Source organism: Rattus norvegicus, chromosome 1, assembly GCF_021556685.1.
Source record: "Rattus norvegicus strain SHRSP/BbbUtx chromosome 1, alternate assembly SHRSP_T2T, whole genome shotgun sequence".
Taxonomy (NCBI): Eukaryota; Metazoa; Chordata; class Mammalia; order Rodentia; family Muridae; genus Rattus; species Rattus norvegicus.
This window is the reverse complement of record NC_141534.1, coordinates 125,633,585-125,705,673: the sequence shown is the minus strand read 5'-3', so window position 1 is coordinate 125,705,673 and position 72,089 is coordinate 125,633,585. Positions and strand designations below refer to the sequence as shown.

At 37.9% G+C, this 72,089-nt stretch overlaps 1 long non-coding RNA gene across 1 annotated transcript; it reads right to left on the bottom strand.

The window, feature by feature from the left end:
* Positions 1-38,546: 38,546 nt before the first annotated feature.
* LOC120099827 (uncharacterized) lies at positions 38,547-53,446 on the bottom strand. Its single transcript, XR_015646722.1, has 5 exons — positions 53,129-53,446; positions 50,189-50,332; positions 42,429-42,566; positions 40,399-40,570; positions 38,547-39,576 (listed from the first exon to the last, which is right to left on the bottom strand). It is a non-coding gene; the product is annotated as an uncharacterized LOC120099827 (long non-coding RNA).
* Positions 53,447-72,089: the final 18,643 nt, after the last annotated feature.

Genomic DNA, 72,089 nt, shown 5'->3' with positions numbered 1-72,089 from the left:
AGTCCATGGTCAGTCCATGTATAATCTTTAGGTAGTGGCTTAGTCCCTGGAAGCTCTGGTTGCTTGGCATTGTTGTACTTTTGGGGTCTCGAGCCCCTTCAAGCTCTTCCAGTTCTTTCTCTGATTCCTTCAACAGGGGACCTATTCTCAGTTCAGTGGTTTGCTGCTGGCATTCGCCTCTGTATTTGCTGTATTCTGGCTGTGTCTCTCAGGAGCGATCTACATCCGGCTCCTGTCTGTCTGTACTTCTTTGCTTCATCCATCTTGTCTAATTGGGTTGCTGTATATATATGGGCCACGTGTGGGGCAGGCTCTGAATGGGTGTTCCTTCAGTCTCTGTTTTAATCTTTGCCTCTCCCTTCCCTGCCAAGGGTATTCTTTTTCCTCATTTAAAGAAGGAGTGAAGCATTTACATTTTGATCATCCGTCTTGAGTTTCGTTTGTTCTAGGGATCTAGGGTAATTCAAGCATTTGGGCTAATAGCCACTTATCTATGAGTGCATACCATGTATGTCTTTCTGTGATTGGGTTAGCTCACTCAGGATGATATTTTCCAGTTCCAACCATTTGCCTACGAATTTCATAAACTCGTTGTTTTTGATAGCTGAGTAATATTCCATTGTGTAGATGTACCACATTTTCTGTATCCATTCCTCTGTTGAAGGGCATCTGGGTTCTTTCCAGCTTCTGGCTATTATAAATAAGGCTGCGATGAACATAGTGGAGCACGTGTCTCTTTTATATGTTGAGGCATCTTTTGGGTATATGCCCAAGAGAGGTATAGCTGGATCCTCAGGCAGTTCAATGTCCAATTTTCTGAGGAACCTCCAGACTGATTTCCAGAATGGTTTTACCAGTCTGCAATCCCACCAACAATGGAGGAGTGTTCCTCTTTCTCCACATCCTCGCCAGCATCTGCTGTCACCTGAGTTTTTGATCTTAGCCATTCTCACTGGTGTGAGGTGAAATCTCAGGGTTGTTTTGATTTGCATTTCCCTTATGACTAAAGATGTTGAACATTTCTTTAGGTGTTTCTCAGCCATTCGGCATTCCTCAGCTGTGAATTCTTTGTTTAGCTCTGAACCCCATTTTTTAATAGGGTTATTTGTTTCCCTGCGGTCTAACTTCTTGAGTTCTTTGTATATTTTGGATATAAGGCCTCTATCTGTTGTAGGATTGGTAAAGATCTTTTCCCAATCTGTTGGTTGCCGTTTTGTCCTAACCACAGTGTCCTTTGCCTTACAGAAGCTTTGCAGTTTTATGAGATCCCATTTGTCGATTCTTGATCTTAGAGCATAAGCCATTGGTGTTTTGTTCAGGAAATTTTTTTCCAGTGCCTATGTGTTCCAGATGCTTCCCTAGTTTTTCTTCTATTAGTTTGAGTGTGTCTGGTTTGATGTGGAGGTCCTTGATCCACTTGGACTTAAGCTTTGTACAGGGTGATAAGCATGGATCGATCTGCATTCTTCTACATGTTGACCTCCAGTTGAACCAGCACCATTTGCTGAAAATGCTATCTTTTTTCCATTGGATGGTTTTGGCTCCTTTGTCAAAAATCAAGTGACCATAGGTGTGTGGGTTCATTTGTGGGTCTTCAATTCTATTCCATTGGTCTATCTGTCTGTCTCTGTACCAATACCATGCAGTTTTTATCACTATTGCTCTGTAATACTGCTTGAGTTCAGGGATAGTGATTCCCCCTGAAGTCCTCTTATTGTTGAGGATAGCTTTAGCTATCCTGGGTTTTTTGTTATTCCAGATGAATTTGCAAATTGTTCTGTCTAACTCTTTGAAGAATTGGATTGGTATTTTGATGGGGATTGCATTGAATCTGTAGATTGCTTTTGGTAAAATGGCCATTTTTACTATATTAATCCTGCCAATCCATGAGCATGGGAGATCTTTCCAACTTCTGAGGTCTTCTTCAATTTCCTTCTTCAGTGTCTTGAAGTTCTTATTGTACAGATCTTTTACTTGCTTGGTTAAAGTCACACCGAGGTACTTTATATTATTTGGGTCTATTATGAAGGGTGTCGTTTCCCTAATTTCTTTCTCGGCTTGTTTCTCTTTTGTATAGAGGAAGGCTACTGATTTATTTGAGTTAATTTCATACCCAGCCACTCTGCTGAAGTTGTTTATCAGCTTTAGTAGTTCTCTGGTGGAACTTTTGGGATCACTTAAATATACTATCATGTCATCTGCAAATAGTGATATTTTGACCTCTTCTTTTCCGATCTGTATCCCCTTGATCTCCTTTTGTTGTCTGATTGCTCTGGCTAGAACTTCAAGAACTATATTGAATAAGTAGGGAGAGAGTGGGCAGCCTTGTCTAGTCCCTGATTTTAGTGGGATTGCTTCAAGTTTCTCTCCATTTAGTTTAATGTTAGCAACTGGTTTGCTGTATATGGCTTTTACTATGTTTAGGTATGGGCCTTGAATTCCTATTCTTTCCAGGACTTTTATCATGAAGGGGTGTTGAATTTTGTCAAATGCTTTCTCAGCATCTAATGAAATGATCATGTGGTTTTGTTCTTTCAGTTTGTTTATATAATGGATCATGTTGATGGTTTTCCGTATATTAAACCATCCCTGCATGCCTGGGATGAAGCCTACTTGATCAAGTTGGATGATTGTTTTGATGTGCTCTTGAATTCGGTTTGCCAGAATTTTATTGAGTATTTTTGCGTCGATATTCATAAGGGAAATTGGTCTGAAGTTCTCTTTCTTTGTTGTGTCTTTGTGTGGTTTAGGTATAAGACTAATTGTGGCTTCGTAGAAGGAATTCAGTAGGGCTCCATCTGTTTCAATTTTGTGGAATAATTTGGATAATATTGGTATGAGGTCTTCTATGAAGGTTTGATAGAATTCTGCACTAAAACCGTCTGGACCTGGGCTCTTTTTGGTTGGGAGACCTTTAATGACTGCTTCTATTTCCTTAGGAGTTATGGGGTTGTTTAACTGGTTTATCTGTTCCTGATTTAACTTCGGTACCTGGTATCTGTTTAGGAAATTGTCCATTTCATGAAGATTTTTAAATTTTGTTGAATATAGGTTTTTGTAGTAATATCTGATGATTTTTTGAATTTCCTCTGAATCTGTAGTTATGTCTTCCTTTTCATTTTTGATTTTGTTAACTTGGACGCACTCTCTGTGTCCTCTCGTTAGTCTGGCTAAGGGTTTATCTATCTTGTTGATTTTCTCAAAGAACCAACTTTTGGTTCTGTTGATTCTTTCTATGGTCCTTTTTTTTTCTACTTGGTTGATTTCAGCTCTGAGTTTGATTATTTCCTGCCTTCTACTCCTCCTGCGTGTATTTGCTTCTTTTTGTTCTAGAGCTTTTAGGTGTGCTGTCAAGCTGCTGACATATGCTCTTTCCTGTTTCTTTCTGCAGGCACTCAGCGCTATGAGTTTTCCTCTTAGCACAGCTTTCATTGTGTCCCATAAGTTTGGGTATGTTGTATCTTCATTTTCATTAAATTCTAAAAAGTTTTTAATTCCTTTCTTTATTTCTTCCTTGACCATGTTATCATTGAGTAGAGCATTGTTTATTTCCACGTATATGTGGGCATTCTTCCCTTATTGTTATTGAAGACCAGTTTTAGGCCGTGGTGGTCCGATAGCACGCATGGGATTATTTCTATCTTTCTGTACCTGTTGAGGCCCGTTTTTTGACCAATTATATGGTCAATTTTGGAGAAAGTACCATGAGGAGCTGAGAAGAAGTTATATCCTTTTGCTTTAGGATAGAATGTTCTATAAATATCCGTTAAGTCCATTTGGCTCATGACTTCTCTTAGTCTGTCGACATCACTGTTTAATTTCTGTTTCCATGATCTGTCCATTGATGAAAGTGGTGTGTTGAAATCTCCCACTATTATTGTGTGAGGTGCAATGTGTGTTTTGAGCTTTAGTAAGGTTTCTTTTATGTATGTAGGTGCCCTTGTATTTGGGGCATATATATTTAGGATTGAGAGTTCATCTGGGTGGATTTTTCCTTTGATGAATATGAAGTTTCCTTCCTTATCTTTTTTGATGACTTTTAGTTGGAAATTGATTTTATTTGATATTAGAATGGCTACTCCAGCTTGCTTCTTCTGACCATTTGCTTGGAAAGTTGTTTTCCAGTCTTTCACTCTGAGGTAGTGTCTGTCTTTGTCTCTGAGGTGTTTTTCCTGTAGGCAGCAGAATGCAGGGTCCTCGTTGCGTATCCAGTTTGTTAATCTATGTCTTTTTATTGGGGAGTTGAGGCCATTGATATTGTGAGATATTAAGGAATAGTGATTATTGCTTCCTGTTATATTCATATTTGGATGTGAGGTTATGTTTGTGTGCTTTCATTCTCTTTGTTTTGTTGCCAAGACGATTAGTTTCTTGCTTCTTCTAGGGTATAGCTTGCCTCCTTATGTTGGGCTTTACCATTTATTATCCTTTGTAGTGCTGGATTTGTAGAAAGATATTGTGTAAATTTGGTTTTGTCATGGAATATCTTGGTTTCTCCATCAATGTTAATTGAGAGTTTTGCTGGATACAGTAACCTGGGCTGGCATTTGTGTTCTCTTAGGGTCTGTATGACATCAGTCCAGGATCTTCTGGCCTTCATAGTTTCTGGCGAGAAGTCTGGTGTGATTCTGATAGGTCTCCCTTTATATGTTACTTGACCTTTTTCCCTTACTGCTTTTAATATTCTTTCTTTATTTTGTGCGTTTGGTGTTTTGACAATTATGTGACGGGAGCTGTTTCTTTTCTGGTCCAATCTATTTGGAGTTCTGTAGGCTTCTTGTATGTCTATGGGTATCTCTTTTTTTAGGTTAGGGAAGTTTTCTTCTATGATTTTGTTGAAGATATTTACTGGTCCTTTGAGCTGGGAGTCTTCACTCTCTTCTATACCTATTATCCTTAGGTTTGATCTTCTCATTGAGTCCTGGATTTCCTGTATGTTTTGGACCAGTAGCTTTTTCCGCTTTACATTATCTTTGACAGTTGAGTCAATGATTTCTATGGAATCTTTTGCTCCTGAGATTCTCTCTTCCATCTCTTGTATTCTGTTGGTGAAGCTTGTATCTACAGCTCCTTGTCTCTTCTTTTGGTTTTCTATATCCAGGGTTGTTTCCATGTGTTCTTTCTTGATTGCTTCTATTTCCATTTTTAATTCCTTCAACTGTTTGATTGTGTTTTCCTGGAATTCTTTCAGGGACTTTTGTGTCTCCTCTCTATGGGCTTCTACTTGTTTATTTATGTTTTCCTGGAATTCTTTCAGGGATTTTTGTGTCTCCTCTCTATGGGCTTCTACTTGTTTATTTATGTTTTCCTGGAATTCTTTCAGGGATTTTTGCGATTCTTTCAGGCATTTTTGCGATTCCTCTCTGTAGGCTTCTACTTCTTCTCTAAGGGAGTTCTTCATGTCTTTCTTGAAGTCCTCCAGCATCATGATCAAATATGATTTTGAAAATAGTTCTTGCTTTTCTGGTGTGTTTGGATATTCCATGTTTGTTTTGATGGGAGAATTGGCCTCCGATGGTGCCATGTAGTCTTGGTTTCTGTTGCTTGGGTTCCTGCGCTTGCCCCTCGCCATCAGATTATCTCTAGTGTTACTTTTTTCTGCTATTTCTGACAGTGGCTAGACTGTCCTATAAGCCTGTGTGTCAGGAGTGCTGTAGACCTGTTTTCCTCTCTTTCAGTCAGTTATGGGGACAGAGTGTTCTGCTTTCGGGCGTGTAGTTTTTCCTCTCTACAGGTCTTCAGCTGTTCCTGTGGGCCTGTGTCTTGAGTTCACCAGGCAGCTTTCTTGCAGCAGAAATGTTGGTCTTACCTGTGGTCCTGAGGCTCATGTTCGCTCGTGGGGTGCTGCCCACGGGCTCTCTGCAGCGGCAGCAACCAGGAAGACCTGTGCCGCCCCTTCCAGGAGCTTCAGTGCACCAGGGTTCCAGATGGTCTTTGGCTTTTTCCTCTGGCGTCCGAGATGTGTGTGCAGGGAGCAGTCTCTTCTGGTTTCCCAGGCTTGTCTGCCTCTCTGAAGGTTTAGCTCTCCCTCCCACGGGATTTGGGTGCAGAGAACTGTTTATCCAGTCTGTTTCTTTCAGGTTCCGGCGGTGTCTCAGGCAGGGGTCCTGCCGCTCCTGGGCCCTCCCCCACGGGAGCCCAGAGGCCTTATACAGTTTCCTCTTGGGCCAGGGATGTGGGCAGGGGTGAGCAGAGTTGGTGGTCTCTTCCGCTCTGCAGCCTCAGGAGTGCCCACCTGACCAGGCGGTTGGGTCTCTCTCTCACCGGGTCTCCTGTAGGCTTCTTTTATGCCTATGGGTATCACTTTTTTTAGGTTAGGGAAGTTTTCTTCTATGATTTTGTTGAAGATATTTACTGGTACTTTGAGCTGGGAGTCTTCAATCTCTTCTATACCTATGATCCTTAGGTTTGATCTTCTCACTGAGTCCTGGATTTCCAGTATGTTTTGGACCAGTAACTTTTTCTGCTTTACATTATCTTTGACAGTTGAGTCAATGATTTCTATGGAATCTTCTGCTCCTGAGATTCTCTCTTCCATCTCTTGTATTCTGTTGGTGAAGCTCGTATCTACAGCTCCTTGTCTCTTCTTTTGGTTTTCTATGTTCAGGGTTATTGTCATGTGTTCTTTCTTGATTGCTTCTATTTCCATTTTTAATTCTTTCAACTGTTTGATTGTGTTTTCCTGGAATTCTTTCAGGGATTTTTGTGACTCCTCTCTATGGTCTTCTACTTGTTTATGATTTCCTGGAATTCTTTCAGGCATTTTTGTGCTTCCTCTCTGTAGGCTTCTCCTTGTTCTCTAAGGGAGTTCTTCATGTCTTTCTTGAAGTCCTCCAGCATCATGATCAATATGATTATGAAACTAGATCTTGCTTTTCTTGTGTTTTTGGATATTCCGTGTTTGCTTTGGTGGGAGAATTGGGCTCCGATGATGCCATGTAGTCTTGGTTTCTGTTGCTTCGGTTCCTGTGCTTGCCTCTCGCCATCCGATTATCTCTAGTGTTACTTTGTTCTGCTATTCCTGACAGTGGCTAGACTGTCCTATACGACTGTGTATCAGGAGTGCTGTAGACCTGTTTTCCTGTTTTCTTTCAGCCAGTTATGGGGACAGAGTGTTCTGCTTTCGGGCGTGTAGTTTTTCCTATCTACAGGCCTTCAGCTGTTCCTGTGGACCTGTGTCTGGTGTTCACCAGGCAGGTCACTTGCAGCAGAAAAGTTGGTCTTACCTGTGGTCCCGAGGCTCAAGTTTGCTCGTGGGGTGCTGCCTACAAGCTCTCCGGTGCGGCAGCAACCAGGAAGATCTGCACCACCGTTTCCGGGAGCCTCCGTGCACCATGGTTCCTGATGGCATTTTGGTGTTTTCCTCTGGCGTCAGAGATGTGTGCAGAGTGCAGTCTCTTCTGGTTTCCCAGGCGTGTCTGCCTCTCTGTAGTTTTAGCTCTCCCTCCCATGGCATTTGTGTGCAGAGAACTGTTTATCCGGTCTGTCCCTTCAGGTTCCGGTGGTGTCTCAGGTGCAGGGGCCCTGCCGCTCCTGGGCCTTCCCCCACGGGAACCCAGAGGCCTTATACAGTTTTCTCTTGGGTCAGGGATGTGGGCAGGGGTGGGCAGTGTTGGTGGTTTCTTCCGCTCTGCAGCCTCAGGAGTACCCATCTGACCAGGTGGTGAGGTCTCTCTCCCATGGGGTTTGGGAGCAGAGAGCTGCTGTGGGCCAGGATCCGCGGGTTTGGGACTTCCGGTAAGCAAAAGAAGTGCCCGGTCCTAGAGGAATTTTGCCTCTGTGTCCTGAGTTCACCAGGCAGGTCTCTTGCAGCAGAAAAGTTGGTCTTAGCTGTGGTCCCGATGGTCAAGTTTGCTCGTGGGGTGCTGCCTACAAGCTCTCTCAACGCTCCATCTTTTAAAAGAGTATTCTTCTGTTATGTGGGGCTAGGACAATTGTTCTGGGTTTATTATGTGCAGTAGGGAGGATCTGGTCTAATATTTTCTTCCCCGCTACATCATTTTCAATTCATTTTGAGTACTGATTTCTTAATTGATATTTCTTTCCTGTGTCAGGAGTCTTGGGAATCCACTGAATCCTTAAGGTTTTTTTCATTCTTTATTTTTTGATTTTTTTTATAGTTTTAAGTACTTACATTTCAAATGTTATCCTCTTTCTTTGTTCCTCCTCACCCATACTCCCTCCCCATCCATAACCGCTCTCCTGCTCATATGAGAATGATCCTCCTCCTTCCCACCCGCTCCCACCTCACCACCCTGGCACTTTACTGGGAAATCAAGCGTTCATAGGAACAAGCTATCCACTGCTATATATGTGTCTGGAGCCATGGGTCCCTCCATTTGTATACTTTTGTAGGTGTTTTAGTATGTGGGGACCTCGGGTAGAGTTGGGACTCTTTGGATGATTTGTTCTTTCTATGAATTTGCAAAGCTCCTCAGCTCCTTCAGTCCTTTCTCTAACACCTCCATTGGTTTTCCCATGCTCAGTCTGATGGTCAGCTGCAAGCATCCTCAAGTGGTCAGTAAGGCTTTGGCAAAGTCTCTCAGGACACATACTTATCAAACTCTTGAGATCAAGCACATCTTTGCATCAGCAATAGTGAGTAGGTTTGGTAGCTGCATATAGGATGGATCCACAGGTTTGGTAGAATATATGGCTCCACTCTTTGTCCCTGTATTTTACCTGTGAATATTTTTCCTCCTTCTAAGAAGGACTGACACATTCACATTTTGGCCTTCCTTCCTCTTGGCTTCAATATGGTCATGAATTTTATCTTGGGTATACTTAGGTTTTAGAATAATTCCCACTTATCTTTGAGTGCATATCATGTGTGTACTTTTTGACTGAGTTACCTCACTCAGGATGATATTTTCTAGTTCCATCCATTTGCTTATGAATTTCCTTAAAGCATTGATTTTAATAGCTAAGTAGTACTCCACTATGTAAATATACCATATTTTCTATATCCATTCTTCTGTTAAAGGACATCTGGATTATTTCTAGCTATTATAAATAAGGCTGTTATGAACATAGCGGGGCATATGTTCTTGTTATATGCTGCAGCATCTATTTTTGGGTATATGCCCAAGAAGGAATAAGCTGTGTCCTCAGGTAGTACTACGTCCAAATTTCTGAGGAACCTCCAGACTAATTTCCAAAGTCATTGTACGATCTTGTAATCCCACCAACAATGGAGGAGTATTCCTCTTTCTCCATCTGAGTTTTTTATCTTAGCCATGAGGTGGAACCTTAGGGTTGTTTTTATGTGCATTTCCCTTATGATGAAGAATGTTGAACAATTCTTTAGGTTCTTCCTAGCCAATTGATATTTCTCAGTTGAGAATATTTTTTTAACTTTGTACCCCATTTTTAATAGGATTACTTGGTTCTCTGGCGTCTTAATTATTGAGTTCTTGGTATATATTGTGTTTCTATCAATCAAAATTTTATATTGGCACTCTATCTGACAATCAATATTATATACTGGCTCTTTATTGGCTGCAGGATTGGTAAAGATCTTTTCCCAATATATTGTTTGGCATTTTATCCTTTTGACAGTTTCTTTTGTCTTACAGAAGCTTGGCAATTTTATGGTGACCCATTTGTCCATTGTTGATCTTAGAGAATAAGCCATGTGTTCCCTGTGCCCATGTGTTCAAGGCTCTTCTCTGCTTTCTTTTCTATGAGTTTCAGTGTATCTGGTTTTATGTGGAGGTCCTTGATCCACATCTTCGACTTTAGCTTTGTATAAGGATATAAGACTGGATCAATTTGTGTTCTTCTACAAGCTGAAATCAAGGGGAACCAGTGCCATTTATTGAAAATGCTATCTTTATTGCATTAGATAATTTTAGCTCCTTTCTCAAAGATCAAGTGTCCATAGGTATGTGGGTTGATTTATAAGTCTTCAGTTATGTTCCATTGATCTACCTGCCTGTCTCTGTACCAGTACCATATAGTTTTTAACCTTTGTAATACAGATGGAAGTTAGGGATTGGGATTCCCTCAGAAGTTCTTTTATTGTTGAGAATAGTTTTTGATATACTGGGTTTTTTTTTTTGTTGTTTTTACAAATGAATTTGCAAATTGCTTTTCCTAATTCTGTGAAGATTGACTTGGGATTTTGATAGAGATTGCATTGAACCTGTAGATTGCTTTGGCATGATGGCCATTTTTACTATATTAATCCTGCCAATCCATAAACATGGGAGATCTTTCTGTCTTTGAGATATTCTTCAAATTCTCTCTTCAGAGCCTGGAAGTTCTTGTCATACAGATCTTTCACTTCCTTTATTAGAGTCACAACAAGCTATTTTATATATTTATGGCTATTGTAAAGGGTGTTATTTTCCTAATTTCTTTCTAAGCTTTTATCCTTTGAGACGAGGGAGTCTATTTTTTTTTTTTAGTTAATTTTTTATCCAGCCATTTTGCTGAAGTTGTTTATCAGGATTAAAAGTTCTCTGGTGGAACTTTTGGGGTCACTTAAGTATACTATCATATCATCTGCAAGTAGTGAAATTTTGACTTCGTCCTTTCCAATTTGTAGCCTTTTGACCTGTTTTGCCATCTAATAGCTTGGGCTAGGACTTTGAGTACTATACTGAATAGGTAGGGAGAAAGTGGCAGCCTTATGTAGTCTCTGATTTTAGTGGGATTGTTTCAAGTTTCTCTCATATAGTTTGATGTTGAATACTGGTTTGCTATATAACACATTTACGACATTTAGGTTTGGGTTTTAAATTTTTGATTTTCTACAAATTTTTATCATGAGGTGGTGCTGATTGTGTCTAATGCTCTCTCAGCATCTAATGATATGATAATCTGTGTTTCATTCCTTATGTTTGTTTATATCGTGCGTTAAAATGATGGATTTCCATGCTTGAACCATTTCTCCATCCCTGGGGTGAAGCCTACTTGATCCTGATGAATCACCGTTGTTATAGGTGCTTGACTTCTGTTTGTGAGAATTTTATTGAGTATTTTTGCATTGATATTCATGAGGTAAATTGGTCTGAAGTTCTCTTTCTTCCAAATGTCTTTGTGTCATTTGGCTTTATAGAACGAATTAAGTAGAGTTCCTTCTGTTTCTATTTCGTGGAATAGTTTGAAGTGTACTTTTATTGGGTCTTTGAAGGTCTGATAGAATTATGTACTAAACCCATGGGTTCTTCAGGTGCTGTTGTTGTAGTTTTGTTTTGTTTTGTTTTTGTTTTGGGTTTTTTGTTTATTTATTTGTTTTGGTTGGGAGATTTTAATGTCTGCTTCTATTAAGGGTTTATGGGACAGTTTAGATGCTTTATCTGATCCTGATTTAACTTTGGTACCTGCTATCTGTCTAGAAAATTGTCCATTTCAGCCAGATTTTCCAGTTTTCTTGAGTATAGGCTTTTGTAATTGAAAGACCCCCAGAGTGGAGAGACCTTCACTCAAGTCACGGGATAATGCGACCCCCCAAGAACTCACGTGAGACCGTCCTTGCTGTAATAAACATGAGGTTTATTGATAGGAACCAGTGCACTGGGGTCGAGACTCGTATCTCACGCAGGGGCAGTGGAGTTTGACCCCGAAAGGCTAGGAGAAAGCATATTTAAAGGGAGAAACCACAACCCGAGGGGGTAGGGATGGTGTCATTGGAAAGTGTTGAGAATAATAATGAAAAATCACAAGGAGGAGCTTCCTGTTTCTCAAGATTATTCTCTAAGATTTTAATCTAACTTTGTGGTTAGCTAATACAGGTAGAGGGCAGGGTCTGGAATTTGAGGTACTTGGGGCTTTTTTAAACTTCTGACTTCTTAGCTGCATTTTTTATTCTTTCAGTAATAGAATCTGACGATTTTTTTTAATTTCCTCAGTTTCTCTTGTTATGTCCCTCTTTTGATTTCTGATTCTGTTAATTTGCATACACTCTCTTTGCCCTTTGATTAGTCTGGCTAAGGGCTTATCTTAGTTGTTGGTTTTCTCAAAGAACTGCCTCCTGGTTTTGTTGATTCTTTGTACAATTCTTTTCTTTTCCTACTTGGTTGATTTCAGCTCTAAGTTAGATTACTTCCTGCTACCTTCTCTTCTTGGGTGTATTTGCTCTTTTCTGCTCTCCAGCTTTCAGGTGTGCTGTCAATCTGCTGGGGTAGGTCTCTCCAACTTCTTTATGGAGGCATTCAAAGCTATGAGATTTCCTCTTAGCACTTTCATTGTGTCCCATAAGTTTGTGTATGTTGTGTCTTCATTTTCACCAAATTGTAAGAAGTTTTTTATTTCCTTCTTTATTTCTTCCTCGACCAAGTTCTCATTGAGTGGACCATTCTTCAGCTTCCATATATATGTAGATTTTCTGTTGTTTTACATTCTTCATCTCCTTCCATATATGGAAATATATATGTATATGGAAATATATATATATATATATATATATATATATATATATTCTACTAAACATCAAGGCAAAGCTCAGTAGGAATACACTGTATTTTGTCTTCAGCTTTACAGCCAAATTTCTATGGAATGGCCTTTCCTCATGTGCAAAACTCTTATATACTGAGTTCCCTAGAGAAAATTTCAGTCCTCCTTCTCTTTGTCATTAGCTTACTTGTAGATACTATTTGTTCATGGTCTCTCCTTAATATTTAGTTCAGTAATTTACCAGTATTTTTGTAGAGAATCCGAACTGATGCTTTTAAGTATTATAAAAATATTCACTTTTTAATGTCCCAAAGAAAAAGCTTCATGTGTTACATAAACAAACAAATAAAGAGTAAGAGAACCCTGTTCATTTCCTTGCTATACACTAGATCCCCCCACCCCATATATTTTCATTCAGAGCCACTGGTACATGCAAGATCTTCATTGATAATACCTATCTAGTCAGTAAACCGAGCCTCCCAAGTTGGGGAAAAGAAATTCTGAATTAAAAAATAATTTCCTTTTCTTATGGTCTTGCTGAATTTTTTCTGGAGAGAAGCAATGAACTTTTCCCCTAGACCCCTTTTTGCGACCACTTCATAATTCTTTTCCACACATGTCCCTTCTGCTTGCCTTCACTCTTGATTCCTCCATATTCTTTATAATAGCGAAATAAACAATGATAATAACATGTTGAGGTATTGCTCCTTATATCAGAAAGAAATTATTATTTTTTGTATTTTCTTAGATTCAGCTTGACATTCATATTGTCAAATATTTGAACATGGAGAAGTACTTATTTCATTTGACAATTCACTTGGAATACCTAATTCGGTTCAATCTTTTTGAATCACTGACTTTTTTAATGGTAAAATTTATTTGATGTAGTCAAGAAAATGATACCTAACTGTGCATTCATCCACTAGTCTGTGTGGTTTTTATTGAGAAATATAATCACTAGTATTCATAAGTGTGTGTTGATTCCTGTCTACTTGAACCCTTCAATGTTAAGGTTTTTCCTATATCTTATCAATAAATAAAATATTCATTAATTTATTTCACAGGTAAATATGGTAACATATAATGCAATGGCTTGTACTTGGAAGTAAAAAATCAATTGTAGTAGAGATGATTCTGTCCTTCTACCCTGATTTATGAAAGGATTAGCCTTGTTTCTTCTGCTACATCCTTGTGCAATAGTATTAGAACATTTTTTATTCATTACTGCCTACACTTCCTCAGGTTCTTTGTCTCATTTTAATAAGTGTATACTTGGTTTTTCTGTTTAAAGACTATGTTACTCATAATAATCTAAAGGGAACGTACAATACACACACACTCCACATTTTTTCTCCCACTTATGTTCCTAATATTTTTCTGTGTCTGAATTTTATTGAAGTCATTTTTCCATCAAACATAGTTAACATAATAAGAACCTATTTTCTGCACCTCCATATTCTTCTTTGTGTCAGTTATCCAAAAAATAAGACATATTTCCTCATTCCATGTTCAAGGCAGTGAAAATACCTCTTGTGTTTTCTTACATCAAGGATGGAGTTTTAAGCATTATATTTAGGATTTCAACTATGGTAAGCCAATTGCCTGTTCACTTAAGTTCTGAGTTAAATTTATATGTAGGTGACTAATTCTACAACATTTTTTTTTGTGGTGGGAACCCCTTTATAATCTGTTAGTTTGAAAATATTGCAAAATCACTTAAGTTCTTAAAATTTGAACTTATTTGAGAAAATTCACATCCATTGATTCCAGTTTTGTGTGTGTGCCTATATTAAAAACATTAAACTTGTGAATGATTGAAAAATTGGGATTATAAACTTAAGGTGTTTGATAGACGAAGAGAAAGAGAAGCTACAAGACGATCCTGTATAAGGAAAGAATGTATATAAAATAGGAGAGAGAACAATGTCCTAACTCTAAAGGAAAATTGTCAGAAAATAGTAAATACTTTCATAGTTCAGCTGTTTTTCTTATTTCTTTTTCTCTTTTCTGTGTTTTTTTTTTTCTTTTACCTGTTCTTGTCTGTGAAAGATCCTAAGATAGACGATTCATTGTCGCTAGTCCTGGAAAGAAAATAATTCTGTGTGAAGTTTACCTTAAAGGCAGTTTTCAAAATTCCATGGTTCATGTTTCAGAAATCCATGAATCCCTCGCACACAGCACCACCTTCTGTCTAAAAAACTGAACATGCCTGGAAAAAAGTCATTTTGTTTTGCATTTTTCTGGTGATTTTGGATGTCAAGTATTTCTTTAAGTGCTTCTTGATGATTTGAGATTTCTGTGTTGAGAATTCTGTTTAGTTCTGTACCCCATTTTTAATTGTGTCATTGGAGTTAGAACCAATGCTGATGCCCAGACATAGCACACCAATTCAACATTGTTCCATGTAGAGAGGTTTAATGAGAGAAGGAGAGGAGAGGAAAGAAAAGGCTGGCCATGAGCACATGGAGGGAAGGGAAGGAACAGGGAAGAGCAGAGGAAAGAAGAGCAAAAAGAATGAGGAGGGGGAAAGCAGCCCCTTTTATATTGTCAGGCACAGCTGGCTGTTTCCAGGCAACTGTGCGGTGGAGCAGACCTGGCTATTGCCAGGTAGCTGTAAGGGTTCAGCTTAGACAGAATACCAACAATTGGAGTCCACTTTCTTTAGTTCTATATATATATATATATATATTTTTGATACTATCCCCTTTTCAAATATAGGGCTAGTGAATTTTTTTCTAGTATATAGAATGCTGTCTAATTATGGGAGGCAGAGGGGGATATATGGGTGCAAGTTGCGGGGAGGAGGGAGAAAGGGAGGAGGATTAGGTAAGGAGGGAGAAAGGAGAGAGGCCTAAAGACTACATAGAATTAACGGACATATGCAGCTACCTATAGAGGGTGGAATGAATCTCTAAGAATTCCCAGAGACCCAGGGTGGGGGAAGAAGTTCGAAGGACATTTGGAGGGTTACCTAGGTGAAATTCCCAACACTGTGGATATGGATCCGGAAGAAACTACCTCCATTAGCCAGACTCGACCCCCAGTGACGCGTAGAGGACACGAACACACGAAACTTTAGACCCAATATTTTTCCTGTCTAAAAGAAATGCAGGGACAAAAATGGAGCAGAGACAGATGAAATGACAAACAACTGACCTGAACAATTTGGGATCCATCCCATGGGCAGTCCTCAATATGTAGCAATATTACTGATGGTATGTTGTGCTTGTAGAGAGGGGCCTAGCACTGCTGTCCTCTGAGAGGCTCTATCAGCAGCTGGCTGAGAAAAAAGAGATGTTCACAACGAAGCATTGGACTGAGGTTAAGGGCCCTTGTGGAAGAATTAAGGGACTGATTAAAGGAACTGAATAGAATGGAGACCACATAGGAAGACCAACATTGTCAACTAATTTAGTCATTTAGTCCCCTGGGAGATCCCAGAGACTGAATCTCCAACAAAAAGCGTACATGCACTGGTAGGAGGTTCCAGGCACATAGTAGCAGAGGACTGCCTTGACTGGTCTCAGTAGGAGAGGATGTGCCTAATCTTATAGAGAATTGATGCCCCAGGATGGGGGTACAGGAGAGAGCACATTCTCAGAAGCCAAGGGGGAGGGAGGAAAGAACTCTGTGAGAGGAACAGGAAAGGGGGAAACATTTGGGCTGTAAATAATATTCTTATTTAATTAATTAAACAAATGATAGAGAAGGTCGTGGGAGGTAAGAGGTGGCAAAGAAACAAACTACTTTGTTCAGTATAACAGAAGTTTTAATTTTTTTATTTCAGAATTAAAATGTGATGTGATGGATAATTGTTGAATAGGAGGATCCAATCCATGCTTCCTTGTAAAGAAATAAGGATTACTGGGATATGTAATCTTTTTCTTTAATTTCTTACACATGCTATCAGTGAATTTTACTAGCTTGTTTTTATTTTGTTTGCAAGCATAGAAGAACAAGAGTATGTTTCTGAGAAGAAACATATACATCATATTTGACTGTACAAAATATTTAGTTGACCTTTTACTACATACTATATATTTTTAAAGGATAATTATCTAAACCAATCGAATATTAAGAAAAACTAAAAACTAGAAATAAATATTGACAGGAAGACGAAATAGTAAAGATTTTTGCTTTGGGCTTCAGGGTGAAAGACTTATCAGTGGATATGAGATGTCAAGTATAAAAATTAATAATAATGATAATAATAACAATAATAATAATTCACCGTGTGTGGAATATTTCTATAAATATCATTTTCTTCAGTTTATTTATGGCTCACAAAACAAACCTTATCTCTAAAGATAAAAGCTTTTATATTTTTGCCAGTGTGATAGAAGCAACAGCATGGTCTGTGCATTTTCACACTGAAATATAATAGATAATGTTGAAATAGAGTCATCCAATTCATGCTTCTTTGAACAGAAATAAGAAATTTTGTCCACGTCATATTTTCCTGCCACTTCTGCCACATGCTGTGTGTGCTAACAGTCAAAGTGAACCCTATATGCTGTTCATATGTTTCCGCAATCATGAATGAATAACAGTACATTAGCATGAGCACACACACAGTTAATACACTACTTCTGTCATTCACTTGACCTTGTTTTATGATATTTACACTTAACTGACTCTATGTGGTTTATTACAGTGAATATTCTTGTTATTAGCTGTTCCGTGGTTCACAAGCCTAGAAAAGTTTCTAAACATAAGCCTGCATGGATTTTGATAGTGTGATAAACGACATACAGTGGTCTCTTTATTTAGTGCTGCTGCCATGTGTTGTTCAAGTCCTTGATAACCTACTGAAATCAGTATTGCTAGCTGCCATCAGAGCTAGAAAGCAATATTTTCTTCAATGTTGCTGCCATTCTGATGGAGGATTAATATTCTTGGGGATGGCAGGGAAGATCTAAAGAACTATACCCTACTATATTAAGCCATAATGAGAAATAGAATAGTGATATTTTTCCTATCTTTTGGTGTTTGTTAATTTGACTCAGTTTCCTTTTTTATTTTGTCTTTTTTTCCCATTGGACAGTTTTTTTAATTTACATTTCTTAAATCTATTTCATATTTTATTTACATTTCAAATGGTATGTCCTTAACTAGTTTCCTGTCCATAATCCCCTTATTCCATACCCCCTCCCCCTTCTTTTATGATTGTGTTCCCCCTCCCCAAAAACATACCCCATCCAGCCTCCCCGCCCTGATATTCTCCTACACTGGGTGGTCCAGTCTTGGCAGGACCAAGGGCTTCTCCTCCCATTGGTGCCCAGCAAGTTCATCCTGCGCTACATATGCTTCTGTAGCCATGGGTCTGTCCATGTGTAATCTTTGAGTGGTGGTTTAGTCCCTGAGAGCTCTGGTTGGTTTGTATAGCTGTTCTTATGGGGTTCCCAGCCTCTTCAGCTCCTGTAATACTTTCTCTTACTCCTGCAATGAGGAAACCATTCTCAGTTCAATGGTTTTCTGCTAACATTCATCTATGTGTTTGTCATGGTCTGGCAGAGCCTCTCAAGAGACAGTTATATAAGGCTGCTCTCACCAAGAACTGTTTGGTAGCTGTATGTATAAGGTATAGATTCACTTGATGGGCAGGCTCTGAATGACCATTCTTTCAGTATCTGCTACAAAGTTCATCTCCATAGCACCCATTATGAATATTTTTGTTCTCCCCTTTAAGGACTGAAGAGTTTGTACTTTGGTCATCCTTCTTCTTCTGCTTCATGTGATCTGTAGATCGTATCTTGGGTAATTTGAGTTTTTGGTCTAATAATATCCACTTATCACTTAGTGCATATCATGTGTATTTTTTGATTGGGTTACCTCACTCAGGATGTGTTATCTAGTTGCATCCACTTGCCTATGAATTTCATGAAATCATTGGTTTTGATAGCTCAGTAATAGGCCATTGTGTACACACACACACACACACACACACACACACACACACACACACACACACACATATATATATATATATATATATATATATATATATATATATATATATTTATACACTACATTTGCTATATCCATTCCTCTGTAGAAGACTATCGGGATTTTTTCGAGCTACTGACTATTATATAAAAGGCTGCTATAAACATGGTGGTGCATGTATCCTTGTTTTATGTTGGAGCATCTTTTAGGTACATGCCCAGAAGTGGTATAGATGGGTCCTCAGATAGTACTGTGTACAATTTTGTGAGGAACCTCCAGACTGATTTCTAGAGAAGTTGTACCAGTCTGTAATCCCACCAACAATGAAAGAGTGTTCCTCTTTCTCCACATCCTTGCCAGCATCTATTGTCACCTCAGTTTTTGACCTTAGCAATTTTGACTGGTGTGAGGTAGAATCTAAGGTTTGTTTTGATTTCCATTTATCTGATGATTAAGAATGTTGAACTTATTTTTTTTTTAGATATTTCTGAGCCATTCCACAATCCTCAGTTGAAAATTCTTTGTTTGGCTCTGTAGCCCATTTTAATAGGGTTATTTGACTCTATGTAGTCTAATTTCTGTAATTCTTTGTATATATTGGATATTAACCCTCGATCGAAGGTACGTTTGGTAAAAATCTGTTCAAAATCTATTGGTTGCCATTTCGTCCTAAAACAGTGAGCACTTTTTGACTTACAGAGGTTTGCAATTTTATGATGTCCTATTTGAGGATTCTTGATGTTAGAGTGTAAGGGTCTGTTGTTTTGTTCAGGAAATTTTCCCCGGTGCCCCTGTGTTCAAGGTTTTTTCATACTTTTTCTTCAATTACTTTGAATGTATCTGGTTTTATGTGGAGATCATTGATCCACATAGACTTGAGATTTGTACAGGGATCTAAGAATAAATTGCTTTTCATTCTTCTACATGCTGACTTCCAGTTGAACCAGCACTATTTGTTGAAAATGCTATCCTTTTTCCATTTGATGGTTTTAGCTCCTTTTTTCAAAGATCAAGTGACCATAGGTATGTGACATCATTTCTGGGTATTCAATTCTATTCCATTGATCTACCTGCCTGTCTGTGTAGCAATAACATACCGTTTTTACCACTATTGCTGTGTAATATCGCTTGAGGTCAAGAATGATGATTACCCCAAAAGTGCTTTTATGGTTGAGGACAGTTTTAGTTCCCTTGTGTTTTTTGTTGTTTCAAATGAATATGCAAATTGTTTTTTCTAACTCTATGAATAATTGAGTTGGAATTTTGATTGGTATTGCATTGAATCTGTAGATTGCTTTTGGTCAAGTCATCATTTTTACTATATTTTTCATTTATTGGATTTCTTTTATTTACATTTCAAATGTTATTCCCATTTCTGGTTTCCTGAATATAAGCCCACTATCCCATCCCCCTCTCTTGTTGTATGTTGGAGCATATTTGGGGATATGACCAGAAGAGGTACAGCTGTATCCTCCAGTAGTGCAATGTCCAATTTTCTGAGGATCCTCCAGACTGATTTCCAGAGTGGTTTTACAAGCTGGCTATCCCACCAACAATGGGGGAGCATTGATCTTTCCCCACATCCTCACCAGCATCTGTTGGCCCCTGAGTTTTTGATCATATCTATTCTGACTTGTGTGTGGTGGAATCTCAAGATTGTTTTGATTTGCACATCCCTGATGACTAAGCATGTTGAGCATTTCTTTAGGTACTTCTCGGCCATCCAATATTCCTCAGCTGAGAATTCTTTGTTTAGATCAGTACCCCATTTTTAATACAGTTATTTGGTTCTCAAGAATCTAACTTCTTGAGTTATTGTATATTTTGCATATTAGTCCTATATCAGTTGTAGAATTGGTAAAGATCTCATAGGAGAAATGGAAGGAGGGAAGGAATAGGTGGTTATGAATGGAAAACCAGTAAAGGAGATAACATTTGAAATGTAAATAAAAATATCCAATTTTAAACTCAGAGAGAGAAATAGAAAGAGAGAGATTGAGAGAGAGAGAGATTGAGAGAGAGAGAGAGAGAGAGAGAAAGCAGGAAAGAGCCTCAAATACAGGCACAGGTGGAATTTTTTTCTGAACAAAATACGAATGACTTATGCTCTAACATCAAGAATTGACAAATGACACCTCATAAAATTGCAAAATGTCTAGAAGGCAAAGGAGACTGTCTTTGGGACAAAATAACAACCAACCGATTGGGAAAAGATGTTTACCAATCCCACATCAGATAGACGACTAATATCCAATATATACAAAGAATTCAAGAAGACTCGAAACAGTCAAATAACCCTATAAGAAAAAGGGGAAGAGAGCGAAACAAAGAATTCTCATTTTTGGTGGGTTTGCAACCTGGTACAACCACTCTGGAAATCAGTCTACAGGTTCTTTAGAAAATTGGACACAGTACTACCTGAGGACCCAGCTATTCCACTCCTGGGCATATACCCAAAAGTTGCTCTAACATATAACAAGAGCACCTTCTCCACTATGTTCATAGCCGTCTTATTTATAGTAGCCAAACACTGGAGAGAACCCAGATATCCATCAGCAGAATATTGGATACAGAAAATGTGATACACCTACACAATGGAGTACTGCTCAGCTATTAAAATCAATGATTTCATGAAATTCATATGCTACTTTATGGAGTAGAAAATGTCATCCTGAGTAAGTTAACCCAGTAACAAAAGAAGACACATGGAATGTACTCAATGATATGTGGATATTAGCCAAAAAGAAGCAAGAATACCCATGATAAGACTCACAGAGCATATGAAACTCATTAGTGGGAAGAAAATAATCTCTGAGAAGTATAAAGAGAATTGTATCTAGAGAGAGAGAAGAGGAGGTACAGGAAAGAGGGGCCAATTCAGTTATGGGAGGAAATGGTAAAGAAGGACAGAAGGTCAGTAATTTGAAAGTAGGTGTGTAGCAGTGGGGGAGGGGTAGCTGGTGGTAGCCACTAGAAAGTCACAGATGACAGTGACATAAGAGTTTCTCAATACCCAATAGGGAGGATTTTGGCCAAAATACCCAAACAACAAAGGGGAGATAGATCCTCTACAAACCATATCCAGTGGATAGGCATGGCCCCAGTTGAGTGAGGGGGGCACCCACCCACCTCAAAATCATTAATCCAAAATTCCTTCTGTCAGAAGAAATGCAGGGAAAAAGAGTGGAGTAAAACCTGAAGGAAAGACTAATCACAGACTGCTCTCCCAAGGGATTACTGACACAAAACCCAGACAGTAGTGTTGATGCCAATAAATGCTGACTGACAGGAGCCCAGTATAGCTGTCACCTTAGAGGCTCTTTCAGAGCCTGATCAATACAAATTCTTACATACACAAACAAACATTAAAGTAAGTACAGGAACAATAGGTAAGTTAGGGCAAGTGCTGTAGGAACTGAAGGGGGTTGCAACCTCAAAGGAAGAACAATATTATCAACCAATTGGAACTCCCAATTATCTCAGGGACTAAACTACAAACCAACGAGTACACAGGTATACATATGGCTCTAGCTGGATGTGTAGCACAGGATTGCCTTATCAGGCATGACTGGGAAGGGAGCCCTTTGGTCCCCTGGAGGCTTGATGACCCAGATAAATGCTAGGCTGCTGAGGCAGAAGGTGGTAGGCATGTGGGGGAGACATCCATAGAGACAGGAGGGCTGGAAGAGGGCATAAGATTCTTTGGAGTGAATGGAGGTAACATTTGAAATGTAAATAAATAAAATAACCATTTTTAAAAGAAAAGAAAATGGCCTCCCATACTCTCAAAATGAGTAACACTATTAGATAATACGGCCTTACTGTGATATGAGTGGTCTTTTTGAGGGAAGTTGGCATAAGGGATTGACCTTTTAGGTTTCAGAAACTCAATCTAGACCTAGTGTGACCTTAGTTCTCTTCGTGGTGCTTGGAAATTGTCCATGATCCTTCTACAGAAACATGTCTTTCTGTATCCTGCCATGCTTTCAGCAATGATATTAATGCACTAAACCTTGAAGATATAAGCCAGCACCCATGAAATATTTAGATTGTAAGAGTTTCCTTGATCATCTCTGTGCTTTTTTTGGTCTTATTGAGGACTCTAGATCCTATAACCCTTCCTATCCCTCTTCCAAAGTATTTTCTGAGCTCTGACTCATGTTTGCCTGAGTCTCTACATCAGCTACCATCAGTTTCTGTGTGAAACCTCTTTAATGATGATTATGCTAGGCTCCTTTACACAAGTGTAGTAGAGCATCCGTAGGTATTATTTTATGAACTTTTTTGCCTATCATGTTTGCTTTTATCCTAGATCTCAAAGCTACCAAGGTCTTAGCTCTTGTCCCTCTAGGCATTGATAGGGTTACGATCCCTCTTCTGGCTTGCATTTCTAGCTGGAACAGTATGTGGATGTCCACTTCTAAGATTTTGGTACCACTTTTACCAAAGCACAACATGCTATCAGGACCAATTGTAGATTGAAGGTTTTGTGGCCACGTTGGTGTCTAAATCTCTCTACTGGAAGTGTGTCTGGTTACAAAAGACGTTTGGTTCAGACTTCTTATACCCTGTTACTAGGTGGGTGTCGTAGGCACAGTCACACACATAGTTTCCTGAAAATTTTCATTGAACTAGCTATCTACCTTACCCCACAAAGGCCCTCAATTCTAATTGACTCTTCTAGTACCATTTCCCTTCATGCTCCCTGCTGTTGTTCCACCCCCATGCTCACACACGCCAAGTCCACCTGTTAACTTTATTTTATTTCCCAGAGAGATTCATGTACCTCCTCAAGCCCTACTTGTTACTTAGGTACACAGGTCCTGTGTATTGTAGCATGAGTATCCTTTATACCTAATGTCTGCTTAGATGTATATACCATATCTGTCTTTATGTGTCTAGAATACCTTACTGAGCATAACATTTTTTCTACTTCCACCTATTTGCCTGAAAATTTCAGGTTATCTGTTTTTAACAGCTAAGTAATTGTTCATCGTATATATGTGTCATCATTTTTTATCCATTCTTCAGTTGAGGAATATCTAAGTTGTTTCCAGGTTGGGACTATTATGAAAAAAACCTGCCCTAAACACAGTTAAACACTTATTCTTGGGGTAAAATGGAGCAACCTTTGAATATATGCCCAAAAGTGGTATAGCTAGTTTTTATAGTGAATTTAGTCCCACGTTTCTGAAAAAATGATATGTTGATTTCCAAACTGGCTATACAAGTAGGCTTTTCAAGTACCAATATAGAAATGTTCCCTGTTCCCCTTTGTTCCACATTTTTACAAGCATGAGCTGTCATTTTTGTGTTTGTTTTTTGTTTGTTTGTGTAGTTGTTGTGGTTTTTATGTTTTTGCTTTATTTTGTTTGTTTTATCAGTCATTCAGACACATGTAAATTGGGATCATCGCGAAATTTTGTTGATTTGCATTTTCCTGGTGGCTAAGGATGTTGAACTTTCTTGTATGTAAAAAACTCTGCCTTATAATTTCAGGTTTTTTCATTAAATAAATGTCAATAATCTCAATATATGCACAGTAAACTTAAAAGAAATATTATCAATGAATGAATTTAAAATTACAATATATCCTTTTTGTCTCTTTAGTTCAACTATCTACATGTCTGGTTCTGTTTCTGCTCTTAGAAGGATCATTGTGCACCATGTTGAACTTGAAGGAATGAAGTTGAGCTGGGTCAGGTGGTTCAGACAGGAACTTGGCTAGTGTAAGTAGAGTAGAAATGCCCTCCTCCAAAGATATTTTCAGCAAAACCACTCTTCTTTAAATGGGGAACAAGGACTGTAAATGCCATGTGGAATTCATAGGAAATTTCAGGGAAAGTATACATCATTGGCTCAGGCTGAAATGCTGGAAATGCTTCACTTACCTAAAAGGAATTTCTAGGTGCTTACTGGACAGAGCAAGACAGGACATCTGTGTTTTGTCAACCAGCTTCCTGATTACCTCAAGGATGTTTGAGGTAAGAGCCATAAGGCCTATATGAAGTGGTACCTGCAGGCCCACAGCAAGAAGAAATACAGACCTATTATTTCTGGTCTCAGAAGGAGGTTTTCAAGGTTTGCACACGTATCAATCTCACTCTTGCTCCTGACTAGCTCCTGAAGTGCAATGCTTTCCTGTCCCACAATTTTCCTCTAACATCTACATACTGAAACCTAGTAAAACAAAGTAATGAGACAAATTAAATTACTAGTTAAAAATAACTGTTCCAAAAATATTGTTAATTAAGACAGATCTTTTGGAAATTGTGTAAATATAATAAACTACCCAAATGAAAAAATACTTAATTTAAAAAATTTATAAACGATTTTGCAAGTCCTAAATATTCAATATTTCTTAAGATATAAAAACTGAATGGAAATAACATAGTCAACGTTGATAAGAAATACAATGGCACAAGCAAAGGAATGTGTGGTTAGATAGGACGTTTCTTTCACTTGCTATTTTTACTTCTGTTATTCATACTATGTTCTGTAGAGTTACAACATCCTGTACAATAGTTCTGTTCTACATTAAATAGAAATATAATGCCAAATAAAGGAGAGGAGAGTGATATTCACACTTTGATGAGGAGAGTAATTATCTTAATAAAATATTGGAATTTCCTATTTAAAGTATTTACCAACTGTTTTTGTGTTCTGAAATCTATCTCAGTTTGGTAGCTTCTAAGAAAGCTTTCCTAAAGCTTTAAACTTTAACCTGAAACTCATAGGAATAGAAAAGACTTCAACCAAATGTTGAGACGTTTGGATGACTCATTAGAACATTGCAATTATGGATATTTGGAATACTAAAGATACAGAAAGAAAATATCTTGGGTTTTAAGCACCTTAATGAGCACCTGATCACGCAACTAGTCCTCAATTAACATCCTTTCAACAAGCTGGTAAGACTTTTGGAATTAATTAATAAATCACTACCTAAAGAACACATGTGCAAAATATAAGAACACTATCATCTAATATTGTCTAAAACCTGTGATAGGTATTTTCTCATTTTCCATACCCATTCAGTTGATTTTCCTGATAAAAATACTTATAAATTACCCTGGTTTATGAATTTTGTCTGCAATGATGCTATTCCAGTCTATGTAAACACTTCCAGGCAGGAGCATTGTATTGAAGGCATGCTAGATCTCGGTACCCAGCTGTTAACATCCATATTTGACTCAAAATAAGTGATACTTTATTCTTTTCAATTAAATATATATTTGCAGAAATAAATATTTGGTTAAATACTTCTAAAGTTTTATACTAATTTGTATTCAATGAAACATAAATTCTTTTTCTTTTCACTACAAGAGGTTTTATTTCCCGGAGAAAAATTATTAGATTTGGCAACAAGAACAGAGAAAACCCAAAATAATGTATACATACACATTTTTCTGGCCTTCAACATCAGCCTGTGACATACACAGCAGGCACATGAGGGAGGACTTTGATCTCCCTAGGAGCACTTGTTTGAATTTAGCCTTTCTTTTCTTTTTTTTTTTTCATCCTTATTACCTTGGGTGTTTCTTATTTACATTTCGATTGTTATTCCTTTTCATGGTTTCTGGGCCAACATCCCCCAAACCCCTTCCCCTCCCCTTCTCTATGGGTGTTCCCCTTCCAGTCCTCCCCCCATTACCGCCCTCCCACCAACAATCACATTCACTGGGGGTTCAGTCTTAGCAGGAACAAGGGCTTCCCCTTCCACTGGTACTCTTACATTGCTACCTAGAGGTTGGAGCCATGGGTCAGTCCGTGTATAGACTTTGCGTAGTGGCTTAGTCCCTGGAAGCTCTAGTTGGTTGGCATTGTTGTTCATATAAGAACTCATCAGTTTACTATTTAGAATTGGACTCTATTTAAGTTTCCACTATACGAGGGAGAAAATCACTATTGTTTAATTTGTGGTTAGAGATCACAACAGATTTAAATGCTTTAAATTTGTCATTTTCTGTGTGGAAAATGCCTTCATTAAGTGAAATGAAATCATTATATGGAAACAATTACATAATTTGTATTATGTAATTGTATAATTTTCCATGATTTCTGAATGATTTCATTCATTACCTCTCCCTACTAGTTCTAATAGTATCTTCATAATCTTTCGTAAGTTCTACCTTCTTTCATTCTCCTAAACTTGCATCCTAGTTCTAGTAAGTACAATTTTATGGTTTGCTCATATGTTTTGTTTCTGTGTTAGGAGTGGTTACTTGTTATTTTGTCTTTATTTTATTAGTAACACACTATGTAGCTCAAAGTGGACAACATATAAAGTCAGTCTGAATTAGTGGAACAAATATTAGCATTACAAGCATATACAAAAATTTCCACATATTTACATTCATAACAAGAACAAAAGAAACACGAATATTAAAATTATTTGGGTTGAAGGGACTTAATGTTTGAAGTGTTTATGGAAAAATAAATTCTTTTCCCATAATAATATATTTTGATGATAGTTATCCTGCCTCTACTATTGCCAGTTCCTGCACACATGCATTTCTACCATTACAAAACAATCTTCTAAGGGCTAAAAATAAATTAGAATAACATAAACTTATGTTGATATCAACAGTAAATTAAACAATGATAATTTTCTCCCTAATTGTGTGGAAAGATAAATTGCAACATATTGAAAATCAACAACAAAGAGTCCGAGAGAAAGACTAGAATCAGAAACACAGTCATTCACATATTCAGGATTTGAAGCTATATTTTATATGAAGAAGACAAAGTGCAGACCCATGCAGGGCCAGTGAGAGCTATCTCAATCTCTCAGAGTTCATGTGAGCTCTGATTATGTTCTTTTACAGAGTCTTGGTTTCTGGATGTGTTCTGATACTTAAACCTCTTTTGCTAACACTAGCACTTCTTCATGGTTCTCTTAGCACTGAAGCAATAGATATGATGGAAATATTAGTCCTAGGTCTGAGTGTTCCAAGAATTCCCACCCTCTGTGCAATGTCTAACTGTGAGTCGTGTATTTATTGCCCCCTTTGGAGGGGCCCTTAAATCAAATAAGGTATTGGTTGTTGACTCCCACAAGCACCATTGTAGTTATCTTGCAGGCAGGATTCTTTGTAGGTTAAAGGGTTTTTGGCCTTCCTTGGTGTGTACACTCGACTTTCAGTAGTGCACATACTACATTGCAAGATGAAAAATGCTAGAATATGGGTGGGAGGCATGGGGTCTCTAACTAGGCACCATCTCAACTTCTCTCTGTTCAAGGATTGCTGTAGGTGTCATCAATTATTCTTAATAGAAACAAATCTAGGTAATATAGCTATCAAGTTGGGCCTCTGTCTACCATATTATTTAGCAATTTCATTTAAAATTCATTCATATGCTAATATTCATAAAGGATTTGCTGTTTGTTACCTATGTAATCATTAAATGGCTCTTAATTTTAGTTATCTCCATATTCCATACTCTATTCACGTCTTAATTAGGGTCACTAATTGTTCCCCCCTTTCCAGCCCCCATAATATGCATATAAATATATTCTAGTTCCCTTTCCTAAGGAGACCTATCTATTACTCTTATTCCATTACTCTAAACTTAGTTTCTCTGGTTCTACAGAATGTACATTGCTTGTCATTGACTTAACAGCTAATGTCCACATATAATCAAATAGATAACATATTTGTCCTGGTTGTCTGAGCTACTTCATTCAATATGATGTTTCCTAGTTTGATTCATTTACCTGTGATTTTCATTATTTCATTTCTTTTAATGGCTGAATTTTTCAAATAAAAAGTAGATGCATGTTCTCATGCTGTGCCCTGTAACTGTACATTGGGAGAGATGAACTGGGAGTTAATGTCTGAGGACACTTTGGATTACACTGGTTAGAAGGAACCCTAGGCTGCAGTTTGGGGGTGTGTACCACAACATCAGCAAAAGAAGTGAGTTTAAATGATTATATAAATGAACAAATAAATTATGTAAGACATAAGTAGTGTAAAATATACTGTAGTAACTTTATAATACGTGCTTGAACAAAAGGACAGTAAAAATCAAATCAAACCACTTTTACTCTTTTCAAAACCATTGGCACATAGGGTGTTGCTCAAAATAGGATGTATGTCCAGTGTGTCACAGTTCCTGAGTAGAAACACCACTGTTTCAGTGAAAAAATAATTTGACTATCCAGTGACTTGACAGAATATGTAAAATGAAGTCCAGAAAAAACAGAGTTCCAACAAGGAAAGCCTCAGAGCAGATGTACAGAATTGACTTCCACAAATTTTCTTCTGACCAATAGAATATATATCTTCTGAAGACTAGTTTAATCATATTTTAATAATTTAAAGATGAATGAATATGGAATCTATTAACTTTGAATTACAAATATTTGAAAATTGATTTTTGGACACAATATATTCTAATCCCTCCTTCTTTTGTCTTCCCTGATTCTTTCTACTTTCACAATGACATTTTTCCTCATGTTCTCCCCCAACACATTACAAAATATGAAAAGAAAATATAACCAGAATGAAATAGAACAGACAACCAGAGGAATCAGAAAATACAAGAAAAAACATAAGAATCGCAAAGAGATACATGCTCAAAAAGAAATGCCCATGAAAGTATTAAATTGGGAGTCATAATATATGAGAAAATTACTATCATGGTTAAAAATACAGCATATTATCAATCAAAAATAATTCAAAATTACCATTGATTTATATAAGTTAGTGTGAAGCCTGTGCTTGATTGTGGATTCTACACCCATGACACGGTACAGGACCAAAGCAGTTTTTGATATTGGAAAATTTTTCAAATGTGAAGCTCCTAAGAGAGGTAGATTATATTCAGTTCCCACTGTTTATAGTTGGACTCCTAAAAATCTTTACCTGCAAAACATGTGCAAAACCTGTGCATGATTTCCTTATATACAGGAGGCCATATGTGTATCAGGTCTGCTATATCTGGACATTGTTCCTGACATGATTGCATTCCTCCCAACATCACTGTGCCTTCCAATATTTCTGCCACGTCTTCTACAAGTCTTTTCTGAGCCATGATAGAAGAGATTGGATGGCAATGACTCATTTGGAGAGGGTGATACAGTTCTTTCACTCTATATATTGTCCAGCTATGGGTCTCTGTATCTGGCCCCTTCTATTGTGTATGAGAGCTTCTGAGATAACCGTAGAGCAGTATACTGATCTATGTGTATAAAAGAATATTATTAGGAATCATTTTGTTGCTATATTTCCATATCAGACAATAATAGCTGCTTTAAGCCTTAAACTCTGGTATTTTGCTATGAGAACAATGGTAGGAATGTGTTCTGTCTCATTTTTGATGTCTCACGTCAAGTCAGATAGTGGTTGCTTACTCCCTTGAAGGCACCACTATGGCAGCGGTGTATCTTGTAGGTAGCTGACTATGGTAGATCAAATAGTATGGAGGTGGGTAAGTTCCCCCTCACTAACCATGCAGAGTACATGTCAGTACCAGCAACACTATTCAAAAGGTAAAGGTTTTAGTTAGGCACCTGTTTGTCTTCTCTATATTCAAAAGAAATTTAGGTGTTGTCTTCAACAATAGATACATCATCAGTTGTATGGTACAATCAATAGCTTTGCCAATAGTTGATTTAATTGGAGTCATACAATGAGGACATATTGGTCAAGAAATATATTAGGCATAGCCAATACGTGGGGTTGGAGATTTCATTTGGTGGGAAGAGATGTCTAGTTTATTCATTCACTCCCATTGTTTTTCGTATTTCCTTAAGAATTTTTATTTATGTTATGTATAAAAATTGATTTGATCCACACATAGCTTTAGGTGTCCTCCATAGTATTCCACTCTATCGTCCTCACTCTCCCATCTCCATTTAATTGCTGCATTCAAATGTCATCCCCAAATAACCCCATATATTTATATTATATTTATTTATAATATAATATTTTTATAATAACCCCATTATTTATATTATTTATCAATGCTCACAAAATCCTTCCCTCAATCCTAATTTCTGTATGCCTTTTTCAAGGCTTAAAACATCCAAATATAAACTGATACATACTGTATTTGTCTTTGGGGTTATGGAAAACACATAATGAGCATTTTGTTTGTTTGTTTGTTTGTTTGTTTTTGTCTTTTGTAGTTTCATCCATTTTACTCTGAGTTCCATTATTTTCATTTTAACAGCTGAGTAACATTCTATTTTGTAATATACCATATTTTTATTATCAATTTCTCCACTATGGAAAAGTAGGCTGTTTCCTAATTTTAACTAATGGGAATATAGCAGCAATGATAGGCACTCTAGATATCTCTATTGTATGATATGGATTCCAATGGATATATGCCCAAAAATGGTCCACCTGGAACTTGAGATAAAACATTCCCAGAAAACCAAACTGATTTCCAAAGTGGCAGTACAAGTGTGTTTTTTCCACAAGCAGTGGATGAGATTTCTTATTACTTATCATCTTAATTTGCATGTGTGATCTTGGCCACAATGATAACTGAAAATAAAATTTCAAAATGGTTATAATGTGCACATTTGTGCTTACTAAGGATGTTGAACTTTTCTTTAAGCAAAACCAGCATTTGAATGGGCAATTATGGGTAATTAGAGGAAGGGATTTGTCTTTGAATACCAAAAGGATAAGTAAGTAAAAGACATGGAAATTGGGGTAGAGAAGACAATGGAAAGATTAGTATTCAGAGACAAACCACAGTAAATAGAGTGCCCTAGCCTACTGAAACATACTCTAGATGGGGACACTAAACAATTTCAACACACAGACACAAATACTTCCTTTTTCATCTTTATATAAGAAGCCAGACACATTATAAGGACAAATTTGTTAATAAATTTAAGAAAAATGCAGTTCATGTCTGGGGATGAGAAACTGTCAAGCTCTAAGCTTCATGACAGATATTTAATAGGGAAAATAAAATAAAAATGTGATATTATGTAAATAAGCCTCCTACAAATGAAATTGCCATCAAAAATGTATTCTCATGGAAGAAAGTCCCTTTGGTTCTTATAGATTTTAGACACAAAATTCATTCTTACCTTAAAACCTCAAACTAAGGTATACCTGAAGGAGTGGTTACCTCTGCGGTCACAGCGCCATCTAGCTTTCAACAGAACAAGAAGATTGATGGAAAACTACAAAAAAATTCTTTTTTTTTTTTTTTTACACTCCAGACTACATTCCCCTCTCAGTTCACAGCACCCTACGAAGGTTCCATATCCAATACATCCTCCCCGCCTCACTTCCAGTCAGAATGAAGTTTCCTCAAACCCCCACACACACCAGACCTCTAAACATCAGGGGCCTCCAGTCTCTTGAGGATTACGTGCATCTTATCTGACTGAACCCAGACCTAGGAGTCCTCTGCTATATATGTGATGGAGGCCTCCTCTCAGCTAGTATATGCTACATGGCTGGTGATCCAGTGTCTAAGACATCTTGGAAGTCCAGGAAAACTAAGACTTCTGGTCCTCCTACACTTCTACCGTTCTCCTCAGCTTTCACTAATTTTTCCTTAATTGAATCAGAGGGGTCAGAATTCATCGGTTGGGTGCACATATCAGTATCTGACTTTTTCAGTTGCTTGTTGGGTCTTTTGGAGGGCAGTCATGATAGGTCCAGTTTTTGAAAGCCCCATAGCTTCAGTAATGGTGTCAGAATTTAGGGTCTCCCCTTGAGCTACATCCCACTTTGGGCCTGTCAGAACACAGAGACCCAAGGAAATGACTGTTTATTTAAAAGGATTTAAAGAGACAACTCAAAGCCAAAACCTATACTTTGATGTCTACAAGGGACATCTAATGTTTACTCCCCTTTAGAGACAAAGAGAAGGATGCAGCACCCTGTTTCTGCCACATACAAGTCATTACAAGGTTAAAGATCAATGAGAATCCTTTTAGGCTGCCGGAAAGAAATAATGGATGGAGAGAAATATTTTGCCCTGAATGCATACATAATAGAAATTAAAATATTAAATTAAATTAATTAATTCAATTGGCCATTACTATGTGTACAATATTCATTTTTCATTTTATGTTGGTGTACTCTTGCAAATATTTTTCATTTCAGTTACACTCCAATTCATATAACTCACAGGACTTTATTATTTCAAGCCTTGAAGCTGTGAAAGTGGCACCACACAGCCAGCAAGGATGGGGCAGTATTTCTAGCAACAGTAATTGAAGATAACTCCTTTTGTGATAACCATTAACACTTTTAGATTGTCCCATGACACATTCTAGTTTTCATTAGGGCTCACCAACTAGTTCTGTATAATTGTGGTGAGGGTCTTTTTGAAAGGAAGACAGTTGTCCTCTTTTCCAAATGCAGAAAGTGTTGAGAAGTCAACATGAAGACAGCCCATTCCTCGTTGATTTCTTTTGTTTTGCATGTAGGACAAGACTTTTCCTCCTTAAATAAAAAACTCTTTAATCGCTCCTCATAGGTTATTGCTTATCAAAGTATTCAGGTTATATCTCAGCATTTAAAAGTGTCTGTTTATTTTTCCTGTCAGTGTTGAACTCTTCTTGTGTAGTCTTCTTTTTGTTACTTATTCATTTTATTGGATTACATAGGTTAATTCATTTCCCAGTATCCCCTCTGCAAATACTTATCCCATTCCCCATACCCCTGCTTCTATGAGGTTGTGCCCCCAACAACACACCCAATTCCACCTCACGGTTCTGGCATTCCCTTACAATGAGGCATCTAGCCTTCACAGGATGAAGAGTCTCTCCTCCCATTGATGCCAGAAAGGCCATTCTCTGGGTCATATGCAGCTGGAGCCATGGGTCTCTTCATGTGTATTCTTTGGTTGTTGGTGTAATCCCTGGGAGTGCTGAAGTGTCTGATTTGTTGATATTGTTGTTCTTCCTAGTGGTTTTCCAACCTTTTAAACTGCTTCAGTGCAGTCACATTGCTCAGTCCAATGGTTTGCTGCAAGCATCTGCCTCTGTATTTGTCAGAACCTCTGGCAGAGCCTCTCAGGAGATAGCTCTATCAGACTCCTGTCAACAAGCACTGCTTGAAATCAACAATAGTGTCTGGGTTTGGTGTCTGTATTATGGGATGGATCCCCAGGTGGCCCAGTCTCTGGATGGTCTTTCCTTCAGTCTCTGCTCCACACTTTGTCCCTGTATTTCCTTTAGACAGGGGCATATCTGGGTTAAAATTTGGAGATGAGTGGGTGACCCATCCCCCAAATGGGGACCTTGCCCAGCCTCTGGCTATGGTCTCTACAGTTTCTCCCTCCCTTTGTATGACAGTTCAGCTAAACTGATACCCTTTGGGTCCCAGGAGCCTCTTGCTTTTCTGGCATCTGGGACTTTCTTGTGGCTACCCACAGTTCCCCATCCCCCATTGCTATATACTTTGTTCAATTTCCTGACACTCTGTATATCATCCTGGTCTCCCACACCTGACCTTGTCTCCTTCTTCCCTTCCTCCTCTACTTTTCCTCCCAGTAGCTGATAAGATAAGTCTTTCCTTGCACAGTCGCTAGAAACCTAATTCTATTTCTAAAGTGACTTTTTCATCGTATATATACTAACAAAATGTATGGGCTTAAACCAAAGCTTTGAAATCTTCATCTTCAGTGTTAGAGGTATTCAATTTCTATTGTTATACATTTAAGATTTTCTATTATTTATTTTAAAATTCTTCTCTTATTCATTAAAAACCATATGGAGTTTCCCCTCCCTTCTCTCCATGCAGTCCACCCTCATATCTTTCCTGTCATCCAAATCCACTCCTCAAACATATACTTCAAAAAATTGAGCAACTTTCCAGACATACCAACTAAACCTGACATAGCAAGTTACAATACTAGGAACAAACCCTTTCATCAAACCTGGGTGATGGAAACATCAGTGATTTAATTACTTCTGGATGAACTAATTGAAAGGAAGCTTTAGATTTCATTGCTACAATTATTCTTTAATACCATTTCTAGACTATTTTGTTGAGTCGAATTAAACAGAAGAAATCATGAAATATGCTTCCTAGGCAATACTAATATTAACTCATCTTAATGCTAAGTACGTTCTTTCCCTTCTAATAACCACCACCAAAATTAAGATCCTATTCCATCAACATGAGTCAGTCAATAGACCTGTAACAGAAAGTTATTCATAAAAGCACTGCACAGTACACATACTTCTGCTAGAGAAAATATGGTGAAACTAAAAGGACCAAAGTTACTTTTTATCTCAATTTTGTCTGCTGCCAAACAGAAATGGCATGCCCACATGCCCACATACTTTCAGTTACTGTGGTTGCTACGGCATAAACAAGTGCTTTGCCTTTATTTTTTGTCAAGTATTGGATTTCTTCATTAGAATCATAAGTTTCCAATTATATTGATATTAAAAGTCCTGTCATTTTATCTTAATACAGTTTTCTTCAGATATAGATTTATAAATGAATACTAAAGAAAGTTTGGCTTTTATGAATAAAGACAAAAAGTGATTAGAGTTAATTCAGAAATTAGGAAATCATCAGTCAGTTGGCACAAGTTTAAAATTAAATTTTGCTTGGAATTTTTAATAGCACTGTAGACATTTTTAAAAATGTTTATTTCTATCTAATTCTGGAAATACAATATTTATGTTTACTATACAACATTTTACTCCTACAGTTCTTTAATATTTCTCCCAACATGACTCTAAAATGAAGAGAGATAAACTTATATAGGATATATTTAATTTAGTTCCACATAATTCATCTTCAAGTATTATGACAATTTCCTTGTGTTTAGATGTATATTACAATTATTTCTTTCTTTTAATATTAAATACTACGTTTAGACTGTCAGTAAAGTTGTAATAGTAAAAAAAAACATCAACATAGTCTTCTTGCTGACACATTTTAAAGTACAACATTGGGTCTTGGGAATTGATTTATAGTCAAAGAGGAAGGGAAGGACCAGTGGATAGAAAATTATTGAATACTGAGGAAGACAGGGACAAGAAGGATCAGAGTAATAAGACATAATCTTGAAAAAGAGATGGATGAGAATCATATTCATATGAGCATGGTGATGGATTATTACTCATTGTCAAATGGTTCTACTAACATAGAATATTTTTTGAAAGTATACAAATATCCTAAAAACATTCTGAATGAAATTTTATTTTGGAAAGAAAGTCATTTTTAGAATACTTAGGCATTCTGTTGTTCTTATTGTTTCTGTGCATTTTATAATTATTTTTTTTTAGATTTTAAATGTTGTCCCCTACTTGATATCACCTCCACAAACACCCTACCCCTTTACCTCTAAGAAAGTGATCCCGCACCCACACACTCATCCCTGCCTCACATCTCTAGCATCACCTTATAAGGGGAAGAATAGCTATGCCTGATTGCCAACTTGACTATATCTGGAATGAAATATAATTGAGAATTGGAAGTCTCACGTATAATCCTTATCTTGAGGCTGGGAGATACAATTTTCTGACATAGACATTGGCAGGGAGATCTTGACACATAGTGGCTATGAATCCCAGGAGACAAGGGGATCTCTGTTTTCAAGGTCATCTGAGACAAAGGGAGTCCCTGATCCAGACTTGGTGGTACACATCTTTAATCTGGGACACATCTTCTGCTAGAGACCTATACAAGGACATTGGAACATGGAAGGTCCTCTTTTCTTTACCTTCCTGCCTTGTGGGACTGGGCCATTGTTAGATCCTTGGACTTTCATTCACACATACTGCTGAGCATTGTTGGGAGTTGAACTACAGACTGTAAGACATCAACAAATCCCCTTCCCATATAGAGACTACCCATAAGTTCTGTGATTCTGGAGAACCATGACTTATGCAATGGGACAACCTACAAACTGCCACCAGACCAAAAGCCTCAGCTCCCACTGATGCTGAATAAAGCAGTCTTCTGCTACACATATAGCAGGAGCCATGGACCAACTCATCTATACTCTTTCTTTGGTGGATTAATCTCTGGGAGCTCTGATGTGCCGGGTCAGTTGATGTAGCTGATGTAGTTCTTCCTATATAATTGCAGTCCCTTTCAGCTCCTTCAGTCCTTCTCCTGACACTTTCATTGGGATACCCGGGCTCAGTCTGAAAGTTGGCTGTATCTGCATCTATCTTAGTCAGGTGGAGACAAAGCCTCTCAGAGGACAGCTATACCAGGCTCCTATCTCCCAGCACTGCTTGGCATCAGCAACCAAGATGTCCCTCAAGGGAAGAATGGATATAGAAAAATGTGGTACATTTACCCCATAGAACACTGCTCAGCTATTAAAAGCTATGATTATGTATTTTATAGGCCAGTTGATGGAACTAGAAAATATTATCTTGAGAGATGTAACCGAGACGAAAAACAGCCTACATATTTTAAACCTACTCACTGGCTAGTGAATATTAGCCCAAAACCTCAGAACTCAGATGATAAAACTCACAGACCAAGATTACCAAGAAGGAAAGGCCAGAGTGTATATGCTTCCATCCCAAAGGGAGAATAGAATCTTATTGTATCTGTTATGATTTTTAACTTTGTACTTTCAGACCCCTCAATTGCTTGATGTTTGTACCTTTTACCAAAGACTCTTCTGAAGTTTAAGAGTCGTTTCAATAATTCTAGTTTATTTTTCAAATAAAATATTCTTTTTAAATATGTCTGACATTTCTAATGAACAACCACAATACTTCTCAAATTGTTACTTCAAATGTGAGCATTACCAAAATTGATGTTTTCCTCTGCCTCTCAATATCAGCATAGGAAAATTAAAATTAAAAGTGAAGTTCCTTGAGCTTTCCCTTTCACTGGCATTTCTGGTACAGGTGAGGAGGTATGCTGAGACGTGTCTCTATTGTAAGAGCCAGGAGGGTTGTGGATTTAGGGAAAGAACATGTCACACTCCTCATAACATAGAGTGTCACAACTTCTGTGAAAATGGTCGGCAATTCATTCTGATATTTCTGCTTTCCTCACAGAGCCAGCAGTGCTAGGATAGGACTCATATTATCATTGTTCATACTTTTAATCAATGTCACTAGACCGGAAAAGTACTTTGTCTGTTCTATTAGAAATATTACATCTCTATGCTTTGCAGTCAATCCTCACCTTGTGGATGAAATCATTTATACTCTAGCTTTCTCTGAAGGTGATACAGGTTTCTCAAAACATTGATACTTTGATTTTAAGGAGTTCTAATATTAGTAAAGTGTCATTTAAAAAACTGCCTTTTCCTTAAGGGATTTTTCAGCAGTTAGAGTACTGACTTCACTTCCAGAGGACCTTTTGAATTTTCAACACCTACTATTCTGCTAACCATGATCAGTTTTGCCAGTCACAAGTGAACTGAGGCTTTCTTCTGGCCTTTTCAGGACTTTCTGGAATATGCTCCAGAGACATGTACTGAAACAGTAATACAGAACAATAACCAATAGAGTAGGATTTTTAGAAACTCACTTTATGCAATTGTACTTTTTCAGAACGTTAAGTCTGTATCAGCAAAACTGATGCATTTTTCAAATTCTATTGATTTTGAGGATTTACTGTCATTTAAAGTATACCTAACATCATGAATTACCACAAAACGTCTGTTAATGATTTTAATCGTATTCTTATGACACAGAAGAATCCGGACTATACATCATCTCCCTGCTACATGGATCTCTCTAGTTGTGCTGGAGGAAATTGATCCTTCTCTAAATTTGTATTTTCTTAAGAAGATGTTTAGTCATACAGAGAATATGCTCATAGTGGTATTTCCTGACAAACCATCTTTGTTTATATACTAATAAAAATTCAATTCTGTGTAACCTCATATACAAGAGGTTTACAGGTTTTAATCATGAGGAATTGCATTATGCTCTGTATGAACGTCACGTTTTTCTCAATTCCTGCAGACATGACTGGGGATACAAGTATAATGCAGGATTTTAGGAAACTAAAACACTTATGAGAAGGATAATAAACTAGAACCTACAATGAACAGATAATCTAGATTTCATATTGCTCATTGCAAGTTCTCCAAAAGAAAGCTTTATAGGTTGGCTAAGGAAAGAAATCAAAGATAGTCTATTGGAAGGAAATCAGCTAGATTTGATGTTCTTTGACTTCAAGGTCAGCCTGCTGAAGAGCATTTGCCAGCCATTCACTATCCAGTAGTGTCCCGCGCTACGTCTCGCTAGCAGGAACGATGCGGCACACACAGGATCATACTGCAGAAAAGCTTTAATGCGTCTTGAGAGGGAGAGCATAAGCTTACAATGCGGAGACGGAGAGTGAGGAATAACCATCCCTTATATAGGAAACTATCCTCGCCTAGGACGTGTCACTCTCTGACTGGTCGCTGCCAATTATGCCAGATGACGTACCAAAACGTACGTGTCCCTTTGAGTAGGGAAGTTACCAGGCGCCTGCGTATTGCCCTTTTTACTAGGTGCGTTCTGCCGGATGCCGGTGCCATCTTGTAATGGAGTTTGTGAGGACAGCTCCTCACATATGTGAGGACAGCTCCTCGGACAGCTCCTCACATCTGTGAGGACAGCTCCTCGGACAGCTCCTCACATCTCCCCCTTTTCTGTTTTTTTAAGCAAACAGGACACCCAGATATAGGAGGGCGAAGACAGAGGTCATATCCTCATACAAAGTTGGCGAACCTGTACAAGAGAGATACCCTTAGGCTGTTGTTGGGACCCAGGGCACTCCCGACCCGTCGCACTGCCATTTTTCGAGGGAGGGAAAACTGGGGCGGAAACCCTCATGTAATATGACATGCCTTCCAGGGAGTGTAGTTGGTAGAACTTCCCTGTGCGATGCTAAGCTCGTCACCCCTCATGGGCTGCTCAAGCCGGACACTCTAATCCTGTGCAATGAACCGAGGTTCTAGGAGTGCAAGAGCTGTCCAGCCGGCGACCTGTTGCTTGAGCATGGTCAACCAGATATCGGCTGACGCTCCTTGTTCAAGGGCTACAAGCGCCTGGGTGATCACTACTTTGTCCTTTCTTGTTTGAGATCTCAATTTGCAAAGCAACCAGAGGAGTAACACTAATCCACAGCAGAGGATCACTCCAAAAAATCCCACTCCCACCCATTCCTTGAAATAAGAGACTGCTGAGGTGATCCAGGACGACAATCCCTCCGTCACAGACAGGTCCAGTCGGGTAGAATTTACTTGAATGATGGTCGCTCTCAGCTCCCGAAGTGTCTGTTCAAACTCCGAGGTCCAATTCTGTAACAGATGCTGTGAAAGACTCTTAGATTAGCAGAGGGTAAATTTGTCATATTATATGGAGGTGACACAAAGGCCTGGGAGTTTTTGATCACAGCCAAGCTGGGCCAGTTGCCATAGAATGTCTAATTGCTCTCGGACCAGATCTATACGTTGGTTGACAAGCATAAGGCCTCCCTATATCTGAGTATTGGCCGAGGCCTGTCTGTCCCAAGCCACAGAGATGGTGGCCGATAAATCATTGATACTTTGGGTTGTCTGTACTGAATTTGACAAGGCCAATGCTGAGGCAGTAACCGAGGCAGCGACTGCTGTCATAGCAATAATGCCAGCAATAATTGCAGAAGTACCAACATCTCTTTTTCCTCTAAATAAGGTCATGGTCCCCGGGGTATCAACAGGGATCGGGATAAAGCGAGGCATGCGGGTAACTACTGCGATATTTTATATGAGTAGCTGTCCAGACAGAGGCAGGAGGTTTGACGTTCCCCATCCAGGAAAATGACAACCGTCCCTTTTCGCCCTTACCTCCAAGTAGCATCGCCATGGGCGTAAGATCAGTGCAGCTACCATTAACGCAATGTAAGGCCACCACCATAGAGAACTGTGGCGTTAGCCACAATGTCCTCCTCACCAGTTCCCCATGTGGCCTCCCTTAACCAAGCAGAAGATTGATTATATAACATAATGCAAGGGAGATCAAAAGATGTTTTGTTGAATATGCCAAAACAAAGGCTGCCCTTAAGGGGAATAGTCCTATTTTCTTTCAGTCATTCAACCTGTGGATCCTTAGGTAAATAGGCCAACCCTAAATCCCTGTTAGTGGTACATCACCGGCATCGGGAGTGGAAAGGTTGACATTATTCCCCATCCTAGCTCGCCCTGCACCGTTGCTGGCATCCATGGAAGAAGAGTGAGGAGGTGCAGGAGTCCCAGTCCCTTCTTGATCACTTGCTGTGATGCTCAGAGTAAGTCGTCCTGGGATCCATATGGGATTTTCATTGTCCTGTGGAAAAACACAGACAGCTCCCCTGGATCTTATTAAAACAGGATCCGGGGCTTTTCCATTCATTTGTTAATACATCCTTCCATTTGACTAATTCTTTTGTCCTCTTGGGCTCTGAGCAATGTCGCTCAGCCGCTGTTTGTCCAGCTTCATCAAGATTTAAATATGATTTGAGCGTCCAATGAGCACGCTCTATGATTCCCTGTCCTTGAGGGTTGTAGGGCAGGCCCGTCAGGTGGGTAACCTGCATCTGAGCACAAAACTGATGGGATTTTTGAGATGTGTAGGCAGGGCCATTGTCAGTTTTTACACATTTTGGCTTTCCCCAAGCACTCCATGCTTCAAGGCAGTGCTGAATGACATGTGTTGTTTTTTCTCCTGTAATGACATATGTTGTTTTTTCTCCTGTAAGTGGGGTGGCATGTAGAATGCCAGAACATGTGTCTACAGATACATGCACATACTGTAATTTTCCAAAAGTAGAATTATGAGTAACATCCATTTGCCAGATTTGCAATGGCTGTATTCCTCTCGGGTTGACCCCGATGTGAGGAACTGGGAGGAACTGGCAGCACTGTTGGCATTGGGTGACTATATCACGTGCCTCTTTTCTAGTTATAGAGAAGCGGCGGTGTAAAGTTTCTGAGGTGACATGGAAATTGCCATGAAAGGCTTTAGCGGCCTCTAAAGGAGAGGCCAGGGCCACAGCTATCATTTTTGTGGCAAATCATTCTCTGAACTCATTGGGCCAGGGAGTCCAGAATGGGCCCGTATATGAGTAATGTATACAGGGAATCTTCTATTTAATAGGATAATTTGGATTTTTCGGAAAATATCTGCCACCTTACTAGTGGTTTTAATTATACCGGCGGTTTCAAGAATACTAACAGCACTAGCTCGGCCTCCTCTTCTGAGTCTAAGGTATTATTTTCAGAGCTTTCAGAACTGTCGAGGTTCAGTGCTTCTAGGTCTTTCACAGGGTATAGGCTGGCTGCCCCTCCTGGTTTATGTGTAGAGGAGGAAGTGTTGGAATCTGAAAATTTCAACGCTCCCTTGTCTGCGGACTTACCGGGAGGGCCCTTTTTCTTTCTTAGGATGTCTTTTTTCTTGCGCGCGCCCAACCTCTCACTACGTTCGGTTTCTGACAGACTTTCCCGGACTACATCGAGAGTGGCCTGTCCTTCTACTACTGCTGCCTTACACGTTTCATCCTTTAAACAATTCTTAACCAGCTTCCATATAGCTTTGGTCCCTAGGCGCAGATCCTCTTCCGCCAATTTTCTGTCAAGGTCTTTTCCAAGTTTGTTCCATGAGACAATTGTAAACGAGCCTGAACAGGCAAACCAAGGCGCCACCCTCTCCACCTCCTTCACAAAGTTTTTAAGTGTTCCTCCTCCAATTTTGATGTTCCTCTGCTTTAACACTGTTTCCAAGGCCGTGACCACAGACTGTGAGGATCCCATGATGGGCCAGGAACGCCGGCGGCTTATCTACGTCCGTCTGACAAGGCGTGAGGTGAAAGGGTAGAGATGGACACACTGCTCTCTTATGTACGGGAGTCTTACACGCGCCTCCCCGGACGGTGCCGCTTATCTACGTCGGCCTTATCGCGTCCTTGCTACTCAACAGTCAAAATCGAAGGTAAAAGGGAGCTGCGCGAAGCTCACTTATATACGAGAGACTGAGACGCGCCTTCAGCTGCTGTGATCGTCCTTTTAACAGCGAAAACGGTGAAAAGAGAACATCAAGAGTAGGGTGGCTCCCAGGACAAATACTATAGCCTCAACAAATCCTTCCCAAGGCGGTGACAACCCCAGACCAAAGTCCAAGAGAGGGCTGCCTCTCCGAACGTATCTACCTGCAGTTCTGAATCCTCCTTGTCGCCAAGGGATCTCCGAAGGTGCTGACGATGGCGAGGTCTTTCCCGGGTTTTCGGCACCAGATGTCCCGCGCTACGTCTCGCCAGCAGGAACGATGCGGCACGCACAGGATCCTACTGCAGAAAAGCTTTAATGCATCTTGAGAGGTAGAGCATAAGCTTACAATGGGGAGATGGAGAGTGAGGAATAACCGTCCCTTATATAGGAAACTATCCTCGCCTAGGACGTGTCACTCTCTGACTGGTCGCTGCCAATTATGCCAGATGACGTACCAAAATGTACGTGTCCCTTTGAGTAGGGAAGTTACCAGGCGCCTGCGTATTGCCCTTTTTACTAGGTGCGTTCTGCCGGATGCCGGTGCCATCTTGTAATGGAGTTTGTGAGGACAGCTCCTCACATATGTGAGGACAGCTCCTCGGACAGCTCCTCACATCTGTGAGGACAGCTCCTCGGACAACTCCTCACACAGTAGGATATCGCTAAGAATTTACAACTGTGTCTGTGTGAATTGTGCACCTGGTTAGAGCATTGGTGGAAATTTGATTTTTTTTTTAACTGAATGAGGTTTTGATTGAATATGCTACCAAATACCTATGTGGTATAAAACAAAAACAGAAACAAAAACTGTGTTGCAGTCAGAATTATAAGATATCTCCTTTTTAAAAAAATATTAGATATATTTCTTTACATACATTTCAAATGTTATTCCCCCTCCAGGTTTCCTGTTCATAATCCTCCATCCCCTTCCTTCCCCCACCCCCATATGGATATTCCCCACATACATCCCCCTTACTCCCTCCTGCCATATTCCCCTGTACTTGTGTTTCAACCTTGGCAGGACCAAGGGCTTCCCATTCCAGTGGTGCCCCAACAAAGCTATTCTCTGCTACACATGCAGTAGGAGCTCTGGGTCAGTCCATGTACAGTCTTAGGGTAATGGTTTAATTCCTGGAGGCTCTGGTTGGTTGGCATTGTTGTTCATTGTTGCAGGTTGCAAGCTCCTTCAACACTTTAAATACTTCCTCTAATTCCTCCCACGGGGGTCCTGTTGTCGGATCAGTGGTTTGATGCTAGCATTGACCTCGGTATTGGAAGTACTCTGGTTGTGTCTCTCAGGAGAGATATATATCTGGTCCCTTTCAGCATGCATTTTCTAGCTTCATCAATCTTATCTAGTTTTGTTGGCTGTATATATATATATATATATATATATATATATATATATATATATATATATATATATATATGTATCACATGTAGGACAGGCTCTGAATGGCCATTCCTTGAGTCTCTTCTCTAAATTTTGCTTCCACATCCCCTCCTATGGATATAGTTTTTCCCCAATTAAGAAGGAGTGGGAACATCCACATTTTTGTCATCCTTCTTTGTAAGCTTCCTGTGGTCTGTGGATTGCATCTTTGATAATTTGAGGGTTTTAGCTTATATCCACTTATTAATGAGTGCATACCCCTTGTGTTCTTCTGTGATTGAGTTAAATCATTCACGATGATATTTTCTAGTTCATTTCAATTGCCTATGAATTTCAGTCATTGTCTACTACTACCTGAGTAGTAGTCCATTTTGTAAATGTACGACATTCTTTGAATCCATTCTGTTGAAGTTTATCTTGGTTCTTTCCAAATTCTGACTATTATAAATAAGGCCTCTATGAACATAGTCAAACATGTGTCTTTGTTGAATGTTGGAGCATCTTTTGGGTATATGTCCAAGAGAGGTATAGCTGGGTCCTCAGGTAGTGCAATGTCCAATTTACTGAGTTAACTCCAGACTGATTTTGAGAGTGATTGTACCAGTTTGCAATTCCACCAACAATGGAGGAATGTTTCTCTTTCTCCACGTCCTTGCGAGCATCTGAGTTTTTTTTCTTTTTTTCTATTTTAAATATTTTTAATACATTGCATATGCTCTTCCTTTTCCTTGTTTTCTGGACATAAACCCCCTATCCCATTCTTATCCCCTTCTTCTATAGGTGTGTTCCCCTCCCCATCAACCTCCCCTTCCCACCTCCGAACATTCACTTACACTGGAGGTCCAACCTTGGCAGGACCAAAGGCTTCTTTCCGTTGGTTCCCAACAAGGCCTTCCTCTGCTAAATATGCAGTTGGAACCATGGGTCTGTCTATGTACAGTCTTTACATAGTTCTTTAGTCCCTGGGAACTCTGGTTGGTTGGCATTGTTGTTTTTAAGTGGTTGCAAGCCCTTTCAGCTCTTTCATTCATTTACGGCATGCCTTTCTTAGCTTCATCAATCTCATATAATCTTGGTGGCTATATAAATATTGTACACAGGTGGAGCAGGCTCTGAATGGCCATTTATTCAGTCTCTCCTCCAAACTTTGCCTCCATATCCATACTATAAATATTTTTGTTCCCCCTTTTAAGAAGGAGTCAAGCATTCTCAACTTTGGTCACCCATCTTCTTGAACTTCCTGTGGTCTGTAGATTGTATCCTGGGCAATTCGAGCTTTGGGGTTAATATCCACTTATCAGTTAGTCCATACCATCTGTGTTTTCTGTGACTGGGTTACCTTACTCAGAATGACTGATTTCCAGAGGGGTGGTACCAGTTTTCAATCCCACCAACAATGGAGGAGTGTTCCTCTTTCTCCACATCCTTGCCGCATTTGTTCTCATGTGAATGTTTTTATCTTAGCTCTTCAGACTGGTGTGAGGTGGAATCTTAGGGTTGTTTTTATTTGCATTTCCCTGATGACTAAGTATATTGAGCATTTCTTTAGGTACTTCTCACCCATTCGATATTCCTCAGCTGAGAAATCTTTGTTTAGCTCTGTACTCCATTTGTAATATGGTTATTTGGATCAATTTGCATTCTTTTACATACTGACCTCCTGTTGAAATAGCACTATTTATTGAAAATGCTATCTTTTTATGCATTGGATGGTTTTAGCTCCTTTTTCAAAGGTCAACTGAACATAGTTGTGTGAGTTCACTTCTGAGTCTTCAATTCTATTCCACTGATCTAACTGCCTGTCTCTGTGCCAATACCAGACAGTTTTTAACACTATTGCTCTGTAATACTGCTTGAGGTCAGGGATAGTGAGTTCCTCAGAAATTCTTTTGTGGTTCTGGATAGTTTTTACCTAAATGAATTGACAACTTGCTGTTTGCTGTAAGACAAAAAACACTGTCATTAAGATAAAATGACAGTCAACAGTTTGGGAAAACATCGTTACCAATACTACATCCGATAGATGTCTAATATCCAATATATACAAAGATCTCAAGTAGTTAGTTTCCACAGAGGTAAATAACCCTATTACAAATGGGTTGCAGAGCTAAACAAAGAATTCTAAGCTGAGGAATATCCAATGGCTGAGAAGTACGTGAAGAAATGTTCAACGTTCCTATTCACATCACAGAAATGTAAAACAAAAAACCCTGAGACTCTACCTCATGCAAGTCAGAATGGCTAAGGTCAAAACAGAGGTGACAACAGATGCTGGCCAGGATGTGGAGAAAGAGGAACACTCCTCCCTTGTTTGTGGGATTGCAATCTGGTACAACCACTCTGAAAATCAATCTTGAGGTTCCTCAAAAAATCAGGCATCGTACTACCTGATTACCCAGCTTTACCTATCCTGGGCATATACCCAAAAGATGCTCCAACTTATAACAAGGACACATTCTCTCCTATGTTCATAGCATCCTTACTTATAATAGCCAGAGGCTGGAAAGAACTCAAATGCCGTTCAAAAAAGGAGTGGATACAGAAAAAGGGGGTACACCTACACAATGAAAAGGGGGTACACCTATCCAAACAATGACTTCATGAAAATCATAGTCAAATGGATTGAAGTAGAAAATATCACCCTGTGTGAGGAAACCCAATCACAAAAAAAACACATATGGTATACATTCACTGATAAGTGAATATGAGCCCAAAAGCTCAAATTATCCAAGATACAATCCACAGATCACATGCAGCTCTAGATGAAGGATGACCAATGTGTGGATACTTCATCCCTTCTTTAAAATGGGAATGACATATTTATAGGAAGAGATATGGCAACAAAGTGCAGCAGAGACTTAAGGAATGGCCATTCAGAGACTAGTCCACCTGGGGATCCAGCCCTTATACATACTGCCACCAAAACTAGACAATATTGACGAAGCTAAGAAATCTGTGGTGACAGGAGTCTGATATTGCTGTCTGCTGAAATATTCAGCCAGAACTTGACAAATACAAAGGCAAATGCTAATAGCAAACCATTGAACAGAGAATGGACTCTCCATTGGAGGAGTTGGGGAAAAGATTCAAGGAGCTGAAGGGGCTTGTGATCCCCAAAAAACAACAATACCAACCAACCAGAGCTCCCAGGGACTAAACCACGACCCAATAAGTACATATGGACGGACCCCTGGATCCAGCTGCATATGTCATAGAGGATGGCCTTGATGGGAACCAACAAGAGGAGAAGCCCTTTGTCCTTCCAAGGCTAGACTTCCCAGTATAGGGGAATGTCAGGACAGGGAGGGTGGAAGGGAAGTTGAGTTGTGGCAGAGGAGGAACAATCTTTTAGGAAAAAGTGGATGGGACGGTATAGGGAGTTTATAGAAAAGAAATCAGGAAATATTTGAAATATTAATAGAAAACATCCAAAAATCAAAATGAAAAAAAATTGAATTTCCATGAATGTATATGTTTTACAGTGAGCTTCTTGTTGTTGAAATCCAGATTTAATATATGGTGTTCTGATAACAAAGTTTCTTCCTATTTTATTATATCCGTTGAGGCTTCCTTTGGGACTGACTATATAGTCAATTTTGGAGAAAAATCCATGAGGTGCAAGAAGGTATATTCTTTTGTGTTTGGATGAAATATTCTATAGACGTTAGGACAATTTGATTCAAAAAGTCTATTAGTTTTATTATTTCTCTGCTTAGTTTTTGAGTGGATGTTCTGTCAGTTTAAAGTCTTTCGATATTAATGTGAGGGATTTGATGTGCAATTTAGGCTGTAACAATGTTTCTTTTAGAAATATTGGTGCCCTTGTCTTTGAGGCATATAAGTTCTGATTGAGGTACCATTTTGGTAGATTTTTTTCTTTGATAAGTATGCAGTGGCCTGACCCATGATTTTTTTTTTTTTACTTATTTTGTTTGAACGTCTATTTTATTAGTTATTAGGTTGGCTATTTCAGCTTGCTGCTTTGTTCCATTGGCTTGAAAAGGTTTTTTTTTTTTTTTTTTTTTTTTTCGCCTTTTTCCTGAGGTAATGTGTTATGGCTGAGTTTGTTTCTTTTATGCAAAATAAAGATGGGTCCTGTTTTTGCATGCATTCTTTCAACCTATATCTTTTTTTTTTATTTAAGAAAATCGAATCCATTGGGGATGAAAGATATTAATGACCAATGATTGTTATTTCCCTGCTATTTGCATGTTGGTGGTAGAGTGAGTGTGTTTGTGTGTGTGTGTGTGTGTGTGTGTGTGTGTGTGTGTGTGTGTGTTAGAACGAGGAAATGTGCAAGACAGCGAGAGAGAAAGAGAGGGAGAGAGAGAGAGAGAGAGAGAGAGAGAGAGAGAGAGAGAGAGAGAGAATTTGAATGATTTCCTTGTTTTCTCTGATATATAATTGCATATCTAATATGTTTTCTTGTACACAGTATCCTTACTGGGTTGGGATTTTCTTCCTAGTATTTTCTGTAGGGAAGGATTTGTGGATAGATATCTTCTGAATTTGGATTTGTCTTGAAGTTTCTTGTTTTCTCTTTCTATGGTGATTGAGAGTTTTGCTGTGTGTAGTAATATATGTTGGCACTTGTGGTTTTTTCAGAGGTTGCAGGATATTTGTCCAGGCCCTTTTAGATTTCAGAAACCCCATTGATAATCTGGGTGTAATTCTAATAGATCTGCCTTTGTATTTTTCCTGACCTTTTTTCCTTAATTGCTTTTAATATTTTTTTTTACTCGTAGATTTTATGTTTTGATTTTTACAAGCCAGGTGTATTTTCTTTCATGGTACAGTCTAGATGGTATTTTATAAGCTTCTTGCATGTTTATTTGCATCTCTTTCTTTGGTTGGGGAAGGTTGCTTCTATGATTTTATGGAGAATATTTTCTGGGCCTTGGATCTTGGACTCTTCACCTTTTTTTCTTATTACTTTTAGGTCTTTTTAATTGAGAGTTTTGCAGGATACAGTAATCGGAGCTGGCATTTGTGTTCTCTTAGGGTCTGTATGACATCAGTCCAGGATCTTCTGGCCTTCATAGTTTCTGGCAAAATGTCTGGTGTGATTCTGATGGGTCTGCCTTTATATGTTACTTGACCTTTTTCCCTTACTGCTTTTAATATTCTTTATTTTGTGCGTTTGGTGTTTTGACTATTATGTGACGGGAGGTGTTTCTTTTCTAGTCCAATCTTTTTGGAGTTCTGTAGGCTTCTTGTATGCCTATGGGTATCTCTTTTTTTAGGTTAGGGAAGTTTTCTTCTATGATTTTGTTGAAGATATTTACTGGTACTTTGAGCTGGGAGTCTTCACTCTCTTCTATACATATTATTCTTAGGTTTGATCTTCTCATTGCGTCCTGGATTTCCTGTATGTTTTGGACCAGTACCTTTTTCTGCTTTACATTATCTTTGACTGTTGAGTCAATGATTTCTATGGAATCGTCTGCTCCTGAGATTCTCTCTTCCATCTCCTGTATTCTGTTGGTGAAGCTCGTATCTACAGCTCCCTGTCTCTTCTTTTGGTTTTCTATATCCAGGGTTGTTTCCATGTGTTCTTTCTTGATTGCTTCTATTTCCATTTTTAATTCCTTCAACTGTTTGATTGTGTTTTCCTGGAATTCTTTCAGGGATTTTTGTGACTCCTCTCTATGGGCTTCTACTTGTTTATTTATGATTTCCTGGAATTCTTTCAGGGATTTTTGTGACTCCTCTCTGTAGGCTTCTACTTGTTCTCTAAGGGAGTTCTTCACGTCTTTCTTGAAGTCCTCCAGCATCATGATCAAATATGATTTTGAAACTAGATCTTGCTTTTCTTGTGTTTTTGGATATTCCATGTTTGTTTTGATGGGAGAATTGGGCTCCGATGGTGCCATGTAGTCTTGGTTTCTGTTGCTTGGGTTCCTGCGCTTGCCTCTCGCCATTAGATTATCTCTAGTGTTACTTTATTCTGCTATTTCTGACAGTGGCTAGACTGTCCTATAAGCCTGTGTGTCAGGAGTGCTGTAGACCTGTTTTACTGTTTTCTTTCAGCCTGTTATGGGGACAGAGTGTTCTGCTTTCGGGTGTGTAGTTTTTCCTCTCTACAGGTCTTCAGCTGTTCCTGTGGGCCTGTGTCTTGAGTTCACCAGGCAAGGGTGGGCAGTGTTGGTGGTCTCTTCCGCTCTGCAGCCTCAGGATTGCCCACCTGACCAGGTGGTGAGGTCATTCTCCCTCCCTTGTTGTGTTCTTTTGAGGGACTTTAACCATCTGAATGGCTTTAGTCCCTGGATATTCTTGTTGAAGTAGGTATTGAGAGGGAGATGAACCTTTATGGTCCTGGTGGGGCAGGCCTCTGATGAATATCCTCAGAGTATTTGGTTATGGACCTGCAATTCTCTGTGGTTCATGAGCCGTGGGTCTGCTGAAGGTCTACAGAGGGTTGGCAGGAGACTGGAGGTTCCCCTGTGATGGCAGGTTGCTCAGGGCAAATTGGACTTGTCCCAGAGTGCTCTGAGAACAAAGATGTTGGGTGGGAGAATGGAAACTTACCAGTATGAATAAGTAGTGATGGAGGTGGAGGAGTAGCAGGAGAATGGAGTTCCCTGGGATGGCAGGATGCTCACTGCAGCTTTCCTTTCCCCAGAGACTCAGAGAGCAGCTCAGAGGGCTCAAGTAGCAGGAGAAAGGAATTCCCTGTGGGGTAGCAAGGTGTCACATATTTTTAGCAGTGTCAGTAGCCTACTATAAAATACTACTTGTTACGTTTTTAAACATGTACTTTTAGCTAAGTGCTACAAGTTTATTCTAATATGTCTTGAACTGAAAACTCATAGGCAAAATCTGAACATTAAAATTTGTTATTTTGTTACAAAATTGTTTTTCTATTGGGGTTCTTAAAAGATCTCCATTCTGCATATGAAAATTTTTCACTATAGGAAACACCCCAAAATAGAACCCTGCCCAACGCAATTTTTCATCTATATAAAGACAATATAAATGTTTACCAACATAGGGATTATTTGAATTGAATGGAGTTGATGGGCTTTTAAACTTGACTATTGACCCAGTTTTGTAGCACATGTCAAATATACTCCTGTGTACCATTATTTATAAATGCAAATCGAGAGCAGTTAGTTCCAAAGACCACAGTTTAGTAAGTGTTTCACTCATAATAGATGAAACTGGAGTGTGTGGACTCCCTGAATTTAAATATATCAACTTTTAATTTTATTAAACATTTTGATCTTACCTTTATTTCATATTGTATATAAAAAGAAGAGGAATTAAGACAAAGAATTGTCAGTGCCACATAGAGAAATGTAAGAAAGTGAAATAGATTAATGCTAATACAATTTGATTTTCTATATAATTCGGTGCAATTTATTAATTTCATCATGCAGATGGTAAAAGAAGGTAAAAAAGAAAGAAAAACATAAGATTCAGATTGTAAACTGATGCTAGCAACAGGAAATAACAGTACATTATCGACATTGTCATTGCCATTCTCCTTTCCACAGATAGGCTTATAAATGGTATTAATATGCATTACTATGTCTCTTTTTTCACTATTTAAATAACAAAGTGTTTATAATTCAGAGAAATATATTCACCATAGTTATGTGAATCCTAATCTGTGTATATCACTGTGCTACACTTTTACAAATAAATCCATATGTAGCCTTATCAACAAAATTTACATATATTAATTTATATAATATGTATTACTGCTTTTCTGATTCGACAAAAGAAATGCCTAGATATTTGATGTATTTTTTCCTCTCTAGTTGATTTGGAAGACTTAAGGATATATCAAAGTATGAACACTAAGCTATTAGAAATTAATTAAATACTATGATCACAGTAATAACAGTAGTAGGTACTTTCCAAGGGTATTGTGTCTAATTACCCACAGGTTCCTGGCCCTAATAACAATAAAAGTTATGGGTTTTATTTTTTGGAATGGGCCTTATACCCTATTTGAAAACTATTATTTATAGCCAAGAAATTCATATAACTATTTTATCAGTTGGCATTTTTTTTTGGACAGGACAATCATTATTATCAATGGGATTCAAAGCCTGGTGTGATTAAGTACTTTTCTCCTCTTGTGGCAGAGAACTGCTTCAAATGCCATGAAAGCTATCCATTAGGTATCAAACTTACAGGGAAATTTTATATTGATTTCCCACTGATCTATAACTAAAGAATGTAGTGTCTTAAGCTAAAGAACCTTACTTTCAAATTCGGGAGGGTAACCAAATATGTTTTCAAAACCACTGCAATGAATAGGATCTCCCTGGAAAACAAATCCAGAGGTAACCCATTTCTGGTATTAGATTTTATATTTGTTAGCCTGTAGTGTCCGGTAGAGAAGTTGTTATTCTGTTATCTGTTAACCCTATTGTTAAAATATCGACATGTACATTTAGTTGCTCGCCATAAATATTATTCAAAATTCCTCAAGTATCATTTATCCTTTTCTGTATTCCCTCTGTTATCATGCTTTTCTATCCACCTCAACATTTAAGTATTCACGGAATATTTTTACTTGATCCCTTTATAGTACTGGTTTATGAAGCACTCCTTTTCCTTAAATTCATTCCCACACTCCCTTACTAGTTTCCTAATCTATATAGTTATTCCAATTACAATATACATATCTGAAAAATAATATCAGTTTTACTTCTGAATCATATTCTTCTGTGATAGAGTTTCAATATCATTAAGGGAATATAATTTTAAAGTTGTTCTGAAGTGCACACAAGTCTAGTAACTGCAATCTAATGCCCTCATCTTTCCAAATACATGAGATTATAATCATTTATATTATAATCAAAATTGTATGCAATCATTTCAGAATAATAAATAGTTGGAATTTTAAGAAACTTTAAAGTTAAGGAAGAAGAGAGAAAATCATAAAGCCCCTTATCTTTCTAAGGCATGTAGCCAAGAGTTAAACAAACTAGGCAAGTATATGTGATATCCTAGTTTAGTATCTGGAATCAAGAACTAAAAATTAAAAACTCCTACAAATTTTCTAAATGGTCTAATAATTCCATTCGGGTTTACACACATTCATTCAAACCAGTAAACATATGCAATGTGTTTATTGAATTGGAATGCATAGGTATCTTCACCATAAAAAATAATAATAAATTTGTAACACTATCCAATGCTCCCCAAATATTTCAGTTACTACTTGGCAAAATATAACAGTCGTGTTCTCTCCAAATCTAAACTCTAAAAGCTACATCTAACAGGCTCCAGGGGATCGTGTTTATTTTTCTTTAAAAGTTTCAACTTGTTTTCTATTCTACTATGAAATATACAACTGTTATATGATCTAACCATGCAACAGTATTTGTTAAAAGGTCAAGTTGTGCTAACTTCGTTGTATATTTAAAGAAATTTTAACGTCTTGAATGTACATTAAAATACCGAAGTTCACTAGAAATTGTAGTATTATAATTTATGCACAATAATTTTCACCATTTACGATTTCATTGCTTCTGCCTGAACTAATTCTCAAAGGGGTGATTCGCAGGGAATTCACAAAGAAACTTCGGTCTCTGTGGTTTAGTCATTATTTTTTCCTCTGCAGCCTCATGAAGTCCGCGGTGAAGTTTCTTTTGGCGATGTTCCCTGCGATTTTTACAATTTTTCTTAACATTATACTCCTAGACTGTTCTCATGCTTTCTGGAGAATATCGACAATATCGACTGTAGAAAACCCACTAATCAACTTTAAAACTGCTTCTGTTAACTTTCACTACCCTCCAGCTCTAATTTTTTTTTTCGGGTTTTACTCGCCGGTTGGCATAGCAACTGCAGGAAATGCGTCACAACCCCCGTGTAGGATGGGAGGAGCCTGCGGAGGAAAGATTTAGAAACCACAGGGACCAAAGTGTCTCTTCTTTGAGGATTTCCCCGAGCCACAAAGAGAGATGCACTGTCACGATGATTTAACTTCCTGTTGTCTCAGGAACCCGGAGCGGTTCGCGGTTTTTCGTTTTTCACGTTTAGAAGTAATCCTAAATCGATTAGTTAATGACCTTGCAATCATACGGATTTTAAGAGACGCGCCTCTTTCTGTTGAGCTCCTATTCTGTAGTTGTAGCTTTATAAATGAATACTAAAGAGAATAATGGCTTTTTTAAAGCTAAGGAAAATACTCTGGCGTTAAACCCGGGTAGCGGGGAATGGAGTGGATTAATCCGCCTTTAGTTTTAAAGTAAAAATTTTGCATTGAAATTTCAGGTTTAAAGACTTAAAAATAGGGGGTTGGGGATTTAGCAAAATGGTAGAGCTCTTGCCTAGCAAGCGCAAGGCCCTGGGTTCGGGCCCCAGCTCCGAAAAAAAGAAAAAAAAAAGTCTTAAAAATAAAACCTTCAATGGGCTTTTCTTAAATACAGTGTGTATGTTTTACACACGTTTTGCTTTTCACTCTGACATCCAGTAATTTTTCTACCAATATATCTAAACAGGAATGTTTCACTCATCGATTTGTCTGAGTGTGTGTCTGTGTGTGTGTGTGTGTGTGTGTGTGTTTTAACTATTCAGTACTTGAACTGGCCATAGTTATGCTGACCATTATGACAGTAAAAGAAACTCCGACATAGTCTTTTGATTGGGAGATTAAGATTATATCAGAATACACCAGATGATCTGGAGGATTTATTTATAGCCAAGGACTATGTGAAGCATCATTGGACAGACAATTATTAAGCAGAGACTGGGTGAGGTAGGATCGAAGCGATAAGACGTCATCTAGTAAATGGCTAGGGAGAATAAGCACATTCATTTGTGCAGGGTGGTGATATCTCAGTCCTTTAAAAACGGTTCTTTTTAAAATACAATTTTATGTAAAAGAGTACAGATATCCTGAAAAAGAGTTCTAGATCTTAAATGAAACTTTATTAAAGACAGTCAATTTTTAGATGATTAAATTTTGTTTTACTTTATTGAAAATAGATTAATCATACAAACATCTTGGTTACAGTTTCCCCTTTACCTCTCCCAGTTTCTCCCTATCTCTCCTCCCCTTGTATCAACTCCATTTCAGTCTCTCATTAGAAAAGGAAGGGCTTCTATGAGATAGTAACAAAGTATGACAAAATTTGGTAAGAACATCTCCGTAGTGAAATATAACTTAATTTCATTCCTAGAAATTGCAAAATGTGTTTAGCTTAGTTTGAGAGTCATAAATGTGTTCAAAATGGGAAGTTTCAAGCTGAGCTTAAATAGTGGCTAGATTTGAGAATCAATGGTACTAAATACCCAGGGAAAACAAATGTAACCCAGTCCAGATAACTTCAGCTGATAGCACTTTTACTCTATTTTTCTGCCATAACTTATTTTACATTTTACATAAATTATTTCATTTATATATTTATTATAAATATAATTTATTTATATTTTATATAAATAATAACACTGATCTGAACAAGATTTAGAATTTTCTACCGTGTGTGAACGTTTTTATGTAAGTTGATTTTCACATTGATGATTATATTTTATGTTACTATTTCTATACAAAATCAAGAATAGGGGCCTAGAACCAATTTATAAGATATAGCTCATATAACATTCTTACATTGTTTTCTGTCACTGACATAAGATGTTGAAATTACTTATCTAAGTCAAAATATTACATAACTATAGCCTTTTGTATTCCTTCAATATGTGGATACCCTTGTCTAGTCTGCAGCATCATCTGTGATAAGGGCATTCAAACCTTTTATCCTGAGCCTGAATGTTAAAATTAGTAACTAAGGTGGGTGTTTAGAAATTGACTTGTGATATGACCAATGACACAGCACTTAATAGCTCTAAAGCTTTTCCAGAGTACCCAAATTCAAATTTCTGTACCCATATTTCATCTCACAAACATATATATGTCTCTAGTCCCAGGAGATGTGAGGCACTGTTTTCTTGCCTCCATAAGCACTGGAAACATGCCACAGATACTTATTAAGGGGAATGCCAATATACAAACAAATTTTTAAATCTAGGAATTAGGGAAATGACTGAAGGACCTGAAGGATCTAAAGGGGTTTGAAACCCCATGTAAAGAACAATATCAACTATTCCGACCTTCCAGAAGTCCCAGGGACTAACCCACCAACCAAAGAGTACACATAGAGGGACCCACGGCTCTGGTTGCATATATAGAAGAGGATGGCCTTATCTGTCATCAATTGTAGGGGAGGCCCTTGTGCAGACTCAATGCTGCAGCATAAGAGGATACAAGGTCTGTGTGGTGGGAGTGGGTGGGTGGGTGAGGGAGCAAACTCATAGAGGTAGGGGGAAGGGATTGTATGATAGGGAGGTTATAGAGTGGAAATTAAAACAAGATAACATTAGAAATGTAAATAAAGAAATAAAATATCTAATAAAAAATCTCATTGCAATTTCCTGAAATTAAGGAAAATTGAGTATACATGGAAAAATCTTGCCACAAAATAATTATGATTTCAGAAGTATTTATCATTCTACAAATTCTGATCATCGTGTGTACATTTGGACAGAATTAAGGATGGAATCCTCTGTCTTAGAATTCTGTGCAACTGCTAAGGTGGTGAGGTGGAAATTTCAGAACGTTTTTTAAAAAAAGTTTAGCTTTTTATTGAACACAATAATGTTTAAAAGATTAAGATAAAAAGTCCAAAGCACAGGCACCATCAAGACTCCTCGGATCCTTATTACTTTCTTTCCTCTTTCTTCTAGTCAGCTGGAGTATCACTACTTGAGGGGTTTGGGCCACCTGCTGGTGCATTTCCCTGGACTAGTGAAGATCACCACTGCTCTCCATTGCTGGTGGGCAGAGATGCTACAAACAAGCCAGTAACACTCAACATTGAAATCAGAATATTGATCTATTTCCTTATTTCTCATTCTACCCCAATGCAGAATGCAAGCAAAATAGATGAAGTCTATGTATTTCAGGCTGCTGCTGCGATGCTAATCACTGGTTTAAATGATTACCTCATGACAAAACAACTTTATTTCTCTAGGGTATCCCCATACCATTCTCTCATGGGTAAGTGCTCCATCAAAGTAGCCTCCTACTTAGTCATATGCTGCAAATGGCCCAGCTCCTCTCTCTGCTGTCTAGTAATCTCACTTCCTTCAATCTCTTCTACCCTTGAACTGAACATGTCGTGGGCTGGTACTGGATAGTCTGAACATAAGCCTGCCTATAGCTGTGGTAAAACTGTCCAGCGATGGCCCCTGCTCACTCACTGGTATTGCCTGTCCTGTTGGGTTGATTACCCTGAATGTCATATTTCTAAATTGTAATTGCTTCCAGTTTCTTGATTGTAATTAATTGTTGCTGTATTTATCATTAGCAAAGTAGTTTCCTCTATCTGCTTTGAAACTGGAAGGTAAGGTGATCTCTGTAGCTCTCTTTCTTTGAACCCACAAAGTCTTTTATCACCCGATTGGATGTGTTAATGTCCCTTGGGACGCTCCATCTTTTGAAAGAGTATTCTTCTATTATGTGGGGCTAGGACAATTGTTCTGGGTTTATTATGTGCAGTAGGGAGGATCTGGTCTAATATTTTCTCCCCACTACATCATTTTCAATTCATTTTGAATACTGATTTCTTAATTGATATTTCTCTTCTGTGTCAGGAGACTTGGGAATCCACTGAATCCTTAAGTTTTTTCATCCTTTATTTTTTCATTTTTTATAATTTTAAGTACTTAACATTTCGAATGTTATCCTCTTTCCCTGTTCCCCCTCACCCATACCCCTTACCCATCCATAACCCCTCCCCTGTTCATATGAGGATGATCCTTCTTCCCCCCACCCACTCCCACCTCACCACTCTGACACTTTACTATACTGGGAAATCAAACATTCAGAGCAGCAAGCTATCCACTGATGTATATGTGGCTGGAGCCATGGGTTCCTCCATTTGCACTCTTTGGAGGTGGTTTAGTACATGGGGACCTTGGGGAGGGATGGGACTTTTGAATTATTTGTTCCTTTTTTGAATTTGCAAAGCCCCTCAGTTCCTTCAGTCCTTTCTCTAACGCCTCCATTGGTTTTCCCATGCTCAGTCCGATGATAAGCTGCAAGCATCCTCAACTGGATCAGTAAGGCTTTGGCAGAGCCTCTCAGGACACATCCATATCAAACTCTGGAGATCAAGCACTTCTCATCAGCAATAGTGAGTGGGTTTGGTAGCTGCATATAGGATGGATCCACAGGTGTGGCAGACTAGATGGCTCCACTATTTCTCCTTGTATTTTACCTGTGAATATTTTGTTCCCCCTTCTAAGACGGACTGACACATTCACACTTTGGCCTTCCTTCCTCTTGGGCTTCAATATTGTCTTGAATTGTATCTTGAGTATATTGAGGTTTTGGTCTAATACCCACTTATCTTTGAGTGCATATCATGTGTATATCTTTTGACTGAGTTACCTCGTTCAGGATGATATTTTCTAGTTCCATCCATTTGCCTATGATTTTCCTTAAAACATTGATTTTTAATAGCTGAGTAATACTCCACTATGTAAATATACCATATTTTCTGTATCCGTTCTTTTGAAGGACAGCTGGATGATTTCCAGCTAATATAAATAAGGCTGTTATGAACATAGTGGGGCATATGTTCTTGTTATATGCTGCAGCATCTTTTGGGTATATGCCCAGGAAGGGATAGCTAGGCCCTAAGGTAGTACTACATCCAAATTTCTGAGTAACTTCCAGATTAATTTCCATAGTGGTTGTATCAGCTTGTAATCCCACCAACAATGGAGGAGTATTCCTCTTTCTCCACATCCTTGCCAGCATCCACAGTCATCTGAGTTTTTTTTTTTTATCTTAGCCATGAGGTGGAATCTTAGTGTTGTTTTGATTTGCATTTCCCTTATGACAAAGGATGTAAAACAATTCTTTAGGTTCTTCCAGGCCAATTGATATTTCTTGGTTGAGAATATTTTTTAACTTTGTACCCCATTTTTAATAGGATTACTTGATTCTCTGGAGTCTAAATTCTTGAGTAATTGGTATTATTTGGGTCTCTATCTATCAATCAATATTATATATTGGCTCTCTATCTATCTGACAATCAATATTATATATTGGCTCTTTCATGGATTCAGAATTGATAACGATCTTTCCCCAATCTGTTGGTTGGCATTTTATCCTTTTGACAGTTTCTTTTGCCTTACAGAAGCTTTGCAATTTTATGGTGACCCATTTGTCCATTGTTGATCTTAGAAAATAAGCCATGTGTTCCCTGTGCCCATGTGTTCAAGGATCTTCCCTGCTTTCTTTTCTATGAGTTTCACTGTATCTGGTTTTATGTGGACGTCCTTGATATAGTTCTTTGACTTCAGCTTTATATACGGAGATAAGACTGGATCAATTTGTGTTCTTCTACAAGCTGAACTCAGGTTGAACCAGCGCCATTTGTTGAAAATGCTGTCTTTATTGTATTAGAAAATTTTAGCTCCTTTCTCAAAGATCAAGTGTCCATAGGTGTGTGGGTTCATTTGTGAGTCTTCAGTTATGTTCCATTGATCTACCTGCCTGTTTCTGTACTGGAACCATAGTTTTTAACCTTTGTAATACAGATGGAGGTTAGGGATGGTGATTCCCTCAGAAGTTCTTTTATTTTTTTAGAATAGTTTTTGATATCCTGGGTTTTTTTTTCTTATTCCAAATGAATATGCAAGTTGCTTTCCTAATTCTGTGAAGATTGCCTTGGGATATTGATGGGGATTGCATTGAACCTGTAGATTGCTTTTGGCATGATGGCCATTTTTACTATATTAATCCTGTCAATCCATAAACATGAGAGATCTTTCCATCCTCTGAGATATTCTTCAAATTCTTTCTTCAGAGTCTGGAAGTTCTTGTCACTTCCTTGCTTAGAGTGACAACAAGGTATTTTACATATTTATGGCTATTGTGAAGGATACTGTTTCCCTAATTTCTTTCTAAGCTTTTTTATCCTGTGAGAAGAGGAAGTCTATTATTTTTACTTAATTGTTTTTATCCAGCCATTTTTATGAAGTTGTTTATCAGGATTAAACATTCTCTCATAGAATTTTGGGGGTCACTTAAGTATATCATCGTATCATCTGCAAGTAGTGAAATTTTGATTTCGTCCTTTCCTATTTGTAGTTCTTTCATCTCTCTTTGTCGTCTAATAGCTTGGGCTAGGTTTTTTTCTTTTGTTTTTTTGTTTGTTTGTTTGTTTGTTTGTTTGTTTGTTTGTTTTGGTTGGGAGACTTTTAATGACTGCTTCTATTTCTTAGGGGGTTATGGGGCAGTTTAGATGCTTTATCTGATCCTCATTTAACTTAGGTACCTGCTATCTGCCTAGAAAATTGTCCATTTCATCAAGCTTTTCCAGTTTTGTTGAGTATAGGCTTTTGTAGTAGAATCTGATGATTTTTGAATTTCCTCAGTTTCTCTTGCTATGTCTCTCTTTTGATTTCTGATTCTGTTAATTTGCATACACTCTCTTTGCCCTTTGGTTAGTCTGGCTAAGGGCTTATCTAAGTTGTTGGTTTTCTCAAAGAACCACCTCCTGGTTTTGTTGATTCTTTGTACAGTTCTTTTCTTTTCCTACTTGGTTGATTTCAGCTCTAAGTTTGATTATTTCCTGCTACCTTCTCTTCTCAGGTGTATTTGCTCTTTTCTGCTCTCCAGCTTTCAGGTATGCTGTCAATCTGCTGGGGTAGGTCTCTCCAACTTCTTTATGGAGGAGGCATTCAGACCTATGAGATTTCCTCTTAGCACTTTCATTGTGTCCCATAAGTTTGTGTATGTTGTGTCTTCATTTTCATTAAATTGTAAGAAGTCTTGTATTTCCTTCTTTATTTCTTCCTGGACCAAGTTTTCATTGAGTGGACCATTCTTCAGCATATATATATGGGCTCTCTGTTGTTTTGCATTCTTCTCTCTCTGTCTGTCTCTCTCTGTCTCTCTGTCTGTCTCTCTCTGTCTGTCTCTCTCTGTCTCTCTGTCTCTGTCTCTGTCTCTGTCTCTCTCTCTCTCTCTCTCTCTCTCTCTCTCTCTCTCTCTCTAAACATCAAGGCAAAGCTCAATAGCAATTCACTGTATTTTGCCTTCACCTTTAGAGCCAAGATTATATGGACTGGCCTTTCCTTATGTGCAAAACTCTTATTTTTTGAGTTCCCTAGAGAAAATTTCAGTCCTCCCTCTCTTTGTCATTGGCTTCCTTGTAGATACTATTTGTTCATGCTCTCGCCTTAATATTTAGTTCAGTGTTTTGCCAGTATTTTCGTAGAGGATCCAAACTGATTATTTTTAGTATTATAAAACTATTCACTTTTTAATGTCCCAAAGAATAAGCTTCATGTGTTATGTAAACAAACAGATAAAGAGTAAGAGAATCCTGTTCATTTTCCTTGATATACAGTAGATAACCCCCCTCCCCATATATTTTCATTCAGAGCCACCGGTACATGCAAGTTCTTCATTGATAATACCTATCTAGTCAGTAAACCGAGCCTCCCAAGTTGGGGAAAAGAAATTCTGTATTAAAAAATAATTCTTTTTTCATTGTCTTGCTGAAATTTTTCTGGAGAAAAGCAGTGAACTTTTCCCCTGGACCCTTTTTTCCGACCATTTCATAATTCTTTTCCACACATGGCCCTTCTGCTTGCCTTCACTCTTGATTCCTCCATATTCTTTATTATGTTATTGTTCCTTATATCAGAATGATTTTTTTTATATTTTCTTAGTTTCAGTTTGACATCTATATTGTCAAATATTTGAACATAGAGAAGTACTTGTTTCATTTGACAATTTACTTGAAATATCTATTTAGGTTTAAACCTTTTAAAGCTTTGACATTTTTAATGGTAAAATTTAGTTAATGTAGTCAAGAAAAAATGATATGTAGCTATGGATTCATCCACTAGTCTGTGTGGTTTTTATTGAGAAATATAATCACTATTATTCATAAGGTGTTTGTTGATTCCTGTCTATTTAGACCCTACAATGTTAAGGCATTTCCTATACCTTATTAATAAAATAAAATATTCATTAGTTTACATTACAGGTAAATATGGTGACATACAATGCCACAGCTTGTACTTGAAAGTCAAAGATAAATTGCAGTAGAGATGATTCTGTCCTTCAACCCAGATTTATGAAAGGGTTAGTCTTGTTTCTTCTGACACAGCCTTGTACAATAGTATTATGACTTTTCTTTATTTATTACTGCCTATATTTCCTCAGGTTCTTTTTTAATTTTAATATTTGTATACTTAGTTTTATTTATAATAACCATGTTACTCATAACAAACTGAAGGGAACATACAATACAAAAACACTCCACATCTTTTCTCCCATTTACGTTCCTAATATTTTTCTGTCTGAATTGTATTGAAGTCATTTTTCTTATCAAACATACTTAACATAATAAGAACACATTTTTTGCACCTCCATATTTTTCTTTGTGTCAGTTATCCAATATTGAAGATAGATATCTATTTATCTTCAATGTGTTATTGAAATCATATTTCCTGATTCCATGTTCAAGGCAATGAAAATACCTTTTGTGTTTTCTTACATTAAAGATGGAGTTTTAAGCCTTATATTTAGGATTTGAACTATGGTAAGCCAATTGCCTGTTCACATAAGTTCTGAGTTAAATTTGTAAGTAGGTGGCTAATTCTACAACATTTTGTTGTGGTGGGAACCCCTTTACAATCTGTTAGTTTGAAAATATTGCAAAATCACTTAAGTTCTTAAAATTTGTATTTGAGAAAATTCACATCCATTGATTCCAGTTTTGTGAGTGTGCCTATATTAAAAATAGTAAATTTGTGAATTATTGACAAATTTGGATTCATAAACTTATAGTGTTTGATAGAGGAAGAGAAAGAGAAGCTACAAGAAGATCCTGTATAAGGAAAGAATGTATATAAAATAGGAGAGAGTACAATGTCCTAACTCTAAAGGAAAATTGTCAGAAAATAGTAAATACTTTCATAGTTCAGCTGTTTTTCTTTTTCCTTTTTTCTTTTTTCTTTTTTCTTTTTGCCTTTTTTTAACCTGCACTTGTCTATAAAAGGTCCTGAGATAGACCATTCATTTTCTCTAGTCCTGGAAAGAAAACAACTCTAGGTGAAGTTAGGTTTCTTCCTTGTCTTAAAGGCAGTTTTCAGAATTCCATGGTTCATGTTTTATGAAATCCATGACTCCCTTTCACACAGTAACACCTACCATGTAGCAAACTGAACATGCCTGAGAAAACGTCATTTTGTTTTTAATTTTTCTGGTGATTTAGGATATAAAATATTTCTTTAAGTGCTTCTGGTCAGTTTCAGATTCCTCTGTTGAGAATTCTGTTTAGTTCTCTACCCTGTTTTTAATTGCATAATTAGAGTTAAACCAATGCTGGTTCCCAGACAAAGCACACCAAGTCAACATGGTTCCATGTGGAGAGGTTTATTGAGAGGAGAGTAGAGGAAAGGAAAGGCGGGCCATGAGCACATGGAGGGAAGGGAAGGAACAGGGAAGAACAGAGGAAAGGAGTGCAAATAGAATGAGGAGGGGCAAGCACAGCTGACTGTTGCCAGGCAACTGTGCTGTGGAGAACACCAGAGTCTACCTTCTTTAGTTCTCTATATATTTTGGATACTATCCCTTTATCAGATATATGGCTCGTGAAGCTTTTTCTAATATAAAGGATGCTGTCCAATTATGGGAGGCATGGGGGCGTATATGGGTGCAAGTTGTGGGGAGGAGGGAGAAAGTGGGAGGATTATGTATGGAGGGAGAAAGGAGAGAGACCTAAAGACTACATAGAATTAATGGAAATATGCAGCTATCAGGGTTGGAAGTGAGGGTGGAGTGAACCTCTAAGAAGTCCCAGAGACCTGGAGTGGGGGAGGAAGCTCATAGGATTTATTGGGGGTTACCTAGGTGAAATGCCCAACACTGTGGGTATGGATCCTGAAAAAACCACCTCCAGTAGCCAGACTGGACCCCCAGTGATGAGATGGAGACATGAACACACGCAACTTTAGACCCAATATTGCTCCTGTCTAAAAGAAATGCAGGAACAAAAATGGAGCAGAGACAGATGAAATGGCAAACAAGTGACCTGAACAATTTGGGAACCATCCCATTGGCAGACCTCAATCTCTAACACTATTACTGACGCTATGTTGTACTTATAGAGAGGAGCCTAGCACTGCTGTCCTCTGAGAGGCTCTACCAGCAGCTGACAGAGAAAGAAGCAGATGTTCACAAGCCAGCATTGTACTGAGGTTAAGGGACCTTGTGGAAGAATTAAGGGACTGATTAAAGGAACTGAATGACATGGGGACCCCATAGGAAGACCAACATTGTCAAGTAATTTAGTCCCTTGGGAGATACCAGAGATTGATTCTCCACCAAAAAGCATACATGCACTGGTAGGCGGCCCCAGGCACATAGCAGCAGAGGACTGCCTTGACTGGTCTTAGTAGGAGAGGTTGTGCCTAATCTTATAGAGAATTGATGCCCCAGGATTGGGGTATACAGGAGAGAGCACATTCTCAGGGACTAGGGGGAGGGAGGAAAGAACTCTGTAATAGGAACGTAGAGGGGCAACTTTTGGGCTGTAAATAATATTCTTATTTAATTAATTAAACAAATAATAAAAAGGTCGGGGGGAGGTGGGAGGTGGCACAGAAACAAACTACTTTGTTTAGAATAACAGAAGTTTTAATTTGTTTTATTTCAGAATTAAAATATGATGTGATGGATAATTGTTGAATAGGAGGATCCAATTCATGCTTCCTTGTAAGAAATAAGGATTACTGGGACATGTCATCTTTTTCTGAAATTTCTTTCACATGCAATTAGTGATAACACTGTGAATATTACTAGTTTTGTTTTTATTTTGTTTGCAAGCATGGAAGAGCAAGAGTATGTTTATAAGAAGAAACATATACTTCATATTTGGCTGTAAAAATATTTAGTTGACCTTTTGCTACATACTATATATTTTAAACGATAATTAAACCAATCAAATATTAGGAAAAAATAAAGATCAGAAATAAATATTGACAGGAAGGCAAAATAGTAAAATGTTTTGCTTTGGGCTATACGGTGAAAGACTTATCAGTGTATATGAGCCGGTGTATGTCAAGTATAATTAAGAAGAAGAAGAAGAAGGAGAAGGAGAAGGAGGAGAAGGAGAAGGAGGAGAAGAAGAAGAAGAAGAAGAAGAAGAAGAAGAAGGAGGAGGAGGAGGAGGAGGAGGAGGAGGAGGAGGAGGAGGAGGAGGAGGAGGAGGAGGAGGAGGAGAAGAAGAAGAAGAAGAAGAAGAAGAAGAAGAAGAAGAAGAAGAAGAAGAAGAAGAAGAAGAAGAAGAAGAAGAAGAAGAAGAAGAAGAAGAAGAAGGGGCAGAGGCAGGGGAAGGGGAAGGAGAAGAAGAAGAAGAAAAAGAAGGAAAGGAAGAGGAAGAGGAAGAAGAAGAAGAAGAGGAAGAGGAAGAGGAAGAGGAAGAGGAAGAGGAAGAAGAAGAAGAAGAAGAAGAAGAAGAGGAAGAGGAAGAAGAGGAAGAAGAGGAAGAAGCAGAGGAAGAAGAGGAAGAAGAAGAAGAATCATCTCCCTGGGTGGAATATTTCCATAAATATCATTTTCTTCGGTTTATTTATGGCTCACAAAACAGAATATCTCTTAAGATAAAGCTTTTTTTGAATATTTTTATTTTATTTTTTTTAACTTGAGTATTTCTTATTAAGCTTTTATTTTTTTTGCCAGTGTGATAGCAAGAGCACGCTCTGTGTATTTTCTCACTGAAATATAATAGATTAATGTTGAACTAGAGTGATCCAATTCATGCTTCTTTGTCCAGAAATAAGAGATTTTGTCCACGTCATATTTTCCTACCACTTCTCTCACATGCTGTGTGTGCTAACAGTCAAAGTGAACCCTATTATGCTGTTCATATGTTTTCCACAATCATGAATGAACAACTGTACATTAGCATGAGCACACACAGTTAATACTCTACTTCTGACATTTATTCACTTGACCTTGTTTTATGATATTTGCACTTAACTGACTCAATGTGGCATATTCCAATGAATATTCTTGGTATCAGCTGTTCTGTGGTTCACAAGCATAGAGAAGTTTCTAAAATTAAGCCTGCATGGATTTTGATAGCATGATAAACGACATACAGTGGTCTCTTTATTTAGTGCTGCTGCCATGTGTTGTTCAGGTCCTTGATAACCTACTGAAATCAGTATTGCTAGCTGCCATCAGAGCTGGAAAGTAATATTTTCTTAAATGTTGCTGCCATTCTGATGGAAAATTAATATTCTTGGGGATGGTAGGGAAGATCTAAAGAACAGTCTACTATATTAAGCCATAATGAGAAATAGAATAATGATACTATGCCTATCTTTTGGTTTTTGTGAATTTGACTCAGTTTCCTTTTTTGTTCATTTTCTGGTGATTTAGGATGTAAAATATTTCTTTCCCAATGGACAGTTTTTTTAATTTACATTTCTTTAATTTATTACATATTTTATTTACATTTCAAATGGTATGCCCTTAACTGGTTTACCATCCATAATCTCCTTATCCCATACCGCCTCCCCCTTATTTTATGAGCATGTTCCCCCTCCTCAACCACATACCCCATCCTGTCTCCTTGCCCTGATATTCTCCTACACTGGGTGGTCCAGTCTTGGCAGTATCAAGGTCTTGTCCTCCAATTGGTGCCCAACAAGGCCATCTTCTGATACCTATGCAGCTGTAGGCATGGGTCTGTCCATGTGTAGTCTTTGAGTGGTGGTTTAGTCCCTTAGAGCTCTTGTTGGTTTGTATAGCTGTTCTTATGGGGTTGCCAGCCTCTTCACCTCCTGCAATCCTTTCTCTTACTCCTGAAATGAGGAAACCATTCTCAGTTCAATGGTTTTCTGCTAACATTCACCTCAGTGTTTTTCATGTTCTGGCAGAGCCTCCCAAGAGACAGTTATATAAGGCTTCTCTCACCACGAACTTCTTGGAATCAGCAATATTGTCTGGGTTTGGTAGCTGTATGTATAAGCGATAGATTCCCAGGATTGCCAGGATCTGAATTGCCATTCCTTCAGTATCTGCTCCAAACTTCATCTGCATATCACCTCCTATGAATATTTTTGTTCTCCCTTTTAAGGAGTGAAATGTCTCTACTTTTGTTATCCTCCTTCAGCTTCATGTGGTCTGTGGATTGTATTTTGGGTAATTTGAGCTTTTGGGATAATAATATCCACTTATCACTTAGTGCATATCATGTGTATTTTTTTGGATTGGGTTACCTCACTCAGGATGTGTTATCTATTTGCATCCATTTGCCTATGAATTTCATGAAGTCATTGTTTTTGATAGCTCAGTATTAGTCCATTGTGAAGATGTACCACATTTGCTATATCACTTCCTCTGTAGAAGGCCATCTGGATTTTTTCCAGCTGCTGACTATTATATAAAAGTGTACTATGGTCAAGTGGAGGATTGATGACCCAAGTACATGCTAGGCTGCTGAGGCAGAAGGTCGTGGGCATGTCAGGGAGACCTCCATAGAGGCAGAGGAGCTGGAGGAGGGCATAAGAACCTTCGGAGTAAATGGGGGTAACATTTGAAATGTAAATAAATAAAATAACCATTTTTTTGTGAAAAGAAAAGAAAATGGCCTCCCATAGTCTCATAATAAGTAACACTATTAGATAATATGGCCTTACTGTAATGTGAGTGGTCTTTTTGAGGGAAGTTGGCATAAGGGGTTGGCCTTTTAGGTTTCAGAAGCTCAATCTAGACCTAGTGTGACCTTAGTTCTCTTCATGGTGCTTGGAAACTGTCCATGATCCTTCTACAGAAACATGTCTGTTTGTGTTCTGCCATGCTTTCAGCAATGATATTAATGCACTAAACCTTGAAGATATAAGCCAGCCCCCATTAAATATTTGGATTATAAGAGTTTCCTTGATCATTTCTGAGCTTTTTCTGATGTTATTGAGGTCTCTAGATCCTAAAGCCCTTCCTATGCCTCTTACAAAATTATTTTCTGAGCTCAGACTCATGTTTGGCTGTGAGTCTCTACATCAGCTCCCATCAGATTCTGTGTGAAACCTCTTTAATGATGATTATGCTAGGCTCCATTAAACATGTGTAGTAGGGCATCATTAGGTATTATTTTATTTACATTTTTGCTAATCATGTTTGCTTTTATCCTAGATCGCAAGGCTACCAAGCTACTAGCTCTTGTCCCTCTAGGCATTGCATGATCCCTCTTCTGGCTTGCATTTCAAGGTGTAACAGTGTGTGGATGTCCACAAGTATCAACCTCACTCTTACTCCTCACTGCCTCTTGAAGTGCAATGCTTTCCTGCCCCACAATTTTCCTCTAACATCTACATACTGATATCCACTAAAACAAAATAATGGGACAAATTAAATTACTAGTTAAAAATAACAGTTGCAAAAATACTGTCAATTAAGACAGATCTTTTGGAAATTGTGTAAATAAAAGTAGCTACCCAAATGAAAAATACTAAATTTAAAAGATTGATACATGATTTTGCAAGTCCTAAATATTCAATATTTCTTAAATTATAAAAACTGCATACAAAATGGAAATAACATAGTCAACATTGATTAGAAATACAATGGCACAAGCAGAGGAATGTGTGGTTAGACAGGACATGTCTTTCACTTGCTATTGTTACTTCTGTTATTCATACTATGTTCTGTAGAGTTACAACATCCTGTACAATAGTCCTGTTCTACATTAAATATAAATATAATGTCAAATACAGGATAAGAGAATGATATTCACACCTCGATGAGGAAAGTAATTATCTTAATATAATATTGGAAATTCCTATTTAAAGAATTTACCAACTGTTTTTGCATTCTGAAATCTATCTCAGTTTGTTAGCTTCTAAGAAAGCTTTCCTAGAAGTATGGAGCATATGTTATATTAGATTTTTCAAACTACATAATGTGATACTTATTCAACAGGGAGACCTTTAAACTGAAACTCATAGGTATAGAAAAGACCTCAATCAAATGTTGAGACGTTTGGATGACTCATTAGAACATTGCAATTATGGATATTTGGAATACTAAAATTCCAGAAAGAAAATATCTTGGGGCTTAAGCACCTTTATGAGCACCTTATCACCCAACTAGTCCTCTGTTAACATCCTTTCAACAAGCTGGTAAAACTTTTGGAATTTATTAACAAATCACTATCTGAAGAACACATGTGCAAAATATAAGATCACTATCATCTAATATTGTCTAAAACCTGTGATAGGTATTTTCTCAGTTTCTATACCCATAAAAATTTCTATACCTGATAAAAATTCTTTTAAATTACCCTGGTTTATGAACTTTGCCTGCAATGATCCTATTCCAGTCTGTGTAAACCATTCCATGCAGGAGCATTGTATCAAAGGCATCCTAGTTCTCAGTACCCAGCTGCTAACATTCATATTTGGCTCATATTTACTCTTTTCAATTAAATATATATTTACAGAAATAAATATGTGGTTAAATACTTCTAAAGTTTTATACTCATTTGTATTCAATTAAACATAAATTCTTACAATGATGCTACAAGGACTCATCGGTTTACCATTTATAATTGGCCTATATTTAAGGTTCCAATACATGAGGGAAAAATCACCATTGCTTAATTTATTGGTAGAAATCACAACAGATTAATTTTTTTCAATTTGTCATTTTGTATATGGCAAATGCCTTCCTTATTGAAATGAAATCATTATATGCAAACAATTATATAATCTGTAATATATAATTATATAATTGTCCATGATTTCTTAATGATTTCATTCATTTCCTCTCTCTACTAGTTCTAATAGTATCTTCATAACTTTCATGAGTTCTAACTTCTTTAATTCTACTAAACTTACATGCCAGTTCTAGCAAGTATAGTTTTATGGTTTGCTCATATGTTTTGTTTCTGTGTTAGGAGTAGTTACTTGTTATTTTGTCTTTGTTTTGTTAATTACACACTATGTAGCTGAAAGTGGACATCATATAAAGTCAGTCTGCATTAGTGGAACATATATTAGCATTACAAGCATATACAAAACCCTCCACATATTTACATTCATAACAGAAACAAAACAGACACGGATATTAAAATTATTTGGGTTAAAGGGACTTAATGATTGAAGTGTTTATGGAAAAATAAATTTTTTTCTCTTAATAATATTTTTGATTATAGTTATTCTGCCTCTACTATTGCCTATTCATGCCCACATGCATTTCTACCATTACAAAACAATCTTCTAAGAGCTAAAAATAAATTAGAATAAAATAAATTTATGTTGATATCAACAGTAAATTAAACAATGATAATTTTCTCCCTAATTGAGTGGAAAGATAAATTGCAACATATTGAAAATCAAAAACAACAAAGAAAAGAGTCCAAGAGAAAGCCTAGAATCAGAAACACAGTCATTCACATATTTAGGACTTGAAGTTGTATTATATATGTAGAAGACATAGTGCAGACCCATGCAGGACCAGTGAGAGCTATCTCAATCTCTCAGAGTTCCTGTGAGCTCTGATTATGTTCTTTTACAAAGTCTTGGTTTCTTGATGTGTTCTGACACTTAAACCTCTTTTGCTAACACTAGCACTTCTTCATGGTTCTCTTAGCATCAAAGCAATAGATTTGATGGAAATATTAATTTTAGGGCTGAGTGTTCCAAGAATTCCCACTCTTTGTACAATGTCTAACTGTGAGTCCCTGTATTTGTTGCCACCTTATGGAGTGGTCCTTAAGTCAAATAAGGTATTGATTGGTGACTCCCACAAGCACCATTGTAGTTATCTTGCAGGCAGGATTCTTTGTAGGTGAAAGTGTTTTTGGCCTTCCTTGGTGTGTACACTCGACTTTCAGTAGTGCACATGCTACATTGCAAGAGGAAAAATGCTAGAATATGGGTGGAAGGCATGGGGTCTCTAACTAGCCACCAGCACAACTTCTCTCTGTTCAAGGATTGCTGTAGGTGTTATCAATTGTTCTTAATAGAAACAAAACTAGGTAATATAGATATACAGTTGGGCCTCTGTCAACCATATTATTTAGCAATTTCATTTAAAATGCATTCATATGCTTATATTCATAAAGGATTTGCTGTTTGTTACCTATGTAACCATTAAATGGCTCTTAATTTTAGTTATCTCCATATTCCATACTCTATTCACTTCTTAATTAGGGTCACTACTTGTTCCCTCCCTTTCCAGCCCCCATAACATGCATATAAATCTATTCTAGTTCCCATTCCTAAGGAGACCTATCTATTACTCTTATTCCATTACTCTAAACCCAGTTTCTCTGGTTCTACAGAATGTACATTGCTTGTCATTGACTTAACAGCTAATGTCCACATATAAGCAAATAGATAACATATTTGTCCTGGTTGTCTGAGCTACTTCATTCAGTATGATGTTTCCTAGTTCCATTCATTTTCCTGTGATTTTCATAATTTCATTTCTTTTAAGGGCTGAATTTTTCAAATAAAAAGTAGATGGAATTTATCATGCTGTGCCCTGTAACTGTACATTGGGAGAGATGAACTGGGAGTTAATGTCTGAGAACACTTTGTATTACACTGGTTAGAAGGAACCCTAGGCTGCAGTTTGGGTGTGTGTACCAAAAAATCACCAAAAGAAGTGAGTTTAAATGGTGAGATATATGAACAAATAAATTATGTAAGAGATGAGTAGTGTAAAATATATTGCAGTTACTTTATATTGCATGCTTGAACAAAAGGACAGTACCAATCAAATCAAATTATTATTACTCTTCAAAACCATTGACATATAGGGTGTTGCACAAAATAGGATGTATGCCCAGTGTGTTACAGTTCCTGAGTTGAAACCCCACTGTTTCAGTGAAAAAATAATTTGACTCACCAGGGAGTTGACAAGATATTTAAAATGAAGTCCAGAAAAAACAGAATTCAAACCAGGAAAACATCAGAGCAGAAGTAGACAATTGACTTCCACAAATTTTCTTCTGACCAATAGAATATATATATATACATATATATATATATATATATATATATATATTCTTAAGACAAGCTTAATTATATTTTAACAATCTAAGGATGAATGAATATGGAATCTATTAGTTTTTGAATTACTAATATTTGAAAGTTGATTTTTGAGACAATATATTCTAGTCTCTCCTTATTTTGTCTTTGCTGATTCTTTCTACTTCCATAATGTCATTTTTCCTCATGTTCTCCCTGAACCCATTACAAAACATGAAAAGAAAAAAATAACCAGAATGAAATAGAACAGACAAGCAAAGGAATCAGAAAATATAAGAAAAAACACAAGAATCACAAAGAGATACATGCTCACAGAGAAATGCCCATGTAGTTATTAAATTGGGAGTCATAATATATGGTTAAAAATACAGCA